Source organism: Phocoena sinus, chromosome 5 (assembly GCF_008692025.1).
Source record: "Phocoena sinus isolate mPhoSin1 chromosome 5, mPhoSin1.pri, whole genome shotgun sequence".
NCBI classification, from domain to species: Eukaryota; Metazoa; Chordata; class Mammalia; order Artiodactyla; family Phocoenidae; genus Phocoena; species Phocoena sinus.
The window spans coordinates 114,867,602-114,939,690 of record NC_045767.1 but is presented as its reverse complement, the minus strand read 5'-3'; positions in this window follow the sequence as shown (position 1 = coordinate 114,939,690).

Sequence of the window (72,089 nt, the reverse complement as noted above, 5' to 3'; positions counted from 1 at the left end):
GAAGTTGGACCACAGGAAATGGTCAATATCTGACCATTCAACCTAATAGTTTATATATCTAGCTTATTTAATTTTCCCTGCCACACACACACACACAAAACACTTTCTTGGATACATTTGTAAGAACCACTTGAAGTATCATTATCCTTATTTTACACAGAATTTGAGGTTCAGAGAGGCTAAGTAATTCACTCATGATCTCACAGTCAATAAATTATAGAAGTGGAAAACAAACTCCATATTGTCAGTCTAAAACCCACATAGTCTAGTTCAGTGCTTCTCAAATGTCAATGTGTCAAAAATTACCTTAAGGTTCTTACTAAAATGTAGACCATGATTGAGTGGGCCTGGGGTGGGACCTGAAATTCTGCATTTCTAAGACGGTCCCTGATAATATGTCAGCACTGCTCATGATCGGATCACATTTTGAGTACTGAGGGCAAGCATCCTGCCTTCCTTGACACTTGAAGGCAGGATAGATTACCTGATAATGTGATTTCTTTTGGAGTAATAATTATGAGTTCCTATCATACCCAGGTGGAGTCATAGTGCAGATGGTTGAAAATATGGGGCTGGACTATTTTGGAGAAATGAGTGTTGGACGCATAGCTGTGGAGTCATCAGCAAAGTAGATGGTGGAGAATGTGAATGGATATGTATAGCTAATTCACTTTGTTACACAGCAGAAACCAACACACCATTGTAAAGCAACTATACTCCAATAAAGATGTTTAAAAAACAAAACACGTGAATGGATGAACTGAAAAACAATTTATTTGGTTTAAAATTTTTTTTCATAGTTCATACCTTTTTGAAGGAATTGATTAAACACGGAAGGAGAAACCTAGGTATTCTCTGCATAATAATTTAAAAATATTTTCTATTCATAATGTATATTCTCAAAGCATCACTTTAAAATGTCTTAACTGGATAGGTTTAAGTGCTATCAATTAATGTTGCCTCATGGTGAATTCATGGGGACCCACATGCCTAATTAACGAAATTCTTAGGATGCTTTAGTAGTACTTCTCTCACAATAGAGTTTTGGTTTAATGGAGGCACTGAAGGAACTGGGAAAAAGCTAAGGTTACTCTCATTTTCTATGGCCAAGAATGAATCTGAGCTCAGAAGTGTCCAGATATGTGGGATGTCGCTAAGGTGTAGCAGCAATGTCACAGACGAAAATACGAGAAAGTGGAGGGGGAAAATATCTTTAAGTTTTTAAAGAAATTTTTTCTTGAACACTTGCATAGAATTCTGAGATTAGTCTGTCTTTGTGATCAGTAATGAAACTCACATTACTTTCAAATCTACTATAAAGGATTTCTTTATTTCATTTGCTATATATATATATATATATTTTTTTTTTGGCAGTACGTGGGTCTCTCACTGTTGTGGCCTCTCCCGTTGTGGAGCACAGGCTCCGGATGCGCAGGCCCAGCGGCCATGGCTCATGGGCCCAGCTGCTCCGCGGCATGTGGGATCCTCCCAGAACGGAGCACGAACCCGTATCCCCTGCATCGGCAGGCAGACTCTCAACCACTGAGCCACCAGGGAAGCCCTGCTATATATTTTTTATACAGCAGTTTCTTATTAGTTATCTATTTTCTATATATTTCATTTGCAATATTTTAAGAGCAAATTTGTAACATCTGCCTAAGTAAACAGAACTTACTTGAAAAGTAGAGAAGCAAAACCATGTGTCTGAAAGATTGAACACAAGTACTTGAGAGATTAACTAAATCAAACCCAGATGGACATGTGGCCCTGTAGAATCTCAGGAGTTTTCTTCCACACCGTTTGACAAAGGCCACACTATTAAAGTCAAGTAGAATCTTCAAGGCCAAGGAATCCCTAGCATTGAATATATGATTAAGAAAATAACAGACGGTTTCCATTGCATTAGCTAAAGACACGTAGAGACATTTTCTCTGAATCCCATGGCTCAGAGGTTTCTTAGAAGAAACTAGCCATAGTACCTTGGCTTCTGGCTGACTTAGAATACTGTTATTTTAGAAAGGCCTAAATTGTTCACTTGTGAGTAGTTTTTCTTGGAGATCTCATGCGAGTATCAAACATTTGAGCTCTTTTCAGATCCTGAAATCCATTACCACCAATTATGACTTGATAGAATTATCTTTAAGTAACATGTATTTACAACCACAGATGTTTTTATAGAATATATATGTATATTTTGTTCAATAAATCAGAAGGAGAAACGTGGGGAACCAAGATAAGAATGATTTCTTCATAACATATTCTAGGCGAAATCCTTCAAGGTGATTTAATAGTTCAATTCAAAGGGATCTTGATAGTAGCTAATTAAGATTGATCAAATAATGAAGGTCACTGATCTCCATCTTAGTGTGCTATATTGTAATTATTCAATGATAAAATAAGTTATTGTTGGGAATTGTGATCTATTCAGTAAGTAGATTTGAATACTTAAGCCAGTGATTCTTCTACACATGTAAGGTGAAGCAAGATGCCCAGATTGAAATGAAGATTTCTGTAATAGGGAAGAACAAATCTAACTCCATATTGGATCTGTTTCTTTTACTTTAACCTTTGTATTCTATTGCTTTTGCTACAAGTAAATCACTAAAAGAACATTGCCTTCAGCCTGATATATACAGGATAGCCCACTCTCCAGGCTCTGATCTTTAAAGGTATAATACTTTTCCATTCATATAGAGATTAAAAGTTGCAGAACAGAGTATAACATTTAACTTGTTGGAGGTTTATAGGAAGATGGTGACCAGACCTACATGGACAGCTGTAAGGCCAAAGGATTCTGGCACCAGAAGTTTGCAACCACCAACCACACCTCCTCCCCTTTCAGTATAAAAGAAGCCTGAATTCTAACTCCTGTAAGATGGTTCTTTGGGACACTAGTCCACCATCTTCTCAGTCTGCCGGCTTTCCAAATAAAGTCACTATTCCTTGCCCCAACAACTCATCTCTTGATTTATTGGCCTGTTGTTCAGCCAGCTATATGAGCTTGGACTTGGTAACATTTCTGTATTATTATCTTTTTTTTCTTTAATTAAAGTATGTTCTTATTCTGTAATTTAGGAATTCCAATCAAGGAAAAAAGGTCAAGTAAGTTTATAATGACTCTAGCAGTTGCATTTTGAAGGAATAGATCAAGAGTTTTTCTACATGATGGTCTATCTAGAGGTTACAATGATTTATTGACTATCCCAAACTCAAAATATATTCCACAATAACGTTTCTTTCTGTTATAAGGACCATGCTAAGCATAGTCTCCTGATAAGAACCTTTTGATGATTGTTTTAAAACCTATTACACCCTTAAAATTGAGTAAGCGTAAAGCATTCTACACTATGACATTTTCTTGGCTTTCTTTTATAACTCCATGAAAAATCAAACTAGTTTCCACTTTGGCTAAATACTTCACCATCTGTGGTTGGAAGATGCCAAACATCATTTTAGTTCTTTTCATTTAGGGATTAAAAGATAAATTGACCCTCTGTGAATGCACTTATATACACAGTATGGTCTTATTTCAATCTTGCAAGTTGACATGCTAAATAAGGAGGATAAGAAGATGACCAAGATCCTGATAATTAGTCTTGATTAGAGTCTTCACACCTACTTTATCCCACCCATTCACTTCTCCACTTAGCTATGAGGAGTTGGCCCTGTGCATTGTGCATACCACACTGAATAGAAATCGTATGCTATATGGCTGTTTCCCAAAGCAGAATATAAGCTCAGGATAAGAACCGTATAGTGGCAAATACAGAGATATATAGCTCAGATCCTTCAAGAAAGGACTCACTGCAGTTAGCTCCTTCAGGATCTAGCTCAGCATTTAAGTCAAGGTCACCCTTTTCTTGGGGCAGCTTCTAGCCACTGACTGAGCAGAACAGAGTGGCTGAGCTCTCTCCTTGGGCAGCCCTTAGCTTATGACCATATTAGGAGGTGGTAAAAAGGTCCAGCCATTCTCAGGACTCCTCTCACAGGTAATCTTTGCTTTGGAGCTCAGACCTCCCATTGGGCTGGCAGATTTGTCATATCTGCTTTGTGGTTTGATGTTCATCCTAGTTAATTCTGTTTTCATCCCTTATCTTTCACAATGGTTCCATCTCAGAAACTTTTATACTCCCCAGTCAAGCTCACATCTCTTTTCTGAAGAATCCAACCCATGACCCTTGGTGCCAGAGGTGGTCCAAGAAAGCAGATAGTGGGGTAGGGTGTAGGAGCCAGGTCAATCACTCCTTTGCTGTAATGAGGAACAATGTGGCAGGCTAATTGATAAGACTTTCCAAGGTAGAGCTAGGATGTGCCTGGGGAGGGAAATGCAGTAGTCTATGATTCAGGCATTTGAAATGTATGTGGAAAATGAGAAATACAATGATGGTGGAATTGGCTGGTTGTTTTTAAATTGCATTGAAACTCTATACATTGATATTGAAAATCTGAGAGCAATTTTCAAATTGAAAACTAAGTGTAAAAGCCAGAGGGTCTCTTTGGCAGCTTTCAAGGAGGTCCTCATCTCATGCAATTGGCTCACAGAAATAAACTGAAGATCATGCCCAGGATTTGGTTTTCAGACTGGCTAAACTTCAGAGATGGTTGAAAGCTCAACCAAGGTAGTCATGACTCTGGCTGGGGAAATCTGAGTCCCTGACACAGGAGATGAGGATGTCTAGATGGATGCCTCGATAGATTTTGACTCCTCAGCCTACTCTGAACCTTATAAATGTAGAGCAGTGTCTTCCCCTATTTGTTATGAGCTGGCACACAAGAGTATTGACTGAGTGTTAGAATGGTCTGCTTAAAGGGTAGCTGAAGTGCCAGCTCATAGGCCATACTGTGGCCCTACTTCTCCTCCTTCACCCTCACCCTGTCATTATAATTACATCATTTTCTTTGGCTAAAATAATAACTTTTTGTTTTACAAGTTATGACTGTCAGTATTGTTTTCTAGAGAGCCAAGTAATGTAATATGATTATATATTTTCTTTCATAATCTATTGTTTTTTCTGGAGTTACTACCTAGCTCTTTACACACACACACACACACACACACACACACACACACACACACACACACACACACATCACCATGGTGAGTATGCACTGTGAAGCTTACCCCAGTCTTTCCCCGGAGACCTACAACCATATACTTGAGTAACAGTCTAAGGGGAAAAGGGAATAACCAGACATTGTGAGGTCTTGTTGGACATAGAGTCCAAGTCAACAGAGACACAAAACATCATCATAGGCTCTCCCTGTTAGAGAAAGGGCACATGGGAGGAATTCAGGTTATAGATGAAGTTCTGACCAAAGTCTGGCTTATAGTGAGGGTCCATAGACCCACCAAGTGGTCATTTCTTTGGTCTCCAAGTGCATAATTGGGACTGACATACTTGGCAACTAGAGTAACCCCCACATTGGGTCCTTGGCCTCTTTCTTCATTGTGCAGGAGGGAGTGCCAAGAGCTAGTGATGTGTCTGCACAGCATTTCCACTGCTCCCTTTTCAAACCTTCAACCCATAGCCCTATATGTTACTGTTCTTCCTTGCCCTCTGTGATACCAAATACTTGCAAGTCCTTTTGAGCCTCTCAGAGCTTTGGCTTGTTTTTAATAAGATGCCCTTTTGTAGTCACTTTAAACTGTAGCTAAATCAGTCACCATTCTTTGATTTAATTTATGTCTTCCAAAAATTTGTTTAACCCCCTCATCTGCAATATCTCCCAGGGCAATCCATTTCATTTGTATTTGCTTTTGAATTTCTTCAACTTTAAAATCCACTTATTATCATTTTAGCAGTCTTGGAGAGAAAAGAAATTCCCAATCTCTAATACTTAACTAAGCATCCTGCTTTTTTTGCATATGTAGAGCAATTACTTCTCTCAGCTTCATCAATTCAAATTTGTATTCTTATGCTTCATGCTACTGGACTGTTCTTGGAATCCATGCCACTTAGAAGGCTGAGGTGTTTGTAATTAAGAAATAATTGTTTAAAATTAAGAAATAGTATAATACTGCTCTGTATTCTATTTGCATATTCATTTTAATTTAATTTTTTAATTTAATTTTTTTAATTAACAAAAAATAAAGTTGGAGAGTTAAGGTGTGGTTGGAATATAAAGGTCTTCACAGTTGAATTGGACCTTGAAAGACAAGTAATAAACAACAGCTAATAACTAATAAGGACCTGCTGTCTTTAGAACAGGGAACTCTACTTAATACTCTGTAATGGCCTGCATGGGAAAGGAATCTAAAAAAGAGTGGATATATGTATATGTATAACTGATTCACTTTGCTGTATACCTGAAACTAACACAACATTGTAAATCAACTAGACTCCAATAAAAATTTTTTTAAAATAAAGTAAATAAAATAAAAGAGAGGCAAGGATAAAAAAACCCCCAAAAAACAGCTAACAGTCATTGAGAGCTTACTATGTGCCAGACACTGTGCTAAGTGCTTGCTATTCACTGTGAAAGAGGAACTAATATTAGCTGCATTTTACAGATGACTATTACAGAGACTGAGGCTCAGAGAGATTATATACTTTGCCTAAGACTACACAGTTAATAGATGATGGGGGTGGACTAAGGCAAATGGTCTGGCTCCAAAGCCAGTGATTCTGATTATCATACTGTGTTGCCTTCTGCGGGAAACCTAGGTGTCCTGGAGTTTGGGAAGCTCTGTTGTATTCCTCCATAAATCATTCATTGCATGTGTCACTGGGTGGTAATTATTTGTATACTAGTCTTCCTCTTCCACTAGGCTTGTGAGCTCCTTTGAGGTTATACACACACACATCTCAATCTTTTTTTTGTTCACTTCAGTGCAATACACACCCTAGAATAAGTGTTCAGAAAAACGCATGCTAAATGAACATTGGCTCTTGATTTCAAACATTAGGAACAAGAACTATTTGAAACAAAATATAGTTTTGTACGATGGGAAATAAAGGGACTTCTAACTTTATTTCAGTACTTATGGGAAAAGGAACAGGAGAACTTTACTCTGAGCTTGTGGAGAAATTTATTCTTAACTTAGGGTATTCTTAACTGGTACCTTTAAACAAATCATCGAAGTCTGGCAGAGTATCAAGAGAGTCTTGCTGTAACTAGCCATGAACTATGACCAAAAGACAGCTCTATATTTAAAAACTGTGGTGGTTGATGGGATGGGTAAAGGAGGAGAAAATGGAGGAAGTGAAGTTTACAGTTTTGTAAATTACAGGCTGTGGCAGGACCAAGATGCCTCACCAATGGCAGCCGCAGGGCGAGTGTGTCAATGGACGGTTACTCACACTTGTATAATTAAGGTTGCATTTTGGTGTGATAAAAAGGCTTCCTTTTTTTTTCTTCTTAAACATTATTTATTTAACCTATAACTTATGTAGCCCTTATTTTCAAATATTTTACGTGCCCTAAAAGTGCCTTTGGACGTTTCTTTTTTTTTTCCCCTGAAATTTACTGTTTAAATTGAACTATAGTTGATTTACAATGTTGTTAATTTCTGGTATATAGCAGAGTGATTCAGATATATATATAATATATAATATATAATATATATATATTTAGAATATATTATATATATATATTCTTTTTCAGATTCTTTTCCATGATAGGATATTACAAGATATTGAATATAGTTCCCTGTGCGGGACAGTAGCTCCTTGTTGTTCATCTATTTTATATATAGTAGTGTGTATTTGCTAATCCCAAACTCCTAACTTATCCCTCCCCTAAAAAGCCTTACATTTTGGTTTGCATTTCCTTTATTAACAGTTATGCTAACAAACAATTTATTCCAAAGGGCAACTGCCAAGACAAGCCCCTATCATGGGACTACAATGACCCAACTCTAAAGATGGGGAAAAACAAACAAAAAACACAGCTGAAGATCTAAAACTTCTCAGAAGAGAGAAACGGAGGGTTAAACACTGAGATATAAGACCTTCTACCTTTACCTTTGCCATTTGGAATTAGTTACTTGTCAATAGCAAAATTTAGGGGAGACATCAAGAAATCCTCTCTGATACTTTGAACATTGGACCCAAAATAAAGTATAAGGCTGCCCACTCCAGGACCTTTTAAAGAAGACAACCTAGTTGTCTCTTAGGGAGTTTGGCAATACATGGATTTTTCTAAGATGTATGTTCCTGACCCACAGAAGAAAAGCTGGGTAATAGATCTTCATTAGGTTATTGACTAAAGTAGTTAAGTGAACAAATATATGTATGTATATATACGTGTGTGTGTGTGTCTGTGTTCATCAGGAACATGGCTTAGTGGAGATATATATGTATATCTTTCATTTGGGACCATGACCATCGATTGGTCAGTCTCTTGGAACTCTGGTAGCCTCTGGTGAGCAGCATTTAGGCCTATAAAAACTTCTCTGGAAATTCCTTGATAGTAGGGCCTATATATTACCACTGACCTAAGTCTATTGGTCAAACACAATTCTTAGTTTCTTTCTGGAAGGTAACAGTAGCCACTGAAGAAGTTGAGGTAGATGAAGTGTAGTTACTCCTCAACCTTGCTACTAAGTCATAATGAAAGCAAGTCTCAAACCAAATCCCACCACATCTACAGACATTTATTAGCCAAACACTGATTAGCAAGGAAGTTCAAAACTATTTAAGCTGTTCTGTAAGTTTAAAAAATTCCCAGATTGCTGTCATCTTAGGTGCTCTGAAAACTACCTTGCCTGCTTAGAGGCTGACACAGCTCCAGAGTCGGGAATCTTTTACAGAAGCGCTCACGACCAACAGATAGACACAGGACTCTAGGGAGCAAAGCTTGAGCTCCACCTCTAGGGGTAAAGGCTAAGCCTTCATTTGCTTCTTACACCCTATTTATGCAAGAGTCGAGGAAGTATTAGTAACCAATACTAGTTGGTTAGTATTAGTAACCAATACCAATATTAGTAACCAATTCATGTGTCGAGAATACTTTAAATTTCACCAAGGATCTCTGATATCCAACACTGAATATTCATCACGCCAGTCAGCACTTAAAACCAGAGATTTGTTTCTGACACTTAGTAGGCTGATAAGTAGGGTGTAGATTGTTGATCTCAAGATACAGAAAACAGAATGGACTGTCGTGGCCCCCTCTGGAATGTGGGCTGGACATCCCTGAGCTGATATATTATTAAGATGCTGCAGCTTTACCTAAGAATATTTTAAAGTATGTGACAGACCCTTTGTGCTTGTTCATCAAGCACAGCACCTGGCCTAGAGGAGCCACTCGAAGTTTGCTGAATAGGAGAGTTTGAAGAGCTTGTAAGTTGGAATATGGGTATGTCAACTGGGTTACTTATTCATAAGCAGTTAGGGTGTTCAGATTATTGCAACTCACAGGATTTATTTTTATTTTCCAGTTCTCTTAGGGCACTCTGGAGAAAACCGTTGGTTGGCTTCAGACCCCTGATGGGAACTTGATAAAATTTTGTCACGATTCCAATGGGGAGACCTCAGGAGATCATTTTTTGTTTTTTAATTTGCTTTTGGCTGTGTTGGGTCTTCGTTGCTCTGTGCGGGCTTTCTCTCGTTGTGGCGAGCAGGGACTACTCTTCGTTGCGGTGCACAGGCTTCTCATTGAGGTGGCTTCTCTTGTTGCGGAGCACGGGCTCTAGGCGCACGGGCTTCAGTAGTTGTGGCACGTGGGCTCAGTAGTTGTGGCTCGTGGGCTCCAGAGCACAGGCTCAGTAGTTGTGGTGCACGGGCTTAGTTGCTCTGTGGCATGTGGGATCTTCCCGGACCGGGGCTCGAACCCGTGTACCCTGCATTGGCAGGTGGATTCTTAACCACTGCACCAACAGGGAAGTCCCAGGAGGTCATTTATTAATAGACTTTGTGAACTATTACTTTGAAGGGATGGTTAAAGTTGTATATTTTAATAATTGCTCATATATCTGTAGGTAATATGTTTAATTGTTTATGAAAGGGTGAGACTTTTTTTTTTTGGCTGGGACAGTATCCACCCACCCCCGAGAAATGGGCCAAATCATCCCTATGTCACTGTCTTCCTCTGACTTGCTTTGGGAATCCAAAGGTAGGAGCCGTAAAGCTAATAATGGTCCAAGTGCACTGTAGACAACCGCACATGCCCTTTTCTAAACGATATTAGGTGAAATCACTAAGGAAGAGGCACCCCAAAGCTCCCACCACAACCTTAAGCTGATCCGTAGAAGTTACACAGAGAACTCTGTCAGCAACAGAAAAGTGAAGTTCTCAAGGTGTAGTTCGGAGTAATGGAAAAGTAGAAAGCTGCTTAGATACTCTTGTAAAACTAACTTCATTTAAAATTGCTTTCAAAAAATTCACAAAGTCATAAGCTATTTGCAGTCATCTCTTATTTCCAAACTCGCTTTAGGTTGAAAACCTCACTCTCAGGAAGGACAGTAATGTCTCTTTAATTAAATAGGCTGTCCTGGGCTTCCCTGGTGGCGCAGTGGTTGAGAGTCTGCCTGCGGATGCAGGGGACGCGTGTTTGTGCCCCGGTCCGGGACGATCCCACATGCTGCGGAGCGGCTGGGCCCTGACTGTGAGCCATGGCCGCTGGGCCTGCGCGTCCGGAGCCTGTGCTCCGCGACGGGAGAGGCAAAAAAATAGGCTGTCCTGATAAGCATCAATTCCATTTACCTCCTCCTCACTATGGAACACATATTTTTCTTCCCACACCCCTGTCCCTGGAGAAAAATCTGTGACTGCACCTGTACTGATATGTATCAGGTTTTCCCAAATAATGAATGTTTGGTTTACCAGCTTGGAAAGTCCCCTTGTTTTTCGCCCCCTCACTGAAGAGAAAACAAGCATCTCTGCACTTGTGCTTTGATTTCTTGCAGTCTGTGGCTTACTGGAATACCATATGTGCTTGCTCAATGTCCTTAGTTTGCCAACAAAACACCCACAGTCCCAATGATATTTTCAACCCCTTGTATCATATCCTGATGTCTATTTATATTGACATCCACACATTTTCGTTTCACCACTGGCACAGAAATGACATTTTTGTGCCTAATTATTACTGTGATAATGTAGTGCAATCTCTCTCCAGACAAACCCCCTTACTGCCAGCCACAGCTCAAAACTTTCCTTTATGAAAGATTTTTCTGATAATTATCTTTGGCTTCTAAGAAACCATCCACTTAATACTGTGTGATTTCAGGAGCTTCTGAAGAGCAGGGGGCCAACCATTGCTCTTTAAAGCTCAATGTTTGTACCAGCCATTATATGATGTGAGTTATTAATCATGGGACAAACACACTATTACTGCTATTACTGGTTTATTGAGGGATCATATATACTACCATAGAATGTAGAATTTAAGCAAATCTACAACGATTTTTAAAACATTGATTTGCCTCTGCTCTTAGGTAGGAGCTTGGTCTGGGAGACAAGCACAGAGGGCTACAGTAGAGTAAAACCCCATGATGCACAGGATAATGCACGTTTGCATGTAATCCAAGTAGCTCCTGTCTTCTGTCCAGTGCCAATTTCCAAACGCAAGTAGGTTCCTATTCTTATGTTCTGGGAAGTAGACTGAGACTATGGGGGCGGGGCATGAAGTTTGATGGGGAAATGGCAAGCAATCCTGCCTGGGCAGCAGGAAAATAGAGTGTAGGTCTACAGTATTCCATTGGTTCAGTCTTGCAAATGGAAGATGGTTGGGTTGACAGAACACCTTTCAACAGAACACTGATTCCTGGAGTCACTCTCACTGTCCTGGAAGTCCCAGCCTACATGAGACCCAGAATCACCCCCATTGATATTTGGCTAGTGAGGGGATGGGGGCAGGAAGAACTCCCACCAAATGGCTCCAAAATGCAGCAGGGATCTGGATGGATTTGGATGACACTAAGAATTCCCTAGGGTAACTCCTGGCTGGCAGGCTAGGTAATTTTTATTAAGCTTGCACTAATGTAATTCCACAGCCTATAGTAAGTTTTTTTGGACCCCACATGTCATATTATGGTGGGATTCTACCATAGCTCCGTACTTTCTATTAAAATGTGATTGAGGTTTCCTTAGCACCGTGGGACTTAGGTATGTGTATTGTAACATTAGTTCTTCAGCTCATAAATATTCTCACTACTCCTGAAATATATTCTATCAAATAAGGTTAAGATCATGCTTTTTGGGCAGCTTTGCAAAACAAAGGCAAACCATATTTCAGACTCTGGCACTGGGATATATATCAATAACGTGGGCATGTGCGCACACACACGCATGTATATTCATATATTTAAACGTGCTGTCATTTTTACTGATTGAAGGCAAAGTCATAGGTGCATTCAGTTTTATACTTAATATGCAGAACTGAGAAGCTAACACAGGATGCAAGTGAGAAGTAAACCTGCAAAGCATCAGGGCATCTGTTGTGGATACCATATCAGACTGATGCCCCACCTGCAATTAAATCTGAGCATCTTAATTTTTTCTTCCATTTTCCAAAGCAGAAGTTGGCAGCTGTTTCAGTATATAATGAGTGTAGGACAGAAAATGCAGTGAAGTGGATCATTATTGTTTGGGGAAGAATCCCATAAGTGGTCTCCTCAGTTACGTAAGTATGGTGTGAATAGGCTCCATTGTCCTGGTGGGCAGCATCACTATGAAAAGACATTCCTTGTTCTGGGAAGAGTCACTTAAGTGGCCTTACTGAGTCACTTAAGTGTAGGGTGAGCTGGATGTTATTCTGGGAGAGAAATGTAGCCAGAACTTTGATGTTCTGTCTTTAAAACATTGTGAGGTCATCACTGCAGAAAAAGGTAGGAACTTCCTTGGCCAAGCTCTCCTGGGCCCATGTTGCATTCTGAGAAATGAGTCTGAGGATGAATGGAAAGAGTTTGACCACTAAGAGATCTTTGGAATCAGGTATCAAAGGGCACGAGGCTCCTGTAATAGGCCAAGATGCTGGGGGTGGACTTTTTCCCATAAAGAACTTCTATGGAAGGCCTTGATTTTGAACCAGCAGTTATGGCAGGAATAGAGAATAGTGCCTCCCCCAGTGAGCTCTAGCACTGCCATGGAGATGGCTTCTAGGGTGTGGGCATCTCTTCATCTTCTTGCTGTTGTCCCAGAGGACTCAACACAAGTGCTCTGAGATACGTCTCACCCAAGATCTCTCAGTCTTCAGTGCACTGCTTCTCTGGAGCCAGAGTCTGTAAAGCCTCAACTTTGTGAAGCAATGGAGCAGTAAGAGGGCTTTGAGCAGACGGGTCCCAGCTAGTCTGATGGAAAGCCCCTGCACTGTAAGTAACACTGACCCATAGGCTCCTTGACGGCTACAAGAATGAAGCACTTCCCCCAGCTCTGCCTTTTGGCCATGAGTCCCCAAGATGAGCTTCCACTCAGCAGTCAAGGCCCCTGTGCCACAGACTTCAACTGGACCCTTCTCCTCAAGCCACTTCTGTACACTGTGGGGTCTCTGAAGGCCTAATGGAGAGGTGTGCTGGAGGAGAAAAGATGGATCTCTGGACTTGCAATCATGAGGGAGCTCAGGGATTACACTCAAAGAATAGACTAGGACAAGCTCATGGGCTGAGGGTCACCCCAACTCCACATAAGGGGCAGAAGTAACATGCAGAGAAAGGTCATGGTTCCATGCTATTAATGGAAAAAGAAAGAGACTAAAACATGCTAAGGTACACACACACACACACACACACACACACGTATATGTATCTATTTATGTATATATACTACTTCTGGTAACATAAATCTTAGGAAAGTAAGCAGTAAATACCCAAATGAAGTTAAGATTGAAATAAAGAAAAGACCAAAGAATAATTTCTTTTAGGAAGCAGACCCAGAGCCGAGTAAAGCAGCTAGACGTTCAAGCCCATACAAGAGATCTATGTCGACGGCAGAGAGAGATACTTTCTCACTGGCCAAGCCGGTGGGGTTTCCCTCAGTCATACTTGGCTTTGTCATTAGAAGAGGTCAGTTAAAGTTAAGGTAATGGAAAGTCTATGACCTTATTTTAACATTAGAGACTCAACCTCTAGGCAGAAAATGGTGATTCCTTTCTCTGTGATTCAGTACCTAGAAGCCTCCAATTTCCTGGACATCTTTAAAAATTCTAATTTTTTTCAGCAATAACTATTATACACCACAATTTTGGATAACACATTTCTCTTGCAGAAGGTGGAATTAATCCTCTCAGTATTAAAATAAAGCTATTTGTTTTTTGTGTCCCCTGCCCCAAGTAGCAGTGATTCAGGTTATTTCTGAGTTGCATAACAATGTAATAATTGGGACTTCCCTGGTGGCACAGTGGTTAAGAATCTGCCTGCCAATGCAGGGGACATGGGTTCAGTCCCTGGTCTGGGAGGGTCCCACGTGCCACGGAGCAGCTGAGCCCGTGTGCCACAATTACTGAGCCTGTGCTCTAGAGCCAGCGAGCCACAACTACTGAGTCAGCGAGCCACAGCTACTGAGCCCGCATGACACAACTACTGAAGCCCACATGCCTAGAGCCCGTGCTCTGCAGCAAGAGAAGCCACCACAATGAGAAGCCCACTCACTGCAACGAAGACCCAGTGCAGCCAAAAATAAATAAATAAAATAAATAAATTTATTTAAAAAAAAAAAGAATCTGCCTGCCAATGCAGGGGACATGGGTTCGATCCCTGGTGTGGGAAGATCCCACATGCCGCGGAGCAACTAAGCCAGTGTGCCACCACTACTGAGCCTGCGCTCTAGAGCCTGTGAGCCACAGCTACTGAGCCTGAGTGCCACAATTACTGAAGCCCGCATGCAGCAACAAAGACCCAATGCAGCCAATAAATAAATGTGCACAATTTTAAAAATGTAATAATTATTTTATTCTGTATGTTTTTCTTTTTGCAAAGTTGTATGTATTGTTGTTATTTTGTTTTTATAGCTACCATTCACTCATAACTATTAATTAAATATTACTATGTGCAGATACGTCTAATCCTCACCAGAATATGGAAAAGTGGGGATTATTCTTCCCATTTCACAGAAAACACTGAAGATCAGAGAGCTTACATAACTTTCCCAAAGCCAGACAGCTAATAAAAAACCAGGCACTTTCTGCTAAACCAGAACAAATCTTGAAAACTTTTTCTCATTTTTTTCTGTTAATCTATCAAAAATTTTTGTTGTTACTCTATATCGGTTATTACTGCTGGCATCAGCTGTTCAGCTGGTCAATATCTAATTTCCTTCTATTTATTTCATAAGCAGGGAAACTTTGATACTCAAGTACTTCACCATCTCCCTTACTCTAGGAAAGTTCCAGTGAAAGCAAACTCAACCTTCAGTGGGAGAGAGACCTGGGAAGACTTGATCAAAGGACTTTGGAAAACTAAGAAGTTTTGGAATCAAATCTTCCTAGTAAATATTCACTATCATCTTTGAAATAAATTCAAACAGAACTATCACTAGGATACCAGCTAGTTCTACTGCCAAGTGCCATTCCAGAATGTATTTTGAAGTCAAATATAAATAATTTTAAACTTGCCGTTTAAGGTTACCCGTAGATCTACTCCATTTAGCACAATAATCATGACGGCCATAATTAGGTCAATGTGCACAGCTCCTTGTAACTCATTGGTTTGCTGGAAAGATAGGCAAGAGGTTATTTATTTATTTATTTATTTTGGCTTGGTTTCGATTACTGGAGACTCAGAACTCAGCAAATACATGTATAAATGGGTTCAGTTCTTTGTGGAGGCAGAAACAAGACTTGATTGGCCATAGGGTCATAACTGGAGGAAAGTATCAGACATGAAGGGTAGCAGAATACACCATCCCCAAATATGACACTTTGGCCTAAGGATTATTTTGAGCTGAAGGCAATTGAGAAGCAGATACAAGAAAAGTTCTCTGCCCTCCCTCTACTTGCCTAAAAGCAGGACATAAATTTGTAAGAGGGTACCCCCTTTCCTCTCTATCAGGAAAGACAGAGGTTAATCACCAGAAATAACTCTAGACCCTTATCAGCCCAGCACCAGAGGAATCTACACAACAACCTTTACTAACTAGCTTTCATCTTCCTTTAGTTCCCCTGTATATTTACCTTCCCACAATTTGCCACCCTAAATACAAAGTCTTTTTCCTTTGTCTTGCCACTTCTCTAAAAATTTATTTTTCTTTTTTGAGATGATATATAAGCCCAAGTTCTAACCACCCCTTTGGGTTACTCCTTGCTAAGTATTCCTGTGTGTAAGTGAGATGCATGTGTTAATAAACCTCTGTTTGTTTTTCTCTTGTTAATCTGCCTTTTGTCTATCTAATTTACAGGGCCCCAGGCAGAGAACCTAAGAGGCAATAGAGAAAAAGTTTTTTCCTCACCAAAGGCCATGAATGTCACCTGGCATGTGTGCAAAAGTAGAAAAAAGCTTTTGACCTCCTTTGGCTGTGTTTTCATAATAAGACTTGAATCTGACTCTGGTTGAGAAAAAGGTGCTCCAAAGTAAAAGCAGTTTTAATAAATTGATCGTTTTTTTGTCCAGGAGGATATTCTTTCCAAAGCACGTGGTTATCAGCCCCTTTCCAGATTCAAGATGCATAACTTGTCAGGGCATTCACATATTAACTTAAAACATTCATCAAGATATTCATGTTTATGCAAAGCCAAAATATAAAAAAAACCTTTCTTGCCATGTATTATTTGTAAAATAATCAGACCTTTGGGATGTAAGACCCCACTTATTCTGGCTCCCATCTTCCATTCAAGTTATGTTTGGGTAGTATTATATGCATATGTGACACCGACATTCTACTAATTATTATACCATTATCCCAATTTGCAACTATACGGATCTAAGGGAACTAAACGAAAGAGTAGCTAGTGGCATTCAGTGCAGTTTGGCTGGAAACCATATGAACTCTTGGTGGGTGAGATCATCCAAGCCTGACAATAACTGTGTGTTATTTATGTTTGCATTTCTAGCATTTATCACAGTGAGACAGGAAGGGAGCAGGGCACAACCTTTAAAAGAATGACATAGCCATTGAGGACACAGCATAAACAGGTGAGAACCAACTAGGTCCAAGATGATGGACAAGTCGACTTCCACTAGACCTTGAGCTTCATTATACGCTCATTGTATTACATTAGCATAGGCTAAATGACACATCCTCAGGCGCCATGACAGTTCCAATGTTGACCATAAAAGGCCAAAAAGTGGGTGGTGACCCAATTCCTGGAAGTTTTCACCCCTTCCCCAATATAGTTGGAATAATCCTCATTATTATTTCATTAGCCAATGAAATTACCCAGCCCATAAAAACTAACTACCTCATATTTCGGGGCTGCTCTCACTTTCTGAGATGGACCACATTCTGTCTATGGAATGTGTACCTCTCTAAATAAACCTGCTCTCACTTTACTATGGCTTGCTCTTGAATTCTTTCCTGCGTGAAGCCAAGGACTCACACTTGGCGGACCGTCCCAGGGATTCACCTGAGACCTGGGACGTGACCATCCTCTTGCACCCCATGTTTTCCTGCAACAACAGGATCTAAAATATAGTAGTCATTCACCAATGTTGTTAAATGTTAAAATACTGATAGCAGCAGTGGTATGGATGCCTTCCTTCCCTTAGAGGGGCTCCCGTGCTAACATCTGCACATCTGGCCCATTCAGGCAAACAAGGATCTCATCTGTGGGATTATCCTGAGAGCTTTCTCTGGTTGCCCTGGATATATCTGGGTTTGCTCAGCAAAACCTACATTCGCCTCTGTAGATTCCTCTCAACTTTTTCTCTCTTTCTTCCTCTCTTCCCTTTTCTTTATCTGGTTAAAATTTTGAGAACTTCTTTAGATACTTGTGCCTGGGGCCAAATAAGGCTATTTCCCCTGTGAAGGAGTTTAACTTCACCTTTGAGATTTGTGAGGGGGGAGGGCCATTCAGGCTTTGGGCCCATGACCACAGGGGTCATCTCACCTCATTGTCTAGGAAATTCTCTTTCCCTGGAGAGTCAGAGCCCAAAGTCTTCACCATTGTCTTTGAGGATTAAGTCAGGGGTGGGGTGGGGGGATTTAGATGTCAACTTTTTGTCTTTCTGCCAAAGACAAGTCACTGGATACTTCTTGATATGTAATCAACACACTGGTCATCATAGAGTCAAGGAAAGAGGGTCTGCTATTTATTCCCAAGGGCCATTCACTTTTGGCTTTTGATACAAGGACTGTTGGGGACTGTTGCTCCCTCACCTCCTTCGGTTCTTTGCTTAAATGCTGTCTACTCGGTGAGGCCCTCCTGGAATATGCTATTTAATGTCACCACCTCCCCTCCCCAAAATCCCCATCCCCCTTTATTTTGTCCATAGTACCCATCATCATCTGATCTGCTATAAATGTCATTTACTTCTTTATTGTTTCTCTTTCCATGAGACAGTATAAATTCCATAAAGGCAGGGATTTGGGGTCACTTGTTCACCCTTGTGGTCACAGTGACTAAAACAGTACCTGGTTCAACACTATTTGTGGATGGAAGGAAAGAAGGAAGGAAGGAAGGAAGGAAAGGAGGGAGGGAGGGAGGAGCTAGGAGTTGGAGAATGGCAGTTCAGGGCAGGGAGCTGATAGCTTCAGAAAAGCGTTAATGGGAGGCGGGATTGTTGTTTTGGGCTTCTCTGAAGGTCTGAGTCTATGTTTAGAGAGACATTAATAGACATGTGGATAAGAACCTAGGAGTTTTTAAGACAAATCAGATGACCAGATCATAAAAAGAGCCACAGAAACTGCTGTTACACATACATACTCAAACACACACTTAACTCTTTGCATCACATGTATATTTGTGTCCTTTCATATATGTTTCTTTATGGAAAGGTTCAGGAACATGATATATATTTATGTAAAGAGCTTTATTTACTAGAACATGATGTTGATGAGGTCATGACTGCAGGCTCAATCTTCAGATAGACCAATTATACTGATCTTTTCTAAATGTGTGTACCCCTATGTCCAGCCATTGCTTCAAAAATGCTTTTAATTAATTGTTTAACACAGAGGTGATGGGGCAAATGTGTGAGTGTGGGACCATAGGTGGATGGGTGCAAATCCATTACTGCTCCTGGAAAAGCAGCTCAAAATTCCTGATCCACTGCTCCTGGATGAAAAGATCGGTAGAACTTTACTACCAAAGGCTAGTATGCAATTCCCAACTTTCTTTCCAGATTTAAAAATACAACTTGCTTTTCAAAACAGCTTGCTGAGTGCAGAAGTCAATTCAGACGAAAATGACAAAAATCTTTAACTTTCACATAAGGACAAAGCTTCTGATTATCAGTTCCTTTTCTTCTAATGTTGAGAGGCAGATAGGCAAGCTTATAAAAATGATATCTTGGTAGGGATAGCTCCTGTTTCACGCACTGTTGGCTAAAAGCTAACAACCTTGAGATACCCGCGGCTTATTTTTTCTTACTAATGTCATTCACTTAGTTTATAAACTTTTTGGATAACTTACTGTTTGTAAGGTATGGAACTCATCTTGCAAGATGCCAAAAATGAGTCAGACACAGACACTGCCTTTAAAGAACTTATGGACCAATAGGAGAGATAAGATAATAAAGTCTTGTCGACATCCTGCTGTTTTGCCACATTTACTATGTGATCAAAAGCAATAAGAATGACTTTGTCTTTGCTTTCTCACTCAGCATGCACAAATATGCTGCTGGTTCTTTGAACAAAGAAAAACTGGGAGCATGCCTTGCAAACTAGTTTGCTTCCCCAAATTCATACACCTCTATACACCACACTCAGAAATCTAAAATCTTGTAGCAGCTGTGCTGTAGTCAAAGCTGTGAGGCTCACAAGAGATCATCCAAAAAGTCAGAATGAGGCATTGCAAGGAGGAATCCCAGCACTTAATCTCAGAGTTTTCTAAATTTAAGATAAACTTTAACACGCCTGATGTAAAGAGAAGTGGAGAGCTATGCCTGGAGCAAACGGATGCAAAATTCCTGCAGAATTTTTATTAGCTTATCAGCTGGGAGAGCCAGTGGTAGAAGGCGTAAAAGGTGAGGCTGATTTCATTTTTTAGAAGTCTCAGAAGTTACTCCGTTATAAGGGAACAGCTCTGCAGGTAGAAACAGAGTCCCCATTGGGGTTCTCCTGAGGGCCTTTGCAAGCATGGTAGAGATATCTATTCCCCTTATTTTATTTTAAATTTTTAAGTTTTTATACAATTTTTAAAGGTCACTTTCCATTTATGGTCGTTACAAAATATAAGCTATTCCCCATGTTGTATAATTCATCCCTGAGCCTACCTTACACCCAATAGTTTGTACCTTCCCTCCCCCTCCTCTGTATTGCCCCTCCCCGCCACCGGTAACCACTAGTTTGTTCTCTGTGTCTCTGAGTCTCCTTCTTTTTTGTTATATTCATTAATTGCTGTAATTTTTTTAGATTCCACATATAAGTGATGTCATACAGTATTTATCTTTCAGGGCATCCACTCTGCTAGCTCTGGCACCAACACACACACACACACACACACACACACACACACACACACACACACACACAGTGTGGAGAGAGGGCCTCAAGTTCTGTAAAATTTATCTAGAGTCCCAGGCCCCTTTGAACCTGGCAGTCCAGGCCCCTGTAAAGCAGGAGCGGGCAGCTTTCAGCTTAAACAGCCCTTGGGGAGCTTCCAGAGGGGCGGCAGCAAAGGCAGGAGCTGGTTCCTGTGGGAGGGCAGCCGTCTCCTTTACACCTTTCCAGCCGGCTTTCACTTTCTGAGCTCTTGACCTTTTCTTGGCATGTGTTCTGAGTCCAAATGACCAGGGTATAAAGGTAATTACTTTTCTCAGCTCTTCTGGAAAGAAAGCTCCCTTCCCATCATAACCCTTAATGTTTGCTCTTGATGTTTCCGCTGTAGTTGAGTACGGTAGGAGATTTTGGGCCTTGTTGTGGTGTCATTTGTTTAATTGGAATACTGTTTGGCCTTTCAAATGACCTGAAATTCCTACCAGAAAAATTGATATTGGTGTCTTGAAAGAAACGAATAAAGTGACCATCAATATGATTGAGAAAAATAATTACTGACAGACATCCTGCCAGATGAGTCAGCTTGGCAGACTACAGTGTTCCGATTTTTCTGAATGTAAAAACCTTCCTTTTGCATGTATATGTATGTGCATATGTATGTGTAAACTCTCTCGAGTCTTTCCTCTTCGACCCAAGACGCACACATCTAACTGTTTTTCAGGTTCTTGAAACTAGTTCATTTCAACAGAATTTATGTCAAAAACTGGAGATCAAGGAGACTAAGGCATATTCATTTTTATCCCTTATGCCTGGTCTTCCTGTGTTCACTAAACACCACCTGGTGTTTCACACTCCACACGTCTTGTCCTGTGGCTTCCCTCTGCAAGAATACCTTTCCTGCCCCATGCACCAGCTGAATCCATATCCCTGTTTTGAAGTGCTCTGCAGACAGGAAACAGCCGTCCTCCCCTTCCTGGGTGGTGGGCCCTATCAGCCTTATATAGGCTGGCAAGTAGATGGCACTTGGCCACTGTCATCTTGTACACTCAGGAGAGCGCATTGTGAAAACCACACAACACAGAGGCACAGCAATGCTCAATCCCTCCACCCCTCTAGAACTTTAGTCTTGCTTGGCCAAATCTATGTCCCCTGCTCAAAGGAAACGAAGGGGAAGTACTCTTATAAGTCCCCACTGAGCATAGTCCAGGAGACATAAAAAGCATTCAATAAAAATGTGTAGGGCTTCCCTGGTGGCGCAGTGGTTGCGAGTCCGCCTTCCGATGCGGGGGACGCGGGTTCGTGCTCCAGTCTGGGAAGATCCCACATGCCACGGAGCGGCTGGGCCCGTGAGCCATGGCCGCTGAGCCTGCGCGTCTGGAGCCTGTGCTCCGCAACGGGAGAGGCCACGGCAGTGAGAGGCCCACGTACCAGAAAAAAAAAAAAAAAAAAAAATGTATTTAGTGCCAGGAGGTCACCATCAATAATTAACTTAGCTACTCTTGGGTGTTTGATAGCTTATCTTATGCCTGTCCTGACCAAGACACTAGTCAGTAGGAATGGAGGGCCAAGTCCATTTGGGTGTAAAGCTGGGTAATGAAAGATATGACCCTCGCTAAGACTTGACATCCCTAAGGAAAAAAAGAATGTATATGATGTAAATATGCGAAATACAAATATTTTTTGTGGTAAAATAACATAATAAAATATTTGTCATCTCAACCAATTCTAAGTGCACAGTTCAGTGGTATTAAGTATATTCACACTGCTGTACGACCAATGTCCAGAACTTTCTCGGCTTGCAAAACTGAAACTCTTACCCATGAAACTACAACTTCCGTTTCCCCCTTTCTCCAGCACATGGCAATCACCATTCTACTTTCTGTTTCTATTACTTGACTACTCTAGATACCTGGTATAGTAGAGTTAGATAATATTTGTCTTTTTGTTACTGACTTAGTTAGTATAACATCCCCAAAGTTCATCCATGTCCTAGCATGTGTCAGAGTTTCCTTCCTTTTTAAGGCTGAATGTTCTATTGGAGGTATACACCATGTTTTGTTTATCCATTCATCTGCCAATGAACATTTGGGCTGATTCACCTCATAGCTATGGTGAATAGTGATGGGTGTGCAAATATCCCTTTGAAATTCAGAAGTGGATTTGCTGACCATATGGTAATTCTATTTTTAATTTTTTGAAGCAACATTATAGTGTTTGCCATAGCTGCTGCCTCATTTTACATTCCCACCAATAGCGCACAAGAGCTCCAGTTTCTCTACATCCTGGCCAACAGTTGATATGTTATGTTTTTTGATAGTAGCTACTTTAACAGATATAAGGTGATGTATCATTATGGTTTTGATTTGCATTTCCCTAATGATTTATGATGTTGAGAATCTTCTTATATACTTGTGGTTTGTATATCATCTTTGGAGAAATATAACCCATTTTTAAACTGGGTTACTTTTTTGGTTGTTGTCGTTGGGTTTTAGGAGCTTTTTTTTTTTTTTAATATATTCTGGATATTAATCCCTTAAGAAGCATATGATTTGCAGATATTTCCTTTTCACTCTGTTGTGTCAAATATTAAATTTGGATACAATTACAGTAAAAATCTCAAGGGCTAGGATTTTAAATTTCCTGGAGATTATAGAAAACAGATTCATTCCTCATACAAACAAGACTGTTTCTGAATTTCCTAAAAACTCTGGAACATTGAGATTAGGAGATTAGGTGTCAGGGTTTTGAAATTTTCAACATATGTAAAGCATGGTGCATTCTCCCCCAGAAAGATCATGGTTTGCCTGATAAAAGAGAAGTGGTATGTGAAAGATGTAAGATAAACAAGCAGGTGCAGACCCGGAGGCAGGTGGGTACCTAGAGTAATGAAGGGAATGCAGAACCAACCATCCACATGCTGATGGATAAAAATCAGGATTCTAGTCTGGAAATCCAAGGTGAAAAGAGAGGACCCTAATCAACTTACACAAAGCTGTGAAGAAGAAGGACAAGAGTAAAACAGCAACATAAACTCATTCAAGATTTAAATTTGTTCAAGTCATCATAATTCCAGATCGCAATGAGGTAAGCCAGGGATGTTTAGAGGACAGTCCCTTTAAGACTAACAGGAAAGCTATAGCCTTCTGGATGACCGCTTTGTGCCTCTAAAGGAACTGATGACAGTAAAGATCATGGAAAAAAAGAACCCAAGAAACCTTATTTCATAATTTTATTTTATTTTTAAATTTATTTTTTAAATTTTTGGCTGCATTGGGTTTTTGTTGCTGTGCATGGGCTTTCTCTAGTTGTGGTGAGCGGGGGCTTCTCTTCGTTGCGGTGCAAGGGCATCTCATTGCGGTGGTCTCTCTCGTCGTGGAGCACGGACTCTAGGCACGCTTCAGAAGTTGTGGCTCACGGGCTCAGTAGTTGTGGCATGCGGGCTCAGTAGTTGTGGCTTGTAGGCTCCAGACGCGCAGGCTCAGTAGTTGTGGCTCACGGGCCTAGTTGCTCCGCGGCATGTGGGATCTTCCTGGCCGAGGGCTCGAACCCGTATCTCCTGCATTGACAGGCAGATTCTTAACCACTGTGCCAGCAGGGAAGTCCCTATTTCATAATTTTTAATTTTAGCTCACAAAACAAAGCTTTACTTTAAAAATTCAAAACCTAAGAGTTTTGGGTACTGGACTTCTTCTTGACTCTTGACCACCAGGCCCAGCACATGCCCACTGGCAAAGATGCTGCCCAGAATTCTCTGTGCTTCCAGCTGGAGAGTTAGCCTGGAGCCTCAGGTGACCCTGGCTGTGCAGCAGGAAGATGGAAAGCTAATAATAATCTAACCCTGTTGCCACATTTGAGGCCTACCCAAGTCAAAGGGCAGGTGCCAGAGCAAACAGAGACATCAGATATTGATTCTGGAAACTTATCCCAGAAAACTGACCTGGGCCAAAGGGAGCTTAGCATTCTGGATATAAATGAGGAAGGTAGCAGCCTGCCAGAGGACTGCTGACATCCATCTACCCAGCAGCTCGAGTCAGGGAGACCTGGAGAGAGAGATTTCCAAACTGGCAGAACCTGGTCCAGTGCACCTGGTGGACACTGTACATAATGATTAATGAGCAGACCCTAAGGCACAAGCAGAAACTGACTCAAATTTCTATTAATCTTTATACCAATAAAAAAGCCAACTTTAGCAAATAAAAGGGAACACTTAACTTCAGGCTGTGCTGTGTAGGAGAATCAAGAAAGTACAAGTCAAAAAAATAAAAATAAAAAAAAAAAAAGAAAGTACAAGTCACCTAATGTTCTACTGCAAAACATCCCTAGAAACACCTGCAAAAATAGATCATTATACAGCAGACTGTTCTTTCCTGTAGGGATGAGATTGTAATTTGGGATTGACTTCCTAATCCAGCAATAAATTATAAGGCAAACTCCACGTATAAATTTTTATACTTTTAAAATAAGAAAAGTGTGCTCCAAGTTCCTATAAAATGCATGTTACATACTGATTATATAGAAGCCCCATGAACTATAAACTATCTATTAAGTACATAAAAAATGTAACTGTCATTTCAAAATTCATTTTTTTTAAATGTGCTGCTATAATACAGATACAATTGCCTGCATTTATTGAGCACTTACTGAATGCCACCCCATACTAAGAGCTTTACCTGCGTTATGTTATTTAATCCTCTCAACAAACCTATGAGGAAACTGAGGCTTAAAATGGTAATACCACTTGTCCAAAGACAATTCTTTAGTAAGGACTGAACTGGGATTTCAATCCAAGGCATCTACTTCTAGAACTGGTGTTCTTAATGCTGTAATATACAACCTAAAACAGTAAAATTTAAGCATTTCACATACCCATGGAATTTGAGAGCTGGACGAGGCATCAGATAGCATTTAGCTCAGTTCCTTTATGTTATAAATAATGAGCAGTAGGATCAAGAGAAGTGAAGTTACTTATAGGGGTTTCTTAGTGAGAGAGCCAAGGCCAGAATTTTACTGATTTCTAGTTCCAAATTCTTTCCACCTCAGCCAATGGACTCAAGACAGTCTCTTCTCCCTTTAGTCAAACAATTTTAAGACATGGTATGATTTCCATATACAAAATGAATACTCAAGTTCCCTGAAGAATACCAGTAGTGATTGGTTACCTAACCTATTAATTACCTCTGACCTTAAAACTTAGTGATTTAAAAAAAACAAAATTTTTTGTGGGAAGGAATTCAAGCGTTGGGCCTGGATTGTCCTGCTCAGGACCTCTCGTTGTTTTTGCAGTCAGGCTGTGGGTGGAGGCTGCAGGCACCTGAAGGCTTCACTGGGACTGCAGGACCCACACCCAGCATGGCACACTCACATGGCTGCTGGCAGGAGGCCTCAGTTCCTCACCATGAGGGCCTTTCCACTGGCTGCTTGGTGGCATGGCTCTCAAGTGGAGGGGAATTGGGTTCAGATCTAGAAAGGAGAGAAGTATCAAAGAATTTGTGGACAGATTTTAAAACCATATCTACCTAGCAGAACTCTTCCTCTCCCTCCTTCCCTCACTGCCTCCCTCCCTCCCTCTCTTCTTTCCTTCCTTCCTTCCTTCTCTCTGTCTTTTCCTTTGGCTAACAGTGGCTTTTTTGTCCGGTGTCCTTCCCTCCTCCAGTGTGACTCAGAGACAAATCCTGATTAGTGTCAGTCAACTATGGAAGTCACATTCCTCTGAAGAGTGACTGATTTTTTTTTTTTTTTTTGCGGTACGCGGGCCTCTCACTGTTGTGGCCTCTCCCATTGCGGAGCACAGGCTCCGGAAGCGCAGGCTCAGCGGCCGTGGCTCACGGGCTCACGGGCTCACGGGCTCACGGGCTCACGGGCTCACGGGCTCAGCCGCTCCGCGGCACGTGGCATCTTCCCGGACCGGGGCACGAACCTGCGTCCCCTGCATTGGCAGGCGGACTCCCAACCACTGCGCCACCAGGGAAGCCCGAGTGACTGATTTTTAAAGGAACATATGACCCAATCTTGGCGAGACTACATCATGGGAGGTCTGTTGGAGGCTCTATGAGAAAGATTTCCTTCCTCTTAAAAAGAAGCACAGAGGAGGAGATGTTATCTTTTGTTGTGGGACCTTTTCAGGTGTTAATGCGACACCTGGAGCTGCTGCAGACATCTTGCAACCATCAGGAGAGCTAGTCTGAGGACACAGGTAACCTGCACAGGGGACAGCAGAGAGGAACTTTAAAGAGAACCTATGTCTTGATGATGTCAGATTATTGCATTTACCAACCCTGGAGAATATTCCCAACCTCTGCAGTTCTTGTTACATGAAATAATACATGTTCTTTAATGCTTAAGCCATTCTGAGTTGTTTTCCGTCATTTTCAGCCAAAGGCCACGCCACCTAACAGCCTGTATAGGACTAATTCCTGCCCCAAAAGGTGGAGGTAGTGCTTTCCTTGACATAGTCCCAGGCCAGAGCCACAAAGCATTTAGCAATTCAGAATCTACAATGAGTAACACAGACTCATAAAGACTTTCCAGAACACGAGGACAAAAAATGCTTTTCTCCATTCGGTCAGAACAATACATCCCCCCAACTTTTTCTAATTATTTTCCATTATTTTCTGATCGTCTTTGGAAATTTAGAGTTGGCTAAAGGGAAGGAAGGAAAAGGATAAAAGCTTGACCTCCTTGTTTCCCTTGCTCACTCTGGACCTATCACCTAAACCGTCCTCTCCCCTCTCCTCTAACTAGCTAAATCCTACTTCCTTTTCAAGGCTTTTCAAGTTACATCTTGTTCAAGAAATTTGAGAGCACTGCAGTTCATTTAACTTTGATCTGTAGTTCCTCTGGCGTCATGGTAACACATTTGCTAACCACGGGGAGACATCTCTTGGGTTATATATTCTATACAGCTTTTTCTCTGTTTATTTCTTGCATAAGTACATTCTAAACTTCCCTGAGGTCAGGGACTCTTTCATTCTTTAAAGATTCATATGGTGCCTACCTGCACACGGTGGATGTTTATAACTAGGTCTTGATATACTGACTTAAAAGATAAGTAAAAACAAGGGTAGAAAGAAGAGAGAAAGAGAAGAAACCAGGAATGTGTGTAATCTTGATTTGGCTTATCTTAGAAGCGGTCTAGGTGCAGTGTGATTTGGACGGCTCAGGATTTCTAACATAATCATGTTATTTTCTCCATCATTCCTGCACCTGGGTATCAGAGAGGGAGGATGGGGAAGCTGAATGGGTTTATGGATGTAGATTTGCCAGGCTTTCAGAATGAGCCCATGTTCTCCGGTTTTCTGTAGTCCCCGATGCTTTTAGTCATGGCCTGCTTCGCTCAAATGTGTTTTCAACCTGGCCCCTGTAAGCACTTGTGTTTCCAACTACTGCTCTTCAGGGTACAAAATAACAGTAAAAGCAGCTGATACCACTGTAATTTTTGTCAAGGGATTTTTAAGCAAGTTCCAAATGGACAGGATGAATTCCCATAATACAACAGAAGGTAATTTCCAGGGACAGTAGCCTCTGTGGCACTTCCTTCGGCCCTAAAAAAAAATGCCATTTATCCTATAGGCCGCTGCTGCATTGCTCCCTAGAGAAATGTAAATTTACCTTCAGAGTTGTAGCCAGAGCTGTAAATTCCATGTTTGCAGTCACCTATTTTCAGAAGGTCCTATCAAGGGAATGTCTCAGTAGAAATATCTTTAGTGTATCAGGGGACTCCTTTCCAAAAGTTTTCCTTTGTGACCCAGATTTTCAATTTAAACCATCAGAGATACAGGATGCAGGAAGACAATTCAATCAGATATCTTAGAGTTGTTTCCTAATATACAAAAAAAAAAAAAAAATAGAAGGGGAGTTATTTAATTAAAACATAGAATCATAGTTCTTTCTGGACAACTGTTTGTAATTATGTGTTTAAAAAACAAAAATCTCTAAGCAACCAGGTTTTCTTCTTTGTTCTTTGATTTTCCTAATCTTTATCCCCCTGTGTTTTTCTTACTTTGTACTTTTTTCTCAACTCCTTTACAAAAATACACTCTCTGTCCCCTCCTTTTGTCCCTCGCTTTCTCAGCAGTTTTACTCCCCACTAATGACCCAACAATGAAGAGATGTGTAACCAAGTAACATGTCCCTTGTTTCAGCTTCTCTATCTCAGTCAGGCACTTGAACTCCCTTTAGAAACCATGACTGTATGAGCACATACGTTGTTTGATGTTTCTTCAGAACATTGCGTGAGGACAACTGATTTCATTCTGTTTTTTCGTGAACCCTCAAATTCTCCCTGATCATGATCCTGATTGGGCCTCCTCGCAGGCTAAGAGAATTTCCTTTCTTTGAATGGTGTGCATGTAAACCCATGTATAATCAAACTCTAAATCTGGTGTCCAGAACAGCCATCATTTGAAAAGTAGCAATTACTGCTTCTTAACTCTCAACAGTGACTCTCGGATTTCAGTGTCTTTTGGAATCATCTGAGGATGCTTGGTACAATGCAAACTCCTGTGTCTCATCTCAGAAAACTGAAACCGACTGGGAAAAGTGATTTCCAGGAGTCTGTATTCTCAGTAAGTGCCCCCAGGCAATCTCAATGAAGGAAAGGTAGGAGAGTAGGCTGTGAAACAGTGTCGCAGAGATATATTTTCCTGGTTCTAATAGGAAAAACATGCTCATTTTAATAACTGTTCATGTCATTGGGAGATCTTATTCATCCAATAAACTCTACGCCTGCATTGTGTTCTGTACTGAATACCATTTTCATATATATATATATATATAAATCCTTACTCTTTAATTTTCATTCAGTTCATCTCACAGGCATTAGAACTTCAGTAAAAGGACATTTGTGGGCATATATACTTACTTATGTATCAACTTACTGCATTCATGTAGAAATTCATCATCCTGGAAAAAATTAGAAGCTAGCTGTCTCTGTATAATGTTTGCACACACTAACAAGGTAAAGAACTTAATATATATAAAGCACTTAGAATAATGCCAGGAGATAATAAATGCCTTATCTTCATCAGCATTATAAGTATTATAATGAGTTGTCCATATTTTAATATTCATTACATCATTTTTGATACAGGTTTTTTTGTTTGGTTGGTTGGTTGTGTTTTTTGGGGTTTTTGGCCGCACTGTGCAGCCTGCGAGATCTTAGTTCCCCAACCAGGGATCGAACCCCGTGCCCCCTGCAGTGGAAACACGAAGTCTTAACCACTGGACCACTAGAGAAGTCCCTGATACAGGTTTTTGACAACTCAGTAATCCATTCTAAATTCTTTTATCTGTTGATGACAGATTCCATGATTAATATTGAAATGAGGATTTTAAAAATGTCTGTGATCGCTTTGGTTAAGTGGATTTTAAAATATTGTGTAAATTGGAAATTTTTTCAGACAAGCTGGTCACATCTGACTTGGATTTCTTTAATATTTTCAGGAGATAGGACCAATTATAATCTGTTTGACACTTATCCTCTTAAATACAGGTATTAGTCCAGGTCTTCTGAAAAGCGGACACCAAGACAGTATCAAACGCGCAAGGTTTTTTTTTTTGTTTTTGTTTTTGTTTTTTCGGGAAAATGCCTGAGAGGAAGAAAATGGGAAGAGGCTGGGAGAGGCGTCAGAATACAATGCAAGGCGCCCTCAAGGGAAGGCGAGAGGGGGACGGTCAGTGGGTGGGTCTTAGCCCCGCCGTCTGGGGAGCCCCCGAGTCAAAGTCAGAGGAGCCCCGGGTCGCCCCGGGCGGGGCTGCCTTAGTCTCCGGTTGGCTGGGAGCCAGCGGCCGTGGCAGCGCGGCCTCTGCAGACAAGCAGCGGTGGAGCCGGAGAGCAGCGCCCAGAGTTCAAGGTCAGCCAGGCACAGGTCCACGGCCGCACGCTGCCTCCACAAGGCCTCCGGAGAGAGGCCCTCAGTCTGTTCTTAGGTGTAAAATGGACGTCTCATCAGGAGGATTTTCCTTTGTCAACGAAGACGTTTCAACACCCACGGCCTGAGTTGCTGGAATCACTAATTCTCAGGCCGCAGAAGCGGAGGGTCGTTGCCGGTGGGAGTCTGAGCGGGTCTCCGGCGCCTGAGAAAGGAGGATGGAATCGTTTCTTAGCAGCATCAGGAACAGACTCACTTCAGGTTTATCCCTCTGCTTCCAAAGAATGTTCTTCTGCAGATGGTTTTGTGGATTCTCTGAAAAGCTTTGGTAGAGGGGGTTCCTTGTGGCCATATTCCAGACAGTTCCCAAAGAGGATTTCCTGTGCGTGTATCTCATGGAAACAAGCAGGGAATTTCCAAGGATAGCTCCTGGCTGAGCAGATGCTGCTAACACACGGTCCTTTAATCTTTGCTTTCTCGTATTTTTCTCTTGTTCCATCAAGTCAACCATTGCTCTCCTACAAAATAAAATGTGACAGATCCACTGCCTTTATTTTGTTGAAACCCGGAGGAGAGCAGGGCTCCTTTGCTCCCTCTGGCTGCTGTCCTGCACCCACCCCATCAGGACTGGGTCAGGTACCACTTCATCCATCTTCTGAGCTCTGGCTCCAGCTCAGGCTATGTGCACAGATCACAGAGATATACCTACCTATACATATATAAGCACATATAATATACATCAATGTGTATAAAACTGCCGGAACCAAAGATGAAATGCCCCTTTTCCCCGGCAGACGGGGGACCACCATGCAATTCATCTGTCCTTTTCCAGCCCTTGACCTCCTGACCTCTCTGCGGTGTTGCCTGATGGCCACCCTCAGACCCCAGGACATCACTCCTGTTCCCCTCTTTGCTCCTACCCACCCCCAAATGCAGATTGGAGAAGGGTGGAGAGATGCGGGGGGTGGAAAAGGAGAACAAACAGAAAATCTCTAGGACAGCTCCTACATGTGCCTGACAGGAACGGAGGGACAGAAGGAACTCAATAGAAGCACGTATAACTAACTGGGCCCTCGGGTACCAAAGACAAACTGTGCCAACTTCTCAACTAGCTGAGGGCCAGCTTGCGCACTGAGAAGTTCTTCTGCTGAAGGGAATTGAGGCCGAAGGCTGCCCATAACAGTAATAAGGCTTTCCAACCTTCAAATTCAACAGTTTTGCACTGAGTTCCATTTCTTGAAAGAGGAGTTGCCTTACCAAACTTCATTGTTTAAAAAAGTTTTGGAGGCTTCCCTGGTAGCGCAGTGGTTGAGGATCTGCCTGCCAATGCAGGAGACACGGGTTCGAGCCCTGGTCTGGGAAGATCCCACATGCCGCAGAGCAACTAGGCCCGTGAGCCACAACTACTGAGCCTGCGCGTCTGGAGCCTGTGCTCCGCAACAAGAGAGGCCGCGATAGTGAGAGACCCGCGCACCGCGATGAAGAGGGGCCCCCGCTTGCCACAACTAGAGAATGCCTCGCGCAGAAACGAAGACGCAACAGAGCAAAAATAAATAAATTAATTAACTCTTACCCCCAACATCTTCTTAAAAAATAAAAAAAAAAAGTTTTTATTTAAGGACAACAATATTTTTACTATTGTCTTGAAAGCAGCGTTTGCTTTGACTACTTCTAAAGGACCGAAAACTATTCTCTTTCACGGTATATCGCTGCCTTTGGCAAAGGGTGAGTGAAGGAGCAGCAGTTTAAAGAGCAGAGATTTCACAACATTTAATGCTTCTGTAAAGCAGGGTTGAAACTGCCAAACACTGCAGAGAAAACAAATTTCCATCCTCCTCCAACACCTCGTATGCATCGGGATTGCGTGCATGGGGGCGGAAGTGGAGGGGGAAGGGTAGGGCCGTGGTGAGGGAGAGTTGAAGAACCGGGAGGTCTGAGGCTATAAATACTCAGGGCAACAGCCAAGGTCAAGCCCACGCTGGGAGAGCTGCAGAATTCCAGGTTGAGGGGCAGACCTCGGAATGCTTGGAGTTTCTGTTCAGACACGCTCTGTTCCTCCACTCCCCTCAATCCCAGCCAGCAAGCAGAACCTTCAAGCCATTTTACAGTTAGGAGAGCTCAAGAAATTCTACGAGTTCTTGGCTTAGACGAAGTTAGCAATAACAGAAAATAAAGAAAGAGAAGCGTCATGTAGAGCACAGAGCTTGAGAGCTGTCAAAACCAAGAAATGTGGCAGAATGACACGTAGCTCTTACACGGAACTTTTCATCTTCTAAGGACATGATAAAAGTGAACTAATTAAGTGTCACGGCAGTGCTGTGAAGAAGATAGGTCAATCTTTTCATCTTCATCTTATGGCTGAAGGAACCAAGAATGAGCAAAAGGCACCAATGCACGGAGGCCAAAAAAGATGTGGAAGATGCTTCCGTGGGCTTTACTGGGTGTGGTTGCTCTGGCCCTGCCTCCAGCTTTTTCCTCCGTCACCTGGACTTTACTGTCAGCTTCACATTCTTTGGCACTCGTGGTTCAACAGCGCTGGCAAGCTCTGAAGTGGATCTGCTTGCCACGTAGGAGGCAACCCTTTGCAGCAGAGGAGGCCACAGGCTGGAGAAGGGGACAGGCCTGAGTTAGAATCCCACTGCTCTCATCTGCTCTGTGACCTTGGCTAAGACTCAGTTTCCTCATCTGTTACCTGGTGAGCCATAGCAACTTCCTTTCCCTCTAGTCACTAAAACTAGGGACTTCTCTTCCATATTTCAGCTGCTCCCCGCATTTCTCAGGACCCTGCCTCTTCTATTCCCCTTCTTTGCTTACCCCAGATCCTATTAATTGGGAGAGAGATAGCAGAGGTTATGACTGGTTCCCGAATCAGGCTGTGCGCCAGCATTGGGGAGCTTGTTAAACACACCCGTGTCGGGCCTTATCCCTGGAAGCTCTGATCCAGTAGGGCCCTAGAATTGGTTTTTTGTTTTGTTTGTTTGTTTTTTAACATCTAGGTAATTCGGATGCAGCCCAGGTTAGACCAGCACCCTCAGCTCCAGGGCTAAGGAACCACTGGGGAGTTTCCAGCTCTGTGCTGCCCCCATCTTCTCACCTCTCCCCCTTCTCGCTCCCTTGGGCACTCCTCATGCCGTCTTGTGCTTAGTGGTGGTAGGAGTCTGGTTTTCTTCTGAAATGTAAATGGCACATCGAAGCTCGTCTGTTCATCTCTGAAGCCTGAGGTCCTTCTGCCACAGCGCTCAGTGTTTAACTGATAAAACAGCCAACTGTGTGCTGGCCTGGCAAGCCACCGCCACTCTCTCTTTCAAACAAATGATTTATGAGTGATCCTTTGGAAAATAAATCCATTTGCCAATGGCAGGAACTCTCAAAAGTAGGAAGGTAGGTTCCCTGCGACTTTAGGGTTGTCGTTTGGGATTTTGACACCTTCTTATTTTATTAAAATTAATTTGGTTGGCTAAACTCTAGCCAGCTGTTTCTTTATTTTTTTTTTTTTTTAATTATTTATTTATTTATTTTTGGCTGCATTGGGTCTTTGTTGCTGCACGTGGGGTTTCTCTAGTTGTGGCGAGCGAGGCTATTCCTTGTTGCAGTGCATGGGCTTCTCATTGCAGTGGCCTCTCTTCTTGCAGAGATCAGGCTCTAGGCATGCAGGCTTCAGCAGTTGTGGCACGCAGGCTCAGCAGTCGTGGCACATGGGCTCAGTTGCTCCATGGCATGTGGGATCTTCCCGGACCAGGGCCCGAACCCGTGTCCCCTGCATTGGCAGGTGGACTCTTAACCTCTCTGCCACCAGGGAAGTCCCCAGCTGTTTCTTTATTGATAACGATTTATGTGTCAATCCAGGCTGAGTTCAATAAACCTACAGTGAATTCCACCATCTGTCAGATACTTAGAGAGACGGACAGGAAGTGGTCTTTGCTGTAGGAACTCCCCATGTCCCAGCCCTGATTCCATTCACAACCACCAGTGAAAAGCTTCTCTCCCCTTTCAACCACTCCCTCTCTTACTCACAAAAAACCTCTGGGCTGCCCAACACTCTTTCACTGTCACACTTGCTGCTTTTGTGGTACATTACATTTGAGTCCCTCTCAACCAGAGGTCAGCCTTTCCAAATCAGTGCACCTCATTTCTCATTCCCATTCTCTTCTAGAACGTTGGAGAGGGGAGGGAAGCAGAGTATAACAACGATCTTGAGGGGAAACAGGAAGGGGCAGAGAATAGGGGCATTGCTTTGGAAGAGGAAGGAGGCTCCTGTGTCCTGTGGGAAGGACCCACATGTCCTCGAAAATGAACCTTGACTTTTTTACTTGTTCATATCATTAGCTTCTTTTTCATTTAGCCAATAATTGTTGAGCATATGTTATATGCTGCACCATAACAAGCACCAGGGAAATAAGAATGAATGAGACCAGTGCCTGTCTTCAGGAGGCTCCTGGTCTAGAGGGGAAGACAGAGAGGAACCCACAGGCTGAAACATGATCTGAAAAAGGTGTGTATGGAATCTCAAAAAAGGGTACAAATGAACTTATCTCCAAAACAGAAATAGAGTTACAGATGTAGAAAAGAAACTTATGGTTACCAAGGGGTAAGGGGCAGAGGGACAAACTGGGAGATTGGGACTGACATATTACACACTACCGTATATAACATAGATAACTAATAAGGACCTACTGTATAGCACAGGGAACTCTACTCAATACTCTGTAATGGCCTATATGGGAGAAGAATCTAAAGAAGAGTGGATATATGTATATGCATAACTGATTCACTTTGCTGTACACTTAAAACTAACACAACATTGTAAATCAACTAGACTCCAATAAAAATTTAAAAAAAAATTTTTTTTTGCCTCAGGAACACAGAGGAGGGAGCATCACAGAAAGAGAACAGAGAAGTGATGGTAGATAAGATGTCACTTTGATCAGGGACTTGAAAGCTAATTCATTAGGGTTGGAGAAACATATGCAGCAGAGGAAAAGCATGAGCAAAGTTCCTGAAGCATGAAAAAGCAGAGATCTCTGACATCCATCCTAAACCACTAGCACACGAAGAGCGGCCTAGGCACTGCTACTTGAGGAGAAGATGCACAGAGTCATGAGGATATACTCATGTTTAACTAACTTTTTTTCCCCAAACATTCATGTTTGAAAAATGATTTTCAGCATCACATTGAAATTTCAGAGAAACTATTTAGTATTTCCATTTAAGGTTCTGCTTCAGTAATAGTTATTAAGTGGTTACATAATTGCATCATATTAATTGCTTATTAATAGCAATTATTAATTGCTACAACTCTCCATCTTTTATGAAGTACTTTGCTAGTATTTTGGTTGGCTATTCTTTACACTCTTAGAGGCTAGTACTGTCATTGGCTTTTTTCTTTTTTTTACAGATGAGGAAACAGGCATGAGAAGTTCTGGAGACTTTTCTAAGTTTGCAAAACAAGTGTATGAGAATCAAATTTGTTTGATGATATATCTCATTTAAGTATACAGAAATACATGTAAATAAGTAATAAATTAGGAGTTAGGAAGTTGGATTTTAGGTTTATTACTACTATAATCTCACAGAAGAAATTCTTTTAAACTCCTTAAACCTTATTTTTATCATTTGTGAGATGAAGTTAATAATACGTGCCCTTAATCCTCTTCTCATAGACCTTGAAAAGGTAAATGAGATAACGTCAATGTGATGCTTTGCATGCAGAAGAAAAGCACAGGATAAAGGCAAGGTACTTTTTCTCACAAGTAACGTATTGTTACAGTTAGGCCAGAACATCAGAAGAACAACATGGGCAATTTATGAAAAATAGAGGAAGATATGGCTTCAAGTGTAAATTACAAGAGGTGGGAAATTATTTTAATTTTATTTTAAAAGAACTAGTGACTTTACCTATTAAAAAAGGAGAAATCAAACAAATTAAATATAGGATTATCCTATGATCCGGCAATTCTACCTCTGGGTATATACCTGAAAGATGTGAAAGCAAGAACTTGAACAGATATTTGTACACTAACGTTTATAGTGTCATTATTCACAATAGCCAACAGGTGGAAACAGCTCAGTGCCCACTGACAGATGAATGAATCAAGAAAATGTAGTATACACACACACTGGAATATTATTCAGCGTTACTGACACATGGTACAACATGGGTGAAACTTGACGACATTAAGCTAAGTGAAATAAGCCGGTCACCAAAGGATGAATGTTGCATGATTCCACTTATATGAGGAACTTAGAGCAGTCGAATTCATAGAAACAGGAAGTAGAATGGTGGTTGCCAGGGGTGGGGGGAGGAGTTAGTGTTTAACAGGTTAGAGTTTCAGTTGGGGTAGATGAAAACTTCCTGGAGATGGATGGTGATGACTGTACAACAATATGAATGTGCTTAATGCCACTGAACAGTACACTCAAAAAGGGTTGCAGTGGGGCTTCCCTGGTGGCGCAGTGGTTGAGGGTCCGCCTGCCGATGCAGGGGACACGGGTTCGTGCCCCGGGGGCGGGAGGATCCCACATGCCGCGGAGCGGCTGGGCCCGTGAGCCATGGCCGCTGAGCCTGCGCGTCCGGAGCCTGTGCTCTGCAACGGGAGAGGCTGCAACGGTGAGAGGCCCGCGTACCGCCAAAAAAAAAAGGTTAGAATGGCAAATTTTACATTTTGTATATTCTACCACGATAAAAAACTGCACCCCACTTCCCCCCCCCAAAAATGAAAGAAAATAAAAGCCTGCCCTGAATTTGGAACCCAGGGATCTAAACTGGGTTCCAATTCAATTTCTAAGAGTTATATGATCTTGGGTAAGACACATAATTTCTCCTCAGTTTTCATTCCTATTATATAAAGGTAATAATACCATCCCTACACGTTGTAAGGCTTAAATATGTATGAAAGCATCCTCTAAACCCCCAATTCTGTAAGTTATAAAATATTCTATTCTAACCTCACAATAAGTTTTGGAAGCCAGTAATTTTAGAGGCAAAGAAACCAAGGCCCAAAGAAGGCTATGAGGATAGAGTGTGAACTAAAACTCAGGGTGCCTCAGAACATTCTAGCACACCTGCTGCCTGACTGTGTCCAGTACTCTGGGGTCTTAGGAAAGCAAAACAAAGGAAAGCCATCCTCAAGCAGAGTAATGACACCAACTCACTTATGGTCCTTCTACAAGTTCTCAGGTTGTCAGTGCCAGGAATTTAAAGGTAGAAACTGAGAAGAAGGGAGAACATTTCGTGGGGATGCTTGGAAACAACTCTTCTCTTGTTTACCTGGATCTTCTTTTATTCCAAAAATTATATCTTTCATACATCCCAGTTGACCTACCTCAGTTCACTTAATTTCTCATCCTGAAGAATGCCCTTGCTGTCTTGGCTCCTAAGGACAAAGGTTTCCCTTGGGGGAAGATGTTAAGCTTTCTCAGTGCCGAGGGTGGGAGGGGGGCAGGGGTTAGGTGACCTCTCACCTCTCACTTGGCGGCTCCAACAGTCTGCTGTCAGTCAAACAAGGGGCCAAGACTTAGGTGCAGGTCCACACCTGCACTGGCCTCCTTATCCCTGGGGCCATCCAAGCCAAGTCATGTTTAATGTTCCAACCCCAGGAGGAGCTTTTTTTTTTTTTTAACTTCTTTATTGGAGTATAATTGTTTTACAATGGTGTGTTAGTTTCTGCTTTATAACAAAGTGAATCAGTTATACATATACATATATCCCCATATCTCTTCCCTCTTACGTCTCCCTCCCTCCAACCCTGCCTATCCCACCCGTCTAGGTGGACACAAAGCACCGAGCTGATCTCCCTGTGCTATGTGGCTGCTTCCCACTAGCTATCTATTTTACATTTGGTAGTATATATGTCCATGCCACTCTCTCACTTTGTCCCAGCTTACCCTTCCCCCTCCCTGAGTCCTCAAGTCCATTCTCTAGTAGGTCTGCGTCTTTATTCCTGTCCTGCCCCTAGGTTCTTCATGACCTTTTTTTTTTTAGATTCCATATATATGTGTTAGCATACGGTATTTGTTTTTCTCTTTCTGACTGACTTCACTCTGTATGACAGACTCTAGGTCCATCCACCTCACTACAAATAACTCAATTTCGTTTCTTTTTATGGCTGAGTAATATTCCATTGTATATAGGTGCCACATCTTCTTTATCCATTCATCTGTTGATGGACACTTAGGTTGGTTCCATGTCCGGGAGGAGCTTTTAATTTCTAGGGAAAGGGGGTCGTGTGGCACAGCTGAGAGATACCATTGTATTTGTGAAATGCCCTTCTACTCATGAACAGCTGCCACGAGGAGCTGCTGAAAATCTTACAGAATCAGATTGAAGAGACTTTTTTAAATAGAAAAAGCTTTTCAAACAAACCCCAGATCCATTTTGTGGAATCTCTGACTGAACCCACACTAAGCACTTAACTCAATTTTCCCAGTGCCGGGTCAGCATGGTTGGAGGCCCCAGCCAGTCTGCTTAGAGACCTTGAGAGAGAAGACTCAGCCCAGGGAGCCAGCCAAAACCGCTGGAAGCTGGCCCTGCCACAAACGGAGCCAGAGGTTGGATTGTTCCTGCTGGAATTTTCTCTTTTTGAAAGACTGGAATGCAGTAAGGATAAGAAGTCCTGGAGAAGACAGGTCACCCATAACCTATGTTACAGTTACACATTAATCACCATTTTCATCATCCCCGTGGCAAAATTGTCATCAGAGATATGAGTAGTGGTAATACACTAGACATTTACCAGGTGATACTGCCAACCAAAATCATAAACAATCAACAACAACAACAAAATAGATAGCTTTTTACTGAAATACCAGCAGGCCTTGATGTTTATTTTTGTGTGTAGTGCGTGGTGTGTGCACGTGGAGCTCAGGAGTGAAACACGGCATTAACTTTCATCCCTCTGGGCCCGATAAACACGCTGTGCACGATTAGTTGCAACCTGGACAGTGTTAAGCCAGGACAAAACCGAAGGGTTAAAGAGTTGAGTGCAGTTTCTCCTTCTTTTAAGATCTCTGATTCAGATACCTACCTCGGGAAAATTTGAATAAACCATATTTCAAAAGACGGTTTACATGGTTGGGTAGACAGGTGTATACGGTGGGTCAGGTTTGGAACTGTATCTATCATTGTAGACAGCTGAAGTAACAGCGTCCCGGATCCTGTTAATCCTTACCTAGTCTTGTTTCAAATGCCATCTTACCATGTTAATTTTGTAAATTCTCTTTGAACCTGTTTTAATTTTTTTTTATTACAGTTGAGTTGGTGGCTCACATAGAACGTTCACCAACGTAGGCCACATATTTCGTACTATACAAAAATTAAAAATACAACATCAAAATTTGTGGGTTGCAGTGAAAGTAAGAGAGGGAAATGTATATCACTGTATGCATATATTAGAAAAGAAGAGAGATCGAAAATTAATAATCTAAGCTTCCAGCTTAGGAAACTAGGAAAAAAAGAAGATTTTAAGGCTAAAGCAAGAAGAAGAAAAGAAATATAAATATTAAGGTGGAATCGACGAAATTAAAAACAGGAAATCAATAGAGAAATCAAAAGCCGGTTCTTTGAAAAGATCAATAAATTTGATAAACTTCTACTAAGGCTAACCAAGAAGAAAAGACACAAATTAATAATATCAGAAATGAAAGAGGGGTCATTACTACTGATCCCATGGACATTAAAATGATTACTAAAGAATATTATTAACAATTCTATGCCCACCAATTTGATGACTTAGCTGAAGTGTACTAAATTCTTGAAAGACACCAACTACCAAAATAACCCAAGGAGAAACAGATCATCTGAATTAAGCTCACATATTAGGGTTTTCCAGAAAAAACAGAACCAAGGAGATATATATGATTTATATATTTATATGATTTCTTATAAGGCATTGGCTCACATGATTATGGAGGCTGGCAAGTTCAAATCTGCAAGGTGGGTCAGCAGGTGGAGACCCAGGAGAATTGATGCTCCAGTGCCAGTCCTAAGACTCTCTCCTGTAGAGCCAGAAAGACCCAATGTTGCAGATAAGGTCTGAAGGAGGTCTGCTGGAGAATTTTCTCTCGCTCAGGGAAAGGTTAGTGTTTTTGCTCTCTTCAGGCCTTCAACTGATAGGATAAGTCGCACTCACGTTATGAAGGACGATCTGCCTTACTCAAAGTCTACAGATTTAAATGTTAAACTCATCCAGAAATACCAAGAAGAATGTTTGACCAAGTATATGGGCACCCCATAGCCCAGCCAAGGTGACACACAAAATTAACTATCACAGTCTGTAACTACTGAAGAAATTGAATCAATAACGAATAACCTTGAAATAAAGAAAGCACCAGCCCCAGATAATTTCTCTAGTGAAGTCTGCCCAACATTTCAGGAAGAACTAATATCAATTCCCTACAGTAAGTTCCAGAAAATAGAAATGAAAGGAAAACTTCCAAACTGATTTTACAAGAAAAGTACTGAGTTATCAGACCAGAGTACTAACATTTTATTTTCTCTTTGCAAGGAACTGGATGGATCTTCTGTCTCCAAGTTTCAGATCCATTAGCCATGACCACAAGATGGGCTCCCGTAAGCATATTTATATGCTTTTTCCTTAAACATTGCCCACAAATCTAAAGAAAGATTGGACTTTCTAAAGTCTTTTGAGTTTACTTGATAGTGGATGAGTTGAAATGGCAGCCTTAGATTCCAGTCCAGGACCTGAAAAAAATTAGTCCAAATAAAAATGAATTTAGGCAGCAATTGAGAAATTATATTAACAAAGGCCAGTACTCTTGAGATGCTGCATTTTACTGCCTTTAGCCATAATCCAGGTCAAACTCTGTCAGCGAGCATAATTATTATGTACCTTTAATATGTGGGATGGACTGGTGGGAATTCTACAGACTAGTGAATTATTCATAGGAATTTAGATTATTTTAATATATCAACAAACTTTACCTTATTTTGAAGCAATAAAATATTAATTAATACTTCACTTCATTAATTAATAATTAGATTATTAATTAATCTAATATCTGGTCAAGGACATTTCCAACACTTTAAAAATAAATTGTCTGGGCCTCACATATTCTAAGATACAGTGCTCACTGCTGACTTTCTACATATAAGGACAAGGAAGCCAAAAGACCAGCCAGGGTCAAAGAGAGAATGTGTGTAGCACAGAAATTAAAGTCCTGGACCCACATCCGGGTGTCACATTGCCAAACAAGAGGAGATAAAGATGGATACTCTATCCAGGCTGAGCCAGAAGGTGCCATTCCAATGATTTGGGAAGAAATTGAGTTTGCAAAAATGACAGTAACATAAGAGGCAAGAAACAAGATAGAGGAAACTCAATTTTCATTACGCAGAGATGTGAACGCTTGGAGGTCATTTGAATGTGTTCTTATATCTAAGGAAGCAAAAATCTCAATAAAGCCATTAAAACTATGAAAAGGTAGGTCTCTACTTGAGAAGCCAGTATGTGAAGGATAGATCAAAATTCTTATTTAGAAACCAGAGATTTATCTTGGTCAGACAGACTGGGTTTGGGTTCTAATTCTGCCACTGACTAGCTGTGTGACTGCGGGAAGATTTCTTAACCTCTCCAAAACTCAGTTGCTAAGAGGACAAAATGACGTAATTCAGAGAAAGCATTTATCATTCTGCTGGGCACACAGCATGCACTCAGTAAATGATAGCTGCTGTAGCTGCTGCTACCACTATTATTATTATTAATTTCACCGTGTCCCGACTCACCTACTTATATTTTCATCCTTCGCGTTTTATTCAACTACATTATAATCTAGGCAGGGAATAAGGAAGTCAGAAAACTGATACACCCAATTAATCCTCAGATCAGAAAGTTCAATCGCTTCAAAGCCTGGTGTCCGCGTTTTTCACGATGTGATCCTTATGAAAAAAATGGTTTCACTGGAAATGACCTCATCTCCTACTTTTCTAAAATGATAGAGCTCATCTGAACATCTGGTGTGAACTCTAAGTTTATCTCTTAACATGGTTTATTTTTAAAATCTCTACAATTATCTTTTTATCTCAGAAAAAAAGGTATTCTTCCTCCTCCTCTGCAGTTACCTTACTCCAAGTTTCCAGTATCCTTGAGAAAATTACTCTCATATTTTCCCTCTTCTTCTTTCTATTTACCTTAAAAATCACAAGATGTCTTTAAAATGTCTTTTAAAAGATGTCTTTTACTTTTTTGTAAAAAGTGATACATACATATAGCCAATTAGAAAAAGAAAGTAAAAAGTCACCCAAAATCCTACCATGTGGAATCACTATTGTTAACATATGTGACCATTATTTTAGATATCACTTTATATTTACACAAGGAAAGAAAGAACTAGATGTAATTCCTAGACAAACTACTTTAAAATGTAAAATATTAAGTTTATTTTTACTTGAACTCCACAGCTAATATAAAATGAAACTGAAGGAACTGAGAAACTTTAGATAAATGTTTCCTCACTACCGTAAATATATTTCTTAAGAAAATCTTCTAGAGTTTTGAAGCAAATAAAAGAAAAGAATTTTGAGACTTCTGTTTCTAACCCATATGGAATAACAGGAACTAGATTTATCCTCCTGCCTTAAAAAAGTGGAGGACTGAAGGAAGTCTATGACACACGAGCTTTTGGGCATTGGACAACAAGCAGCACAGAAGACTGACTTCTGAGAGAAGGAAAACAAAGAAGCTAAGCCCTGTGACTGTCCGAGGTCGCTACTCAGGAAGTTTCTGAGCCTTGGGACAGCAAGGATGCACCCAGTTCATGGAGGCCAAGGTGCTTAGAATTCATGAGATAAGAGTCACAGGGAAAGATTTTCATACCCACGGAGGGTTTTCCTTGAATCTTCACCCAAGTACTGGTCAGTGCCTGTGTCGAGGAAACTATCATGGCAGGAAAAGTACTACCAGAAAGAAGCAGGTGCAACAATTCTTGGAAATCACAGATTTGGGAAGAGTGTATCTTCCTACCAGTCAGAGTGGAAAGATTTTCCCTTTATTCTTTTTCTTTATTTTTTTAAATTAATTTTTACTGGAGTATAGTTCCTTTACAATGTTGTGTTAGTTTCTTGCTGTCGTCAAAGTGAATCAGTCATATGTATACACTTTTTTATCCACTCTTTTTTCGATTTCCTTCCCATTTAGGTCACCACAGAGCACTGAATAGATTCCCCTGTGCTATACAGTAGATTCTCATTAGTTACCTATTTTATACATAGTTTATACATAGTTTTTTTTTTTTTTTTTTTTTAATATTAATTAATTTATTTATGGCTGTGTTGGCTCTTCGTTTCTGTGCGAGGGCTTTCTCCAGTTGCGGCAAGTGGGGGCCACTCCTCATCGCGGTGCGCGGGCCTCTCACTATCGCGGCCTCTCTTGTTGCGGAGCACAGGCTCCAGATGCGCAGGCTCAGTAATTAGGGCTCACGGGGCTAGTTGCTCCGCGGTATGTGGGATCTTCCCAGACCAGGGCTCGAACCCGTGTCCCCTGCATTGGCAGGCAGATTCGCAACCACTGCGCCACCAGAGAAGCCCTATACATAGTTTTATACATAGTTTATACATAGTTGTGTATGTATGTCTCATTAGTTACCTATTTTATACATAGTTTATACATAGTTTTATACATAGTTTATACATAGTTGTGTATGTATGTCAGTCTCAGTCTCCCAATTCATCTCACCCCCCCTCCCCCCTTGCTAACCATAAATCTGTTTTCTACATCTGTGACTCTATTTCTGTTTTGCAAATAAGTTCATCTCTACCATTTTTCTAGATTCCACATATAAGCAATATTATACGATATTTGTTTTTTTCTTTCTGACTTACTTCAATCTGTATGACAGTCTCTAGATTCATCCACATCTCTGCAAATGGTACTATTTTGTTCCTTTTTATTTCCCTTTACTCCTGAAGTACATTTTGTTGTATAAAAAATTCCAGGTTGATGGTTCTTTTCTTTCAGCACTTAAAAAATGATATTAAGTATCTAGACAATAGTACATAAGATGAGATTTCACAAATCAGACAGATTAAATGTTAGTAAGTCTGAAAATCATTTCTATCAGGATATTCTGATTTGATTTTCCATAAAACCACATAAATGAGTTGAAGACAGCAGAACAGAAATAAACACTTCCACAATAACTCTTCTGAATCCAAATAACATTTTACCATTTATCCAAATATTTAGTGTTATGAAATTATTGCTAAAATATATTCACAAGGGAACATGAATAAATGGGAACAGATTGATTTGTTGGTGTAGGTATGCTTGTGGTTGACTTTTTTCTTTCTTTCATTTAGAATTCCATTAATAGCTTTATAATTTTTTAGAAGAAAAAAACCTGAAAAAATCAAAAAGAAAAATATATTTATAGTTTTATTTTTAAACTGGAGTTAAAAACGTGGGAATATTTTCTTCTATAAATGGGTACAGAAATGTTTGCGAAGACAGCGGAGTAGAAGGACATGCGCTCACTCCTTCTTGTGGGAACACCAGAATCACAACTAACTGCTGAACAATCATTGACAGTAAGACACTGGAACTCAGCAAAAAAGATACCCCACATCCAGAGACAAAGGAGAAACCACAATGAGACAGTAGGTGGGGCGCAATCACAATAAAATCAAATCCCATAACCACTGGGTGGGTGACTCACAAACTGGAGCACAATTATACCACAGAAGTCCAGCCACTAGGGTGAAGGTTCTGAGCCCCACATCAGGCTTCCCAACCTGGGGGTCCAGCAACAGGAGGGGGAATTCCCAGAGAATCAGACTTTGAAGGCTAGTGGGATCTGATTGCAGGACTTTAACAGGACTGGGGGAAACAGAGACTCCACTCTTGGAGGGCACACACAAAGTAGTGTGCACATCAGGACCCAGGGGGAAGGAGTGGTGATCCCATAAGAGACTGAGCCAGACCTACCTGCTAGTGTTGGAGGGTCTACTGCAGAGACAGGGGGTGGCTGTGGCTCACCGCGGGGACAAGGACACTGGCAGCAGAAGTTCTGGGAAATACTCCTTGGCATGAGCCCTTCTGGAGTCTGCCATTACCCCCACCAAAGAGCCTACAGCCTCCAGTGCTGGGTTGTCTCAGGCCAAACAACCAACAGGGAGGGAACTTAGCCCCACCCATCAGCAGACAAGCAGATTAAAGTTTTACTGAGCTCTGCCCACCAGAGCAACACCTGGCTCTACCCACCACCAGTCCCTCCCATCAGGAAGCTTGCACAAGCCTCTTAGATAGCCTCATCCACCAGAGGGTAGACAGCAGAAGCAAAAAGAACTACAATCCTGCAGCCTGTGGAATGAATACCACATTCATTCTTTGTCATAGATTAGTTGACTATAAGTGCCTGGGTTTATATCTGGGCTTTCTATCCTGTTCCATTGATCTATATTTCTGTTTTTGTGCCAATACCATATTGTCTTGATTACTGTAGCTTTGTAGTATAGTCTGAAGTCAGGGAGTCTGGTTCCTCCAGCTCCACTTTTTCCCTCAAGATTGCTTTGGCTATTTGGGTCCTTTGTGTCTCCATACAAATATTAGTAGTTTTTGTTCTAGTTCTGTAAAAAATGCCATTGGTAATTTGATAGGGATAGCACTGAATCTGTTGATTGCTCTGGGTAGTATAGTCATTTTCACAATATTGATTCTTCCAGTCCAAGACATGGTATATCGCTCCATCTGTTTGTGCGATCTTTGGTTTCTTTTATGAGTGTCTTATAGTTTTCTGAGTACAGGACTTTTACCTTCTTAGGTATGTTTATTCCTAGGTATTTTTTTCTTTTTGTTGCAGTGGTGAATGGGATTGTTTCTTTAATTTCTCTTTCTGATCTTGCGTTGTTACAGTATAGGAATGCAGGAGATTTCTGTGCATTAATTTTGTATCCTGCAACTTTACCAAATTCATTGATTAGCTCTAGTAGTTTTCTGGTGGCATCTTTAGGATTCTCTATGTGTAGTATCATGTCATCTGCAAATAGTGACAGTTTTACTTCTTCTTTTCCAGTTTGTGTTCCTTTTAGTTCTTTATCTTCTCTGATTGCTGTGGCTAGGACTTCCAAAACTATGTTGAATAATAGTGGCAAAAGTGGACATCCTTGTTTTGTTTCTGACCTTAGAGGAAATGTTTTCAGTTTTTCACCATTGAGAATGATGTTTGCTGTGGGTTTGTCATATATGGCCTTTATTATGTTGACGTAGGTTCTCTCTTTGCCCATTTTCTGGAGAGTTTTTATCATAACTGGGTGTTAAACTTTGTCAAAAGCTTTTTCTGCATCTATTGAGGTGATCATATGGGTTTTTTTTTTAAACATCTTTATTGGAGTATAATTGCTTCACAATGCTGTGTTAGTTTCTGCTTTACAACAAAGTGAATCAGTTATACATATACATATGTTCCCATATCTCTTCCCTCTGACGTCTCCCTCCCTCCCACCCTCCCTATCCCACCCCTCTAGGCAGTCACAAATCACCTAGCTGATCTCCCTGGGCTATGCGGCTGCTTCCCACTAGCTATCTATTTTATGTTTGATAGTGTATATATGTGCATGCCACTCTCTCACTTCGTCACAGCTTACCCTTCCCCCTCCCCATATCCTCAAGTCCATGCTCTAGTAGGTCTGTGTCTTTATTCCCATCCTACCCCTAGGCTCTTCATGACATTATTTTTTTGATCATATGGTTTTTATTCTTCAATCTGTTAATATGGTTTATCACATTGATTGACTTGCGTATATCGAAGAATCCTTGCATCCCTGAGATAAATCCCCCCTGATCATGGTGTATGATCCTTTTATTGCGTTGTTGGATTCTGTTTGCTAGTATTTTGTTGAGGATTTTTGCATCTATATTCATCAGTGATATTGACCTGTAGTTTTCTTTTCTTGTGACCTCTTTGTCTGGTTTTGGTATCAGGGTGATGGTGGCCTCATAGAATGAGTTTGGGAGTGTTCCTTCCTCTGCAATTTTTCGGAAGAGTTTGAGAAGGATGGCTGTTAGTTCTCTAAATACGAAGTCATCTGGTCCTGGGCTTTTGTTTGTTGGAAGTTTTTTTTTTTTGTGTGTGTTTTTTTTTTTTTTTTTTTTTTTTTTTTTTTGTGGTACACGGGCCTCTCACTGCTGTGGCCTCTTCCGTTAAGGAGCACAGGCTTAGGACGCTCAGGCCCAGCGGGCATGGCTCACGGGCCCAGCTGCTCCGGGGCACGTGGGATCTTCCCGGTCCAGGGCACGAACCCGTGTCCCCTGCATCGGCAGGCGGATTCTCAACCACTGCGCCACCAGGGAAGCCCTGTTGGAAGATTTTTAATCACAGTTTCAATTTCATTACTTGTGACCTGTCTGTTCATATTTTCTATTTCTTCCTGGTTCAGTCTTGGAAGGTTATACCTTTCTAAGTGTTTGTCCATTTCTTCCAGGTTGTCCATTTTATTGGCATAGAGTTGCTTATAGTAGTCTCTTAGGATGCTTGGTATTCCTGCAGTGTCTGTTGTAACTTCTCCTTTTTCATTTCTAACTTTATTGATTTGAGTCCTCTCCCTCTTTTTCTTGATGAGTCTGGCTAAAGGTTTATCAATTTTGTTTATCTTCTCAAAGAACCAGCTTTTAGTTTTATTGATCTTTGCTATTGTTTTCTTTGTTTCTATTTCATTTATTTCTGTTCTGATCTTTATGATTTCTTTCCTTCTGCTAACTTTGGGGTTTTTTTGTTCTTCTTTCTCTAATTGCTTTAGGTGTAAGGTTAGGTTGTTTATTTGAGATTTTTCTTGTTTCTTGAGGTAGGATTGTATTGCTATAAACTTCCCTCTTAGAACTGCTTTTGCTGCATCCCATAGGTTTTGGATCGTTGTGTTTTCATTGTCATTTGTCTCTAGGTAGTTTTTAATTTCCTCTTTGATTTCTTCAGTGATCTCTTGGTTATTTAGTAACATATTGTTTAGCCTCCATATGTGTGTGTTTTTTACCATTTTTTCCCTGTAATTTATTTCTAATTTCGTAGCGTTGTGGTCGGAAAAGATGCTTGATATGATTTCAATTTTCTTAAATTTTCTGAGGCTTGATTTGTGACCCAAGATGTGATGATCTATCCTGGAAAATGTTCCATTGTGCACTTGAGAAGAAAGTGTAATCTGCTGGTTTTTTGGATGGAATGTCCTATAAATATCAATTACATCTATCTGGTCTATTGTGTCATTTAAAACTTGTGTTTCCTCTTAATTTTCTGTCTGGATGACCTATCCATTGGTGTAAGTGAGATGTTAAAGTCCCCCACTATTATTGTGTTACTGTTGATTTCCTCTTTCATAGCTATTAGCAGTTGCTTTATATATTGAGGTGCTCTTATGTTGGGTACATATATATTTATAATTGTTATATCTTCTTCTTGGATTGATTCCTTGATCATTATGTAGTATCCTTCCTTGTCTCTTGTAACATTCTTTATTTTAAAATCTGTTTTATCTGATATGTGTATTGCTACTCCAGCTTTCTTTTGATTTCCATTTGCATGGAATTTCTTTTTCCATCTGCTACTTTCAGTCTGTATGTGTCCCTAGGTCTGAAGTGGGTCTTTCGTAGACAGCATATGTATTGGTCTTGTTTTTTTTTGTTTTTTTTTTTTTTTGTGGTACGCGGGCCTCTCACTGTTGTGGCCTCTCCTGTTGCGGAGCACAGGCTCCGGACGCGCAGGCTCTGTGGCCATGGCTCACAGGCCCAGCCGCTCTGCATCATGTGGGATCTTCCTGGACCGCGGCACGAACCCGTGTCCCCTGCATCGGCAGGCAGACTCTCAACCACTGTGCCACCAGGGAAGCCCTAGAAAAAGAATTCTTGATTTCCAGATTAAAATGTTGGATAGTATATCAACCCAGGTTCTCCAAAAAGCAGACACCAAGACAAGATTCAATGTGCAAGAAATTTTGGGTGGGGTCGGGAGGTGGGGAAACACCTGGGAGAGAAAATGAGGAGTCTGAGTGAGCCCTGTGAAGGAGAGAGAGAAGGAAGGAAGGAAGGAAGTGAGTAGGTAAGTCAGGCCTTAGACTGTGAGGCACTTCTAAGAGACTGTTGGCAAGGCTGATGACGCATCTGTCTTTCAGTCAACACTGTCCATTAGCAGGGCCTCATGTCTCCCAGGACGTCACGTCTCGCCTGCCCCGGTGTCCCTGCCACCCTCCATCACTGACTGAGAGCAGCTAGTGGGGAAACTGCCTCCACACGTGGTATTAGATTTCAGAGCATAACAGCTGTGCCTTCAGTCAATTATACTCCCTGCAGTAGGGCAGCTGAGAAGTGCATTTTCATGGCTGCCACAGATGGACTTGTGCACTTATCTCAATGTCCTCTCACAACTTCATTGACAAGATGGTAAATAAATAAAAAGGCAAAACCCCACATGGACAAAAAGAATGGGAGGAGAGGATGATGTATGTCAACAATATTTTGGAACTGGAAAGCAAGTGGTAATTGACCTAGAACAGCAAAGAAAGCTGAAATGTGGACCAGTGTGTATATAAAGCTCGCAAGGAACAAAGCTTGCTTTCATGGAAACTCAGATATTGAACACAACAGGTAGTTCTGAAGACAGGAATGCAGGGGGCATTGAAAACAAGAAAAATTATTATAAATGTTTAAAAAGAGAAGTTAAACCCCACCTCCTCCATCTCTTCATGATCCCAAACAGCCATAAGACCTCTTCTTAAGAACCTCAGCAGAGGGCTTTCCTGGTGGCGCAGTGGTTGAGAGTCCGCCTGCTGATGCAGGGGACACCGGTTCGTTCCCCGGTCCGGGAAGATCCCACATGATGCAGAGCGGCTGGGCCCGTGAGCCATGGCCGCTGAGCCTGCGCGTCCGGAGCCTGTGCTCCGCAACGGAAGAGGCCACAGCAGTGAGAGGCCCGCGTATCGCAAAAAAAAAAACAGCCTCAGCAGAAAGCTGGAGATTACTTGCTCGAGAACCCAAACCAGACAGACTGACTCTGGATCTGGGGGCATTAGGAACACCTTAAAGGTAGGGTGACACAAATCTACTTACTAAGAGGTGAAAACCACCCTCTTTTTTTTCTCAGGTTCCAGAATTCTAGCCATCATGCTTAACCCTGGCCCAATCCTTATTTGCAACTGGGGAATTTCTTTCAGATGAAAGTCACTGGTTACAAGAGAAAAGACCCCCAAAGAAAGGACCAAGTCTCTCCTAATTACTCCCCACTGAGGCTTACCGATTTCCAAGCCCCTTCAGTGCAACTGAGTCCCAATCCACTTTTTAGTGCTCCATTCCTTTCTTAAAATTTATTTTTATTTCAATTTTTAAATTTATTTTATTTATTTTTAATTGAAGTATAGTTGATTTACAATGTTATGTTAGTTTCAGGTGTACAGCACAGTGATTCAGTTTTACATATGTATATATATCTATACGTTTTCAGATTCTTTTCCCTCATAGATTATTATAAAATATTGAGTATATTTCCCTGTGCTATACAGTAGGTCCTTGTTGGTTATCTATTTTATATACAATGGTGTGTATATGTTAAGTGCTTCACTCTTAAATATGAACTGACAGCAAAAGATCATTACACATTTGAAGAAAGTTTCTAGTACAAAAAAAAAAAAAGAAGAAGAAAACCAACTAAAACAATTGTGGTAGAAAAAATGAAAAGAGTAGAAGAAAATTTTAATAAAATTAATAATTCAGAGAAATAAGAGAATATATCACATCCATGAAACAAGAACGTATACATAGATATTTCTACATGGAACATTAAAAAAAAAAGAGGAATTTCTTCAAATTAATCGTCAGCAGAAACTGACATTTCCAAAAGAAGAAATAAAAGATTAAGAAAAAAATTCCTAGATAAAAGCAGGGACAGGGAGAAATAAAACATGGAAAGAAAATTAATAGATTACTAGGAATTCACAGGCGAATATTTGGATTTTCAAAAAATAAGAAAAAAGAAAATTAAAGGGGGGAAATTATTAAATAAATAATAAAAAACTTTCTCATTATTCAAGTACGTGATTTTTCAGACAGAAAGCGCCCAGTGTCAGTGTACTAAATGGAAATGTGACTTCCCCTGAGATAGATGGTTGCAAGTTTCCAGAGCATCAGAGATAAAGAAGAGTTTCTAAAAGAGTCCAGAGAGAACATACAAACGTTTGTGGGTCAGACAGGCAAAGGACTTAACAACATTAGCACTAGAAGACAGTGAAGCAATTTCTTTAAAAATTTTATGTAATTATTTCCCACTTAGAATTCCATATCCTGTCAAATGATAAATTGTAAGGGTGAAGCAAAGATCATCTGAGAATGCAAGGTCTCAGGAGCTGTCCTTCCAAGCACGCTTTCCCAGGAGGCTAACAGGAGATGTGACCTGACGAAATGAGGACATAACCAAGAATTAAAAAAACTTGTAGTTCATAAGGGCTCCAGGCAGGAAAGGAATTCCCAGGGTGATGATGAAGGGAAGTCCTAGGCTGAGAACTGGCCAGAGCCCAGGACACACACAGTCCAGGCTGGAGCAGGCCATGGGAATCCAAGAAAGAGATTTTTCAAGAAGAATAGGAAGTGTATATAATACTTGATATATTTGAATATATATAAAGGACGTTTTCAGTTCTGGTAAGGGTTTGGAACTGCTACATGAAAAATTACACAAAAAGGAGGAAATTTTTAACTCCAGAAAACCTAACAGAAGAAAAAAATCAACAAACAAAAAGTTGTTCAATAAAGGAAATGTAGTCATTGTATACCACATAGCTGGGATGTGAATAATAGTTAAATGGTCGTGATATGATCACTGGATATTGATTTAACTCCAAATGGTGAGGAAGAGGAAAGGAGGGGAAGTGTATACTTGTATGTACCTGTGTGTATATGTATGATATGAGTTGGAGTTGGGTTGTAAAAGAGCTAACCCTCCACTGTAGGAAATCAATACATAATATCTATATCTGAAAACTTATGAAATAGCATCACTTATTAGTACAGAGATACATACCAAAAGAAATATCTGAGAAAGTTGAAAATTGCTGCCTCTGGGTAATGGGAACTGGGATGGTGGGGCAAGCAAAAATTAACATTAGAAGAAACGTGAATAGTTTGAGTGTTCAGTCCAAATTTATAAGTCATCCATAAGGAGAAACCAACAGATGACTTCAGACCTCTATGTATCAATATTTAATACTAGAAGGAGTAGTGCTTAACAAATATTTAAGAAATTGTGATCCCAAATTTTTATTCCCAGACTGTCTTTCAGCTATAAAAGCAACAGACAGACATTTTTGAACATATAAAATCTCAAGGAATAAAGATCCCACGATCTCTTTGAAGAGGTCAGACTTCAGCTAATCAAATGTTAAGTGAAAACACTACGGTTGAAAGGTTCATTCAATTCACTTAATTGATAAGACTAAAGCAAACTGTGAGGATAACAGTCCAGAACGGACTGCAAATGTTATGTATAAATCATGACAAAATATAAATGAGATAACTAAACAAGTTGGAGGGAAAAAAGAGATAAGATGAAAGATAAATATGCAGATTTCCCCACCGTTTATGACGAGGGGTAAAAAGATAAGTAAGGCAGGTATAATTTTACTCCAAGGTATAACAATAAACACTAAGGAAAATTAATATAATCAACTAAAGAGGGGGGTTGTGGGTAGTGGCAAATTATCTCTCCTTTGACCAAACTTATATCAGGCTCTTCTGAGTCCTCTTTCTGATTAATCCCTGACTTTGGACTCTGTCTATGGCCCATTTAGTCCAGTTTCATCAAGAATCCTGCTGGATCAGTGTTAGGAAAACTTCCAATCTTGATATCTGATCAAATTCCTCATCTCCCATGCTTGGTATCTTATCAACTGACCTGTCTTCAGCAAGAATCGTGTTGGTCTAGCAAGAATCCCCCTAGCCTTGATGTTTTCTGTTGGTAATTTTCCATCTACTTGCTCCTTGGCTATAAATTCTCACTTTTCCTTGTTGTATTTGGAGTCAAGCCCGATCTCTCTCCCCTGCTACAATACCTATTGTGGTAGTTCTCCTGGATAAAGTTGGCTTTACTGTCTTTAACAAGTGTCATAGATAATTTATTCTTTAACAGCAGGAGATAAGGAAGTAGAGAGAGGAAATATGCTAATTTTGCCATTACTCAGAGTGGCTTTAGGCCAGTTTTCTAAAGGTCATTCAACAAACTGGCTTTAGAGCAAATTGACTTTTGGTGATGCAGGCAGCTCCTAGAAGGTAGAAAAGGTGAGAAAACTGATTTCCCTCCTAGAACCTCTGGAAATGAACAAAGTCCTTGTGAAACCTTGGTTTTAGCCCAGTGAGACCCATTTCAGACTTTTGACTTCCAGAACTGCACTATAATAAATTTGTGTTGTTTTAAGCCACTAAATTTGTGGCAACTTGTTACAGCAGCCAAAGGGAGCTAATACCAGGGCTAATTAAATAAGTTATGGTAATCCATACAGTGGAATACCATGCAGCCCTTACAGAGGAATGAAGAAACTCTCTATCATGGAACAATCTCTGGAATATACACTAAGTAAAAAAAAAGCAAGAAATGGAATGGTACATATAATATTGCCAACTGTTGTGAAGATGTTTTAAAATAAAGACATTCAAAGAACTAGGAAAACTAGTAACTTCCAGGCAGAGAAGTTAGGAGGCTGGGACAGAGGTGGCAGGCAGAAAAACACTTTTCACTACATGTCCTTTTGTAACTTCAAATATATATTTCTTTTACTTACAAATTTTAAAAATGTGATTTTTACCAAAGAGGTCCCTGGCGCCTCAAAAAAGGTCAGGCTTTTGTGTGATACACTGAAAACTTTTTGTACTTCTCCTTCATAACCGGATACTATTATAGACTTAACCTCGTACTTCATCACCATAGAATCCTAAAACAAATAAGTCTTGGTCCCAGAATATTTGTTCAATGTCTGTCTTACCCACTAGACTGTAAGTTCCACAAGGGCAGGGACCAGTTTGCCTGTGAATAATACCTAGCACAGTGTCTAGCCCTAATAGAACTTAAATATTTATTGAATGAATGGATGAACTAAATTAATGAATGCAGCCAAGTAAAAAGAATAAAAAAGGTTCCCAATCCAATCAATGATGATTTCCAAAATTAATCAGATAACAAATCCTAAAATACAAAATTAAAAAACAAAAGCATACAATAAAGAATATTATCCAAAGATATATAAATGTCTAGCTAGAAATAACTATCCTTCTCATATTGAACTCTATTAAGTCACAGCTAAATCTAGTTCTCTAGCTTACTTTATCCAGAGAAAAAAGTTTCAACTATTTTTCAACTCGTGGTGTTAAGATCCCTGGCCCATGTTCACAGATTGAAGCCATTTAACACAGGGTTTGCCTTTTTACAGCTGTCCAAGGCTTCAGCTGTCAATGGAGAGGCCTCTCATTCACAGGCTTTCCCTGTTTGCTCTCTCTACCTCACTGTGTCTGTTTCTTGAAGCTTCTGCTTTTCCCTGCAACCCTCAGTTTCTTTTTTTCATGAACAAAACATGGAAGCTGAGAGGAAGGACAGAAGGATCACTTTCCTACAGGCTTGGTGACCCCGTGACTGCCTACCATCAGGAAAATCATACCACATAAATCATTGCTCAGAGAGAATGCTGTTTGTTCACCACCATCATTTTTTTTCCTCCTGGGCACACAACGAGTCTGTATTTCCCAGAATCCTTTGCTGTTGGGTGGAGCCATTTAACTGTGTTCTGGCCAATGGAACATGGCTCAATCATGAGTCTAGTGGCTGGATGCAGAGACCTGGTGAACTCCAAGACCCTGGAGGACGGTGAAGCTCTAGGCTGGAAGCAGCCTGGGTTCCTGAGTCGCCCTGCGGAAGAAAGCTACGTGGGAGATCCATCTAACCATGGACACCTGTGTTGGACTGTTTCAGGTCAAAAACTATTTTATTATTTTAAACCACCGGAATGTTGGTACTTTTATTACAGTTCAGAAACCTTGAAGTGGGGTGCTGCCATAGCATAAACCTAAAATATGTGAGTGAGGTGGTGAAGGGTAAGAAAACTGATGGTAGCAGCTGGAATGATGGAGTACTATGCTGTAAAGTGGTGAGACACTTTGAAAAATGGTCGCTTGCGGAAACTTGAAGGAAGACCGGGTGCTTGTGAAAACAGAGAACATGGGAATGTGGCTGGAAGTAATTTGAGTGCTAGTGTGTGTTGGCTACCATTAGCTGTCTTTGGTAATGTTTTATAGGGGGAAAAATGATTCAGGAAAAAATTGGATGGTTTTCAAACTAAAATGAAAAAGAATAAAGAGTAAAGAAATCTGAGGTGTTGAAATGTTAGGAGAGCTGATGCTTTTAGATTCCCAAATATTAGGAGATAAAGCTTTGAGTATTGAAGGCCAGTGGTACGCCTCAGTTAAACAAAAGACTTAGCCTTGGCTCAAAGATCAGATTAGGAATGTGGCCTTCCCATGTATTCTTTTAGCTGGACATGGGGTAGAGGCCATTAAATTGAAGGAGAATGGCTTAGGAGGAAGAAACAGAGAAATAAAGTAAATTTGAGAATTTATGTGTAGGTAAAATTTGGGGTGTTTTAGTGGTATGAAAACTGACTGGAAGCTTATTAAGTTTTAAAAGGAAATTTATTTGTTGAAGATATTATGACCACCTTTTAAATGTATTTGAAATGTAAAACAGCTTTTGAGCCCGCAAGTCAATCCAACAGGAAGCAACCTACAAAGCTGTGAAGGCCCTAAGGAGATCACTACAGATGTGGCCAAAGAAGATGATGGACAAGATGAAAGCTCCAAGAGGGTAGCGGTAGAGGTCAGGGAGAACAATGGACAAGAAGGCTTTCAGCAGAGAGCTGAACCAGGCCCTAGTCAAACAGGGTAGAGACCTTTTCAGAAGGTCTGTACAGTGGGATTTTATAAATGTATGGACCAGTGCTTGCTTTGTGTTTTCTGTTCTTATCCTTCCCAAATAGGAGGGTGGTGTTTGTTTGTTTGTCTATGGATGTACCATCCCTGTTCCATAATTGTTCATTAGGGAAAGGTGAGGGACAACCGTGAGGAACCTCATGTGGACCTGATGGAGAAGGCCTGCATCACCAGGAGGTCCTGGACCTTGAGCTGGATGCAAAGCCTGGTTGGGATTTTGTTTATTTATTTATTTATTTTTGGCTGCGTTGAGTCTTCATTGCTGCACACAGGCTTTCTCTAGTTGCGGCGAGCGGGGGCTACTCTGTTGCAGTGTAAGGGCTTCTCATCGTGGTGGCTTTTCTTGTTGCGGAGCACGGGCTCTAGGAGCACAGGCTTCAGTCAGGCTCAGTAGTTGTGGCGAACGGACTCAGTTGCTCCGCGGCATGTGGGATCTTCCCAGACCAGGGCTCAAACCCGTGTCCTTTGCGTTGGCAGGTGGATTCTTAACCACTGCGCCACCAGGGAAGCCCCTGGTTGGGATTGTGGATTGCTTCTTTAGGAGAAGGTTGAGGGTGCTCTGTGTATGGAAAGAAGTTAACAGATTCTCGTTGAGTAGAAGGGAAACTGGAGAGAAGATAGTGCTCAGGGCTCACTAAACCTAGTTTTCTTTTCCTCCTGGACACACAGCTGAGCTGCATTTCCCAGCCCTCTTCACTCCAAAGTTTGTTGAGGTCAGGTAAACTGAGTTATGGCCAGTGAGACTGCCACTTATAGGTCTGGTTCATAACAATCTCCCGTATGATTACCCACACTGTCTCTTCCTTTGCTGGCTAGAAGCAGAGATCTGAGATAGGTCTCTGATGCCCTAGAGCCTATGTGCTTATGGTCTATGGCTGCTTTCATGCTATACAGTTGAGTAGTTGTGACCAACACTTTATGGCCTTCGAAGCCTAGAATATTTACTAGCTGGTTTTCTACAGAAGACCCTGTTCTAGGGAACAGCCAATCCCTGTTCAGGGGAAGGATTGAACCACTGGATAGAAGGAGCCTGGCTCCTCAGTCACAACCAACGCTGGGAGGAGGTCCAGTAGACCAGGCACACGCATGCTGAACTGTTACCTAAGCTAGACATGAGCTTTTGTTGTAGTTGGCCACTGAGATTTGAGAGCAGTAACATTTTCATTCACCCTGTGTGACAATTATGAAGGCTGTTGTTTACCTTGCATTGGAGAGTTTAGAATCTTCTCACTCACTGCAAGACTTTGGAACATGGCTTCTGCCATGATTCAGTTATACACCCTGGCATCCATCCATTCATGTATCCCCAAGCATTTCTTGAGCGTTTATTATGTGTCAGGCACTCTGCTAAGGATACAATGATGAATAAAAACACACTTGAAAAAAAAAAAAAAAAAAAAAAAAAAAAAAAACACACTTGAACTCTGCCCTCATACAGCCTAGGGCCCAATGCAGCAGACAGTGGGAAGAAAGGGGGAGCTGCTACCCTCTTCAGACTTGACATGAGCTTTCCCAGTTCATCAGCCCATCCCATTGGGCCTGCTTCCCTCATTTACCTGCCTGGCCCAGGCAGCATTTCAGCCACCACGCCAGAGTGGGTGAAAGGTCAGTGTGCTGAAGCACAGTCATTGAAGGAGAAAGTAGGGCAAGATGTAGCTGAAGATCTGATCAAGGGACAGATGCAGAAATAATAATAATAGCAAAACAAATTCACTCAACAGATATTTAAGGAGCCCAGCAATAACATCAGCTCTGAGCAGAGCTGCATGCTCAGATCTTAATCCAGGGTCTGCTTGCTTTCCACCCAACTGTCTTGCTCCTTGATCTGTGTTCAAGAAAGGACCAGTGGAGAGGAAGTGTGACAGGCCTGGGTTCAAATCTTGACTCTCTTTATTAGCTACATGGTCTTGGAAAAGCTACTTTTCAATCCATTGGCTGAGGAGCCTCGGTTTTGTCTGTTTGTAATTTCCCCATGCCTTTGCTCATCACACGTGAACTAAGACCTAGTAGTTTCTTGCTCCCCCTACCCTACTGACTGCCCAGATCTTGGACTTAACTTGCCTATCGACCTACCAAGTCCCATGGATAGTCTTGGTAATCAAACCTCCCTAAGCCTTGTCTTGTAAGCCTTGGCAAATACTCTAGACTCTGCCTATTAACCCAAATCTGTGGCATCTACCTTTCTGTAATCTTTAAGCCGAAGTCCACCAAGGTTTGGCTATGACATTTTTCTTCCCAGACCTCCAGATCACCTATATTTTTTTCTATTATTTTTGCGTCTCTCCCCACCTCCACTACCAGCCACCCTCGTAGCTCGCTTGACCTCCCACAAATCTCTTTCCCCTGCTCCCATTTTTTTTCTGAACATGTCAGTCTCTGTATGATTTCCCTTGGCTCTTAGGGTAAAATCCACACTTCCTTACATGGCCTTCAGGACTCTCAAGGTGTTAGCAGTTCACTTAGCAGAAGTAGTACATACTAGATATTTCAAGATTTAAAAAATTTTCTTGAAAATTTTAAACACTGAAAAAGACTGATTTTTAAGTGTATTTCCTTTTATCATTGCACAAGGAATGTAGAAATATTAGAAATACAAATGAGCAAAAATAAAAAATATATGTTGAACTAAAGCCAAGCAAAAACCCAAAACTCCCAAGAAAAAAAATCACTATTAACATTTTGGAGTATATCCTTTCAGATTTCTACCCAAGCAAAAGTGTGTATTTTTCAAAATTAGATTATAAGCCACATTCTCTTACAATCTTTGCATCATTTAATATGTTATGAAAGGTACAATATCATTTTGAAGGCCCATATATATTCCATTGTATGTATATACTATAATTTAACTAATCCACTACTGTTGGGAATTTGGAGCGTTTCCATTTGTTGTTAAGGTTACTTTTGTGTGTTAACTTGCTTGAGCCATGGGGTACCCAGATTAAAGTTTTTCTGGGTGTGTCTGTAAGAGTGTTTCCAGAGGAGATTAGCATTTGAATCGGTTGTCTGAGTAGATTGCCCTCCCCAGTGTGGGTGGGCATTATTTAATCTATTGAGGGCCTGAAAACAACAAAAAGCAGAGAATGGAGGAATTTGCCCCTTTTTCTGTCTGCCTGCTGGAGCTGAGACATCTCACTTTCTTCGTCCTTCTCATCTTATCTTCCCTTGCCTTTGGACTGGGATTTACACCATCAGCTCCTCTGCTGCTCAGGCTTTTGGATTCTGACTAACTTACACCGCCAGCGTTCCTGGGTCGCCAATTTCAGAGGACAGATTGTGGGACTTCTCAGCCTCTGTAAACACATGAGCCAATTCCTCATTATATGTACATATGTACAGCATATATATATATATATATATATATGATATGTACATATCATTAGAAGATATATACATATATCTTCTGGAGAAACCCTGACTAATAAGAATTGTTGTTGCTAATTCTGTCGACATTTGCTATCTTAAACAGGTAAATTGTCTAGTACATATATTTCTTCCCAACTTATCTGATTGTCTCCTTTAGATGGATTCCTAGGTCCTAGAATTTCTTGGTGAAGGGGCATGAACATTTTTAGGGCTTTGCTACACATTGCCTAACTGAACTCCAGACACTTATAAAAAAATGAAACAACGCTTAAGTAGAGATATATAAAAGTGGCATCTAAACTTCTGGCCAAAGTTTCTCAAACTGAGTTTCTTATCCCATTGTTTGCTTTCCTGCAAAATGTGATCTCTTAGGATTGACATCTTGCCTGGCCAGGGATCCAGTAGGGAGAAGTCCTCCTTCTGTCAGTCTTCCAGCTTTCTGACCGGGGAGCAGCCCTACTTAAAAAGTGCCCAGCTTCTCCCTAATATATCCAGGGCTCTTGAAATATTCCCAGCTCTGCTTTGATGAGCCAGCTGTTTCCTTGAAGTGGTATGAAGTCAAAGCAGGGCTACCAGCACAGGGACACTGTGAAATCACCAAAGCTTAGACCCCAGAGCCGAAAGAGAATCCAGGAAGCCATTTGGCCCAGTCCTCTGGTTTCGGCCAGATAAGATACTCCATTAGCAGAGAGTTTTAGAAGATCTAGACTGCATTTGGCAAGGAATGGTGTCTCTCCGGTCCTTGTGTTAAGATAAAACAGAAAGCACTCTGCAAGGAAAACAAATTGCAGTTAGAATTAAAGTATCATGCCTGTGAAAGAACGGCACACAGAGCAGTAACCACATCAATGCACGACTCTTCCCTTTTCATTACTGGTTTTTAATTTGCCACCAGCACTGCATCTTTTCTGCATTAAACTGGGAGAGCAGTTGCCATCAATTCGCTTAGCACGGAGTGTCCTAGCTTCTACCAAGGTGTTAAAATATTTTTTTTTTCATTTTATTTTCTCTACAAAGAATGTTTAAAAAAAAAAGAGAAAGCCATCCTCCTAACACCATCTTAACACATACCCTACTATTTTAAAACAACCACTTTTAGTGTCTTGGTACATTTTGGTCTTTTGGGAGTAAGACCATCCCCCCAAAACTGGTTTTAATCATAATATACCCATATGTTACTTTAGGTTGCTTCTTTCCCTTAATATTATTTCATAACAATTTTCATGTGATTAATAATCTATAAAACTATTCTTTTTTAATGGCTGCATTTACCCAACCTTCCCAATTTTTCATTATAAATAACATGGCGGTAAAGACTTTTATGCATGGAGTATTCTCCATATTTTGGATTATTTTAAGAAGGTAGATTTCTAGATATTAAATGTCTTGTTCAGTGCACATGTATGGTTAAATAGTATACAATGAGGATACCTATTTCACCGTAATGCGGGGATTTTTCCAAATCTATTTCAAGAAGTCAAAAGGTAGAAGTGGACTGGGACTGTGAAACTGTGAAGATGGAAGAACAGATCAACTTTCTGAGAGAGGTTTCTTATCTGTAAATAGGTGTAGTCACAGATTTTCCTTACCTGTTGTAGCCTCGGGAGCTTAGTCCCTTCCCATCACTTTCAGCTGATGGAAGGTAGATGTGGGCAGGCACCACCACTATTCCTTCTTAATCTTTTTTTCAGGTTATGTGACATACAAAACACAGTGCCTGACACTTAGTGATTAATAAGGCTTTGTCAAATGGGTGAATGAAAGAATGCATCTGGAAAAATTTTGAATCACTATGTTGTACACCTGAAAATAACATTATATTGTAAATCCACTGTATGTCAATTTAAAAGAAAAAAAAGAAGAATGCATATGGGCTTTGAACCTGAACAGAGGGTGGTTCAAATCCTGTTTCTGCCACTTACTAGCTGTGGTATTTGTTAAACAGATAAATTGCTGTGGAACACAATGAAGGCTGTGTCCTGGATAAATTCCAAAAGTCAGTGCCAAATCCTTTTGTAGTACTTATGTAAAACCTTATATTAAATTCTTACGTAGAAAAAGCAATGCCCCAAACTTATCTCAACATGAACTCTGAAGGCTCTGGTATGATACAGTAAGAGATTCTTTATGGTAGGAAACCACTGGGGCTAAGATGATTTTTGAAAATCAGCTTTTATTCCCTTTAATTGTTGCCAGCTCTTACATGCCAAATCACTTAATGACCTCATCTACTAAAGCAGGCAGTAAGAATTGCGGAATGGACACCATCCTTGGTTCTTGATAAGATGAATTGCCTTGGCTGGGCAAATAACCGCTGACCTGTGGTACTTCTTTCTAAGATTTCTACAGTGTCAGCACCTTCAGACACTTAACAGGTATAGCAAACAAAGGCAACATCTTTGATCCGACTCCATTTCAATAAGGTGAGCTTTTAATGGGCTGGGCTGTAGGGTGCAGGTTTGCGAAACCATAAATGACAAAGTATTTCTGGATTCTAAGGTTGTTATTAATGGGCCAGTGAAATAGATCTCTGAAGGTTAGTTCATCTGCTATAAGGAAGATTTTCAAAGGGAAGAAATTTCCTAGACATTTTTGGCCTTCAACCAGGAAAACTGTTTTTTTTGTTGTTGTGGTTGTTTGGTTTTTTTGCAGTACGTGGGCCTCTCCCATTGTGGAGCACAGGCTCTGGACGCGCAGGCTCAGCGGCCATGGCTCACGGGCCCAGCCACTCTGCTGCATGTGGGATCTTCCCGGACCGGGGCACGAACTCGTGTCCCCTGCATCGGCAGGCAGACTCTCAGCCACTGCGCCACCAGGGAAGCCCAGGAAAACTGTTTTGTTTTTGAAAAACCTAATCTTAGGAACTAATAGGGGAGTGGAGTCAGAGTGGGGATAAAGCAGAAAGAGTATACACTTCAGGGTTCCAAACAGTGACCACTGGTGGGCTGTTTGCCCCCTCACATGGTTCTACAGATGAAGGATGCAGGAAAGGATGTTTAGAAGCTGGGGCAGAGCATGGGAATGGCACTCAAGTCAGGGTCAGACGGCATCTCTGGGAGGCTTGTTGGAAATAAAAGGAGTCTATTTGTCCTTCAGCTTAAGAACCCTCGTTGCTCTACTACAGCAGGGAGCTCACTTCCTCATCCTGCATCCCAGCCCTCTTCCTCAAACGCAGGAACGTAAGCCCCTGGATGTGGCATTCTCTCTCTTTAGCATCATTCCCCCTACCCGCCTCCCCACTCCTCCCACCTCCCTTTTGTTAAGATAGGAAGAGAGAAGTTTGTAAGATGGTGTATCACTCAGGGTTCTCCAGAGAAACAGAACCAGTAGGATATAATGGTACATGTCATATATAATATAAAGGAATATTATAAATACATAATATTATTGAGAGAGAGGTTAATTTCAAGGAATTGGTTTACACAACTGTTTTGCACTTAAGATCTTTCAACTGATTGGATAAGGCTCACCCAGATTATAAAAACTAATCTCCTTTAGTTAAAGTTAACTGATTTAACCACATGTACACAATACCTTTACAATGCCACCCAGGTTAGTCATTTATTAAATAGCTAGGTACTGTAGCCTCATTAACTTGTCGCATAAAACTGACTGTCCCACACAGCCTTGGGAATATATCTACATTTGAAATTGAGCTCTGAGAGACACACTAAGCAGACTAACATTCCTATTCTCAAGGTTTTTTGTTTGTTTTCCTTCTCTTATCCCATTCTCTTCTTTAAAGGAGATGAAACTAATAAGGTTAATTCACACCAAAATGTAATTGACTGATGCCTCCTGCTGGAATCCACCAGAGGAAGTTACATACTGAAAGACTTAAGCTTATTTAATCAAATTAGTATTGATCCATTGGTGTGACTAACGGAAGGATTTCATCAGTGTCACCCACCGGGTCTTCCTACATTATGGGAATCTGGGATTCTTCAAAGCATCTTTATTCTCCTATAAATATTGAATACATTCACTGCGTTTCTTGAACCCAAATCAGTTTCTTCGGGCTACTCCTTAGTGGACTTTTCCCCAGACTTCAGTGTGCCAAAGAATGACCTTAAAAGATATTAAAAGCGTTGAATCCAAGTCCCATTTCTAGGGATTCTGGATCAGCAAATTTGGGTGTGTCCAGGAATCTTTATTTTTTTAACAGAAATCCATCCTAGGTGACTTATCCTTTGAGAAACACTGTTCTAGGGCAAGATATAGATACTCCCTTGAGATCCAACCAAAGAAAAGCTATCTCCAGTCCCAGCTCTGCTGAGAACCTCCCTAAGGGATATTGTGGGATCAAAGAAATAACTGTCAATTACTCTTCCCTCCAGGTACATCAGGGACTCTGGGACATATATGAGAAGGGTAGGCTTTAAAAAACTAAAAACAGAATTACCATATGATCCAGCAATCCCACTACTGGGCATATACCCGGAGAAAACTAATTCAAAAAAGACACATGCAACCCCAATGTTCATTGCAGCACTATTTACAATAGCCAGAACATGGAAGCAACCTAAATGCCCATCAATAGACGAATGGATAAAGAAGATGTGGTACATATATACAATGGAATATTACTCAGCCATAAAAAGAAACGAAATTGGGTCATTTGTAGAGACGTGGATGGATCTAGAGACTGTCATACAGAGTGAAGTAACTCAGAAAGAGAAAAAGAAGTATCGTATATTAACACATATATGTGGAACCTAGAAAAATGGTACAGATGATCCGGTTTGCAGGGCAGAAATAGAGACACAGATGTAGGGAACAAACGTATGGACACCAAGGGGGGAAAGTGGCTGGGGGGTGGTGGTGTGATGAATTGGGAGATTGGGATTGACATGTATACACTGATGTGTATAAAATGGATGACTAATAAGAACCTGCTGTATAAAAAAATAAATTAAATAAAATTCAAAAATTAAAAAGAAAGACTGGCAGACTTGAAGCTGAGAAACAATAGGTAAATCCAAACAGATATTCCACTATTTCTTATACTACTTTGTTTAGTCATAGGTGATGGCCTAAATAATAGATGCCTCTTGCTTCATTAGTTTTAGGCAATGCTTGTGGCAGAAACAAACTGAAGAACAGCTATGGCTTATGTATGGCTTACCCATCAGTGCCGTCTTGACTCAGGCCTGCTAAAATGTAGCCAGAGGTTATTAGGCCTCCCTCATGGGAGATGGAGTTGCCTGTCTCTCACTTCCACATCTTGTGCCTATATTGTCATTCATCCCCACCACCCCTGCAAGTTGCATTATGGAACTTGTCATTCAAAAACTGGCTTGGCAGACACTTGACTTCTATGTCTTGGGTGGGGGGGCGGGGGCAGGCATAAAAAGGAGAGGATGAACTGACTTACTCCTCTGTGTCCACTGCAACACAGTGCTGGGTATAGAATATGAGCTCAAAAAATACCAACATCTTGTTTATATACTGTAATTCTTGGTATCTTCTCTTGTAATAGGGAAGAAACTTTGTATTCTATTACAAGTTAATCACTAGAGAGATGTTGCCTATAAGCTTAAATTATACATAATGACCCATCTCTGGGAACCCTGCCTCCCAGGTAATGAGCATTAAGCTAAAATACCTTTGTTTAGCTCACTGGAAATATGCTGCCCAGGACCACCTGTGAATGGCTTCAGGAAGAAAGAAATTAACACATCTCCTCCAGAGGCTGACCGGAACCAGGAAGTATTTGACTTTACTCCCTCCCCTTTTAGTATAAAAGAAGCCTGAATTCTAACTCAGGCAAGTTGGTTCTTTGGGACATAAGTCCATCATCTTCTCTGTCTGCCAGGTTTCTGAATAATGTCACTATTCCTTGCCCAAACACCTCATCTCTTGATTTATTGGCCTGTCGTGTGGCAATCAGTATGAGCTTGGACTCAGTAACACTCTTACTATGGAACTAGAGAAGAATGACTTTGCTAGACTTTTTCAACTCCTAATTTTTAAAAAAAATTTTAAAGACTATTTAATTCATTATGATGTAGGTTTATTTTTTAGCCATTTAAAAAGATTAAGGCATAATAAGCTATAAAATAATGAGACAGCTATCAAAGTTAAGAGTTAAAGGCAACCATAGTCATTATCTATATCTGTGTGGTCCCATGCAGCAGCCACTACCACCTGTGACTATCAGGCACTTGAAATGTGACTAATCCAAATTGAAGCGTGATATAAGTGTAAAATACCCATCAAAGATTTGACATGAAGAAATGTGTAAATTGTCTCAATAATTTTTATGTTGATTGTATGTTGACATGGTAATATTTTAGATACATTGAGTTAGACAAATTATATTAAAATTTTTTAAAATACCAACATCTTCATATTTAGATGAGGAGGACAATGGAGGAGCATTTACTTAACTGCCAGGGTAACATCTGGGAAGACCCCTGATGCCATGGCACGTGTCGGGAAGTACTCATTATAACCACACCGCGTGGTGTAAATCAATAGAAAGAAATCAGCTGCCTTCTTGCTTTTCCTAGAGCTACAAGAATTTGGGTTTAATTATTCCTGATTAATCCCAGTATGTTGAAAAGCTGTATTTACTCCAACGTCAAAATGTGAGGAGAGTTGCCTTGGGAAAAAACCTATAAATAGGCATTATTTAAAATTACATTTATCAATATGAAGAATGTGGCCTTATAAATTCCTGTTTGCCTTAACTGATGTCAGTGCTTCTTATTTAAGTCACACGTGTGGAATTTTCAGACGGAGGACTCTAAGAATAAAGACATACATTTTACCAACATTTCCCCAAGTTGGTATTTGAGGAAAGAGAATCAACTCTGTAGCTGTGAGGAATGGGACACTTTCTTTTATTTAGGGAGAGAATTGCCTGAGCAAGTTGTACCATTCCCAGCACGTCTGTTTTTCACTGGGAAGGGAAAATCTGATAGAACATTTCTGAGTTCTTTGATGAAAAAAAGGTGATAGGACACATGTAGAGATTTCTCTCAGTAACAAAAGGACTCCCAGGACACACAGATGCTCAAGACAGCATTTGTTCAGGGAACAGTGAGAACATTACTATTCTTCATAATAAAAAAGTTTCATCCTTTCTCAGATGCCAAGAAATAGTCAAATGTTTTGGGCCAATGCTAACTCCTTTTGGTCAGCCCTCTCTCACTCCTTGTGGATGCTCTTTTAGCAGCAATGTGAAAAGGAAAAAAAACACGTGTGGACTAGGAGATGCCCCCTCCCTGAAGAGGGCGTGAACATACCAACAGTTCCTGCGTTAGGTGTGGCGTGAGCTGCCAAGCCTCAAATACACACATAAAGGCAAATTTAAAGATCGAGGACACATAGGATATATGATTTCATCAAATGTTTTCACAGTACAAGTTCGTAATTCCTGGGGTGTGGGGAAGGAACGTATTTTATGAGAAACCAATTCTGTTGAATCCAGCAGACAGGTAACATCACAGGACAGCTATAATAGTCATTTTTCTCTTCTATTAATAAGATGCTAATCTACTACAGACTCTAAAGGCCCCCAAAACTTTATTGCAGTGATCAAAACAGTTTGATCATATAAAATCAACTTGGCTCTCACATATAGAGCATAACCTAAAAGGTAACCTTTCTGTTTTAGACAAATACAAGCAATTGTTACAATGGGCTCTACGGCTTTATTTAAAATTTTTTTCCTGACTGTAATAGTAACATGATGTAGAAAACATGAAAAACATTTTTTAATTATGAAGAAAAACATCTAAAAAACCAGCCATCCAGTGAAAACCATTGTTAACATTTAGGCCTAGTATATAGCTTTTTCCCCACCCCCGTGCATTTTTAAACATATTTGAGAATACACTGTATATTAAGTTTGGGGACCTGCCTTCTCTAAATATTAAAACATAAGCATTTTCCCACATTGTTATGAGAGGTTTTTTTTTTTTTTTTTTTGGTACGCGGGCTTCTCACTGTTGTGGCCTCTCCCGTTGCGGAGCACAGGCTCCGGACGCGCAGGCTCAGCAGCCATGGCTCATGGGCCCAGCCGCTCCGCGGCATGTGGGATCTTCCCGGACCGGGGCACGAACCCATGTCCCCTGCATCGGCAGGCGGACTCTCAACCACTGCGCCACCAGGGAAGCCCGTTATGAGAGCTTTATAAACATCATGGAATTAGAATCTTGGCAACATCTGACATAGCTTCTCCACCTTGGATTCCATGCCCTGCACTTCCCTGGTTCCTCCTGTCCCTCCCAGACAACCAGTTCCCAATGCATCTTCTTTAAGGGTCCCCACCGACACTTAAATGTGGGTACTCCCACATGTTGTCCCCTCAGGACACTGCCCTTCACATGCCACATAATCCTCTTGGGCAATGCCACCCAGTCTCATGTTTTGAGCTACCACCTGTGAGGAATCCTAAATCTCTCTCCAGCCCTCACCTCTCCACCCAACTTCAGATTCCTACATCTAAGGGAGGTGGCACAATCTGAGAGCAAATCTTTACCACCATCACCTCAACACCCAGCACAGCACTTAAAAAGGGAATGCACTTGAGGTGCTTGTAGCCTCCTTTAACTTAATACACCCCACTCCGAACTCACTGCCTTTCCCCCACAACCTACTCCTTCTGAATTTTCTTATCCCTTCAGTCCTATTGTCACATCACTCTGATACGGCCACCACATGCAACCATGAATCACCAAGGCATAACTTCTCCCACCACCACAAAGCACTCCCAGACACTTCATATCAGAGGGGTTTACCTCTGCTGCTGTAAATGATGCCCAGATTCCTATTAAAGTTACTACATAATTAGACCCTTCTCCTTGCCCTCCTCCCTTTCTGTTTTTAATTTCTTCTCTATCTTGGTATTTATCAGAGTTTTATAAGCTTCTCTACACTAAACTGTGAACTATTTCAAAGTAGGGTCTATGTTTATTCATCTTTATATTTCTAGCAACTAGCAAGTGCTCCTTTTATTAAATGGGAACACTTAATAAATTTCATTCTGTAAACATTTTCATAAATGCAGAAGTGATTTATTATTTAAGTGCCTTACTGCTTCATGACCTGCATTCAGTAAATATTTCATTAGCTGAAAAGCAATGTTTAGAAATAAAACCCTAAACCTCAACCTATTATAAGAGTAAAGATCTGTTGAATTTCGCAGCGGGAATACATTGTATCACTTAATAAAACTTCATGTTTGTTTCAAATGATTGTTAAGTGTATAGGTGATTTGCTATATCACTATTTCACTGTTTAGCGATCTGCAGTAAACAAGCATTTCCTTTGATTAAAAAATAAAATCCAGGGCTTCCCTGGTGGCGCAGTGGTTGAGAGTCCGCCTGCCGATGCAGGGGACACGGGTTCATGCCCTGGTCTGGGAAGATCCCACATGCCACGGAGCAGCTGGGCCCGTGAGCCATGGCTGCTGAGCCTGCGCGTCCGGAACCTGTGCTCCGCAACGGGAGAGGCCACAACAGAGAGAGGCCCGCGTACAGCAAAAAAATAAAATAAAATAAAATAAGATAAAATCGAAAACCTCAACCAGAAAAAAAAAAGATAGAGGACACAGCGCCATATCACGTTTCCCCCAACTGCATTTGATATCTCACATTTGTATTGATTTTTCTTAGAATAAACGTAAAAGTGTCTTGATCTTCACATGGCTATTCTAGGGCAGGTCCCAGTTTCGCCTTTCAGACCATGGAGAAAGTCATTCTATTCTTCTTCCAATCTTCAAGCATAAAATTTGGGTCTACAGGATCCCCAGGAGTGAAAGTTTTGTGCTTCAGTCACCAGAACAAAGTTACGCAAAGTTTACTTTGTTAAGTGATACCTAGTTATTATATACACATATATTCTTACATACAGTATTGACAATAATGTAATACTGAGGAAATGTCTTTATTAAGTATATTTTGAAACAGTGATGAGGAATTTTCACAAATAGTACAATATCTTCTGGATGTGTTGACAGGAGAGAGTATTGTATGAAAATAGGAGCTTTTGCAATAGAAGGAGATCCAAACCAGTCCCTCAGGAATATCATAGGGGTGATTCCATGCTTAGCCATGTCATCAAGGGCCTCAGAATACCTGGAGGAGATAGGATCGGACCGTACAGAGAGGGAATTGGCGGCCACATACCTGATGTGATGATCTGAAGGACTGCCTCACTATAGACTGTCAAAATACCTGGATTTCCACCTTCAGAGCCATACTATGGCTCAAATGTTGCATCTTAATGTAACATTTCTCCCAGGTAAAACTTTTGCACATTAATTGACCTTTTTGGAGTATTTTATTTTGATAATTATATATGTTTATATCTATTAGAAAAAAGTAAGTGGCATATCAAACCTATTACTTCATTAATATTACAACTTAGGAAGAAACTAAAGTAAAAAGAAACAATTAATTTAGAGGGAAACATTAAATAGATAAGAAAAAAATCACAAAAGCATATGAATGAAGTGTGTAAAACACTGATTATTGGAAATGTTTGGAAATCAATGTACCACTGGTCTATTTAAGAGTTACGGTGTATTTATGAGCTAATAAATGGAGCCGTGTATCTTAAATACAAATGATGAGGGGGGTGTGATGGGGTGGGGAATGAAGTTGGACCTTCAAGTGATAGCACTCTGATTTCCATATTTTTTGGAAAGTAAGTAGTAGGCAGCACTTCAGAGGCAGTATTTCAGGTCAGTTAAGGAGAGCAGGGTCTTTGGAGTCAGGGTCTGAATTCAGACCTCACCAACTAGTAGAAGTGTGACCTTGGATAAGACACTGTCTCTCTCCGAGTCTCAGTTTGCTCATCTGTAAATGGAAATAATACCTCCTTCTAAGAATTACTCTAAGGGTTAAATGAGATGATGAAAGTAAAGTGCTTTGCAAACTTGAAAAATAGTAAGATCTCAAAAATCTCAAAAATGGTTGTTTTGACATTCTTATTATCCCTTTTTTGTTTGGGCCTTTAAAAAAATGTTTTTTTAAATACTTTTAACTGACCTTTATCACATCTCTACAGACTTTGTTACATACTTTGGTTTGATGTAAAAGATCACGGAAAAGTAGAGTTTACTTCCAAAAGAATTCCTGATAAAATGCCTCCCTGGATGATTCAACCATGACCGTTCTCTGCTTCTTATGCATTTTTAACTATTTTGGTTCTAATCCCTCAAGATCCCACAAAATCTACCTCCTTCTTTTGGAAGCCAAAATTCCAGGAAGCCTTCATGATGACCCTTTACCCATTTGCAACTTCCATAACAGCAGACTGACCTTGTAACTACATGACACATTCCTTAATTTTGTGGGTCATCCACTTCTTTTGGAAAGACGTTTGAAATGGAGTCTTCGGTTTCTTTAACTAGATACAGTGAGCCGATTGCGGGGGCCACAAAATACTGGGAGAGGGCCACAAGGAGACATTCCTGAAACAATTCTTCCTAGTGCCAAATTGATCAGGGGAAGCTTTCTAGAGCTGAATCATAACACTCATTGTTTAAACTATTAGCCTAATGTAACAGGAACCTAAACTACCAGATAACAAAGGCAAGGCTATGCTATTTTGAAACAGACTTTTACATTCCCTTCAGCGTTTTTATAATACGCTATCAATAATAAAGATATAATCATCATCACGATATGCTGATCACCACTGCCATCATGGTTTGATCAGCAGAAAACCATCTTTGTTAACGGCATGGGTTCTGATGTGAGTCCCAGCTGTACGACTCAGTGTGTGACCTTTAGCCAGTTCTTTTTTTTTTTCTCTCCGCCACGCAGCTTGCGGGATCTTAGTTGCCTGACCAGATATTGAACCTGGGCCACAGGAGTGAAAGCACTGCGTCCTAACCACTGGACCGCCAGGAATCCCTAGCCAGTTCTCCTGTTTCTCTGTTTCCCCGACTGAAAATGGGAAGCACCCGTAAAATGCATAGCAGAGTGTCTGTGTTGTGGCCATCTGCAGGCAAAATCTGATACAAATGTCGAGGCTGATGACACACACACACACACACACACACATACCAAAAGGGTGTAAAAAGGTTTATTATGATGAGGTTTTGGGGGAGAGCATGGCAGGCCTCCCAGGCTGGTCCAAAAATGTGTTAGAAGAACAAGTAAAGGAGGCTGGGTGGGAGTTTCATTGTGGTTAGTAGGTGGGGCAGGCTGAAAGCAGGACATTTCTGGTTTGAATCTCCCTTTGATGCCAAAGGAGGGAGCCTTGGCTTTCTTATTCCCCCCAGATGTGGGGCACAAGGGAGGATGAAGCTTAAAAGCTGTCAGCAGTAAAGCATCAAAAACAAATGCGTCAGAGCAAGTGGCCGATAAATGATGTCCATTATTGTGTTTCCCTTCCATTAGTCCCTTAAGTTCTCCTAACATGATCAAGGAGTTTGGACCTAATCATATGACAAACCATATAGACTTAGCATA